General features: G+C 39.9%; 5 protein-coding genes and 1 pseudogene across 6 annotated transcripts; 2 read left to right on the top strand and 4 right to left on the bottom strand.

The window, feature by feature from the left end:
* Positions 1 to 6,565: 6,565 nt before the first annotated feature.
* LOC121760799 (uncharacterized protein K02A2.6-like) lies at positions 6,566 to 7,918 on the bottom strand. Its single transcript, XM_042156416.1, has one exon. The coding sequence runs from the start codon at positions 7,916 to 7,918 to the stop codon at positions 6,566 to 6,568; it is 1,353 nt and encodes a 450-aa protein (XP_042012350.1).
* Positions 7,919 to 8,002: 84 nt separating this feature from the next.
* Positions 8,003 to 8,791, bottom strand: LOC121760798. Its single transcript, XM_042156415.1, has one exon. It carries the CDS (start codon positions 8,789 to 8,791, stop codon positions 8,003 to 8,005), a length of 789 nt encoding a protein of 262 aa, XP_042012349.1.
* Positions 8,792 to 12,772: 3,981 nt separating this feature from the next.
* Positions 12,773 to 16,086, top strand: LOC121760986 (probable E3 ubiquitin-protein ligase BAH1-like). Of its 2 annotated transcripts, XR_006041885.1 has the most exons (7): positions 12,773 to 13,175; positions 14,660 to 14,904; positions 15,016 to 15,261; positions 15,361 to 15,498; positions 15,591 to 15,649; positions 15,715 to 15,902; positions 16,024 to 16,086. XR_006041885.1 is itself a non-coding variant. In XM_042156569.1 (6 exons), exons 1-6 carry the CDS (start codon positions 12,971 to 12,973, stop codon positions 15,818 to 15,820), a joined length of 999 nt encoding a protein of 332 aa, XP_042012503.1. In that variant the 5' UTR covers positions 12,773 to 12,970; the 3' UTR covers positions 15,821 to 16,086. The 2 variants fall into 2 exon arrangements, 1 of the variants encoding a protein (XP_042012503.1); XM_042156569.1 differs by having other exon boundaries at positions 15,715 to 16,086.
* Positions 16,087 to 18,784: 2,698 nt separating this feature from the next.
* LOC121761334 lies at positions 18,785 to 20,699 on the bottom strand (annotated as a pseudogene).
* Positions 20,700 to 34,821: 14,122 nt separating this feature from the next.
* On the bottom strand, positions 34,822 to 39,046 carry LOC121763084. The gene is made up of 4 exons (XM_042159146.1): positions 38,296 to 39,046; positions 37,249 to 37,401; positions 36,450 to 37,139; positions 34,822 to 36,133 (listed from the first exon to the last, which is right to left on the bottom strand). The coding sequence occupies exons 1-4, from the start codon at positions 38,638 to 38,640 to the stop codon at positions 35,126 to 35,128; spliced, it is 2,196 nt and encodes a 731-aa protein (XP_042015080.1). The 5' UTR covers positions 38,641 to 39,046; the 3' UTR covers positions 34,822 to 35,125.
* Positions 39,047 to 62,389: 23,343 nt separating this feature from the next.
* On the top strand, positions 62,390 to 63,911 carry LOC121760797. Its single transcript, XM_042156414.1, has 2 exons — positions 62,390 to 63,748; positions 63,876 to 63,911. Exons 1-2 carry the CDS (start codon positions 62,390 to 62,392, stop codon positions 63,909 to 63,911), a joined length of 1,395 nt encoding a protein of 464 aa, XP_042012348.1.
* The last annotated feature ends 8,178 nt before the right edge of the window (positions 63,912 to 72,089 follow it).

Below are 72,089 nucleotides of genomic sequence, written 5' to 3'. Positions count from 1 at the left end.
CATCTATTATGGGACATATAGAGTATTATTATGTTATTTTTAATAATTTCTATTCTCATCACAATATAATTTATATAAGAGAATAAATTTGAAATATACTAATTTCAGGTTTATGTGTACCCGATTAGTTAGGTTCGGGTACCCGTACCGGGTATTAGGGTACCCGAATTCACATACAGGTCGGATATTGGATATGATATTTATGAGATTTCGGGTTCGGGTACCCGAATTTAGAGGCGTACACTTTGGTACAAATGTGAGGGGCGTATTTACACATTTATAGGGAGAAACAGATGCCACTATTCAGTTTTTACTTCCCCATTTTAACTCTATCCTTTGATCATACTAAAATACAAGTAATGGAGTTAGACATACTTCTCCTTTTCATATCTGAGTGTTTCATGTGAGTTCACCTCTCAAAGCTGAGGCTGCTCTGTGGATGGCCCTCGAGACTCTCGTGCGTAATCTTCGCCTCGTCCCCTCCCCTCTTCCGATATTCAGATATGCCATCCGCTATTGCAGGAAAGAACTCGATTTTGCTTTCCGTATCCCCACAAGGCCCATAAATATAAACAGCCACTCAGCTCAGGATACAAGTGTTACCTATCGACTATCAACCTGATCGCATGAGAAGAGAAAGAAGACGAGCAATGTCAAGTAGAGCAGCAGTTCCTACATTGTGGATGGTTTCCATCTTTTGCTCACCCTGCAGACAACAGTTGCATAATGCTCTTCACTTTTCGGATCAAAAGAATTATTCCTATGATAAAAGACATTTTGGTAAAACTAATCGAATTTTTATAAGAAGACTAAGTTGCATGATACTAGGGGGACATTTGGTAGCTATGTTAGAGTAAGTTAGAAGCTCTTATCTAGCTTACTCATGCGATTAGTACTCATATTAGCCTTAGTGAATAGTCCGTGTTAATTTTATGATCCAGAGAAGCCCGCCTTAAAAGCCAAGTAAGAATCTAGAATATTAATCCCCAATTTTGGTTGGTTACACTAAAATATTTGGAAATTGAACCAAGATAATGGAATAAATTAATTAGTTGTCCTCCATTTTTTCTACTCTCAATTTGTACATATATAATATTGAGGGTATTTTAGATACACAAATTTATCATGATATTCTATTAATTGCACCAAACATAACGTACATCACGGTCGTTATCTTAACTAGCCGTAACATGAATAGTCTACCAAACTAGCCCGCAACAGAAGAAAACAAAAATCAAATATTCCAAAATGGATAAAACAAGCTAGTTGAAGCAAGAATCTATTTCCCAACATGTAGTATAAAGTATGATTGCCGACTACTCCCTTATAAAACTTCATTCATCATATAAAACATAGTCCATATTTTTCTCACATAAAGTCAACCTAATAATTATACTCGCAACTTAATCCAAACAAAAGCAATAAATAAACTAACCTTGTATGTAAAATTGAGCATGGTCGGTCCGGGCCCCACCCCCCAAAACCTTCTACTATTTCCAGTCTCGAAACTCTCCCTCCACTCAAGGGGCATCCTCGAGCCCTCCAGCGACCCCAAAAGATTCTCCGCCGCCGCCTCCGACACCGGCATCGATGGAATACCAGGAAACCTCCTTACCACCCTGGGATTGTTGGAAATATTGATGCCTTTACACGGACAAACTCTTGCTATTACAGAGATGTTAGGACTGTTCACTCGGTATTGCCATAAGTTTAATACCTCGAATCGGACTGCACAAGATAGTTCCTTAAAGTCCTTGTTTCGGTTGTAATGGGGCTTAAGAGCATCCACAATGGTGAGCTTGTGCTCACCGTCCGTCCGTGCCGCTGCGCTCTTGCCGCTGGCACGGACTTGCTCTTAGCTATGAGCACGGCCGTGCCCGCGGCAAGAGCACGGGGCGGCGACGTGGCATGCTCTAATTGACCCGTTGATTTATCATTTTTTATTATTTTTTTTAAAATCGAAAAAATTTGAAAAATTCAAAATTAATAAAAAAAATATTTTCCCACTTCCTAATAAAATATATCCATTTTTTCCACACTTTTAATTTATTTTTTTTTCACTATTTTTACCCCAAAATTCACACTTTCATCTATAAATACTCTCATTTCAAACACAAAAAATGACACTATACCAAACAACTCTCCCACTCTCAAATTTTAGGATTTTAATTATGTAATTTTAAATTTTTAGGAGTCAAATTATGTAATTTTTATTTTTTAGGAGTTTAATTATGCAATTTTTATTATTTATATAATTTGTAATATTATTCGGCAACGAGTAGTGGTTTTTTAATTTTTAGGATTTTAATTATGTAATTTTTAATTTTAGGCTTTTAATTATGTCTTTTTAAATTTATTTGTAATTGGTAATGTTATTTCGGTTTTTTTAATGAATTTTCGTATTATGGAAATGTTTTTGTTTAATTGAATTTTAAATTGAATTGTGCTCGTCCTTGCAGAAGAGCACAACTGTGGGTGTTGTGCTCTTACCAGAGAGCAGACAGAAAAAGTGTGGTCGGGCCCACAACCGTGCCGCTGGTAAGAGCACGGTTGCGGATGCTCTAAGGGAGTAATGTATTAGGGTAGGGTCCTAGGGGTTCTAAGTTAAAAATATAAACTGTAAAAGAAAAAACACATGAGTCAAGAGACCAAAGATTTTGAACAAACCTTGATAGATCAAACGGAATTATTAATTCTGCCTCTAGATATTTCACTGGGTCAAGTCGCGACCTTTTTGGCTTATTCTCTAACTTTCGACTTACTGGGTCAGGTTACAACTTTTTCCTGCCCTTCTTTTTCTCAAACATTTCTCAACTCTTTTTCCCGACATATATTTTCCAACATTTTTTTTCCGACTTGATGTCTGACTTGATCAACCTGATTGACTAACTTGCTCAACCCGACTACCTTTTTATTTCAATTTCCTATCATCCCCCTTTCCTTTGAAATTGATTCACCTCTCTGACCCATTTTCCTCACGTGTTTGTAAAAATATAAGGATGTGGGTTTTGGTTTCAAAAGAACGGGTAAGAGTGTATATGGCTCAACTTGGTTAACTAGGGGGTGCCTTACTTGATGAGGCGGGTTCAAGAAACGAAAGAAGAAAAGGCTCAAATGGTTAAGTCCTAATGCCTTTAGTCCTTACTACTTGTGCAATTTTCATCTAAATATTAAAAAGTAACCTCTCGTAAAATTTTTCTTTGTAAAAATAGTAGAAAGTGTTCTACTTTGGCTTATAACTCACATATAGAGAGGCTTCACAGATGATTTTAAAATTGAGCATTTCCATCATACTTGCGTCGTTCAAACTGATCAAGTTTTAGCAATCAAGTTTCTTCATGTAAGCATACTGAGTCCTTTTTCTAACTCTTCCCAAAGCAATCAAGTCTTTCACTTATCTAATTTCATGCATACTGCCCTAATTATTACTAACAGATATTTGTATTTTTTCAAAAAAACTTGACATGTATGATTTTACTGGAACTAACCCTCCCCCCTCCCACTGCATATGAACTCGTCCTCGAGGGACTGGATGCAGTGGAAAAAGGGTTAGGCACAGGCAAACAAACCAAGGAAAACTTCTCACACTTAGACAAGACACTAGGCTAAGTGGGAGATAGTGCCAATCAATCAAAACATGCCAATAAACACAGAAAAACATAACCAAAACACAAGGGCAGATAGAAACCAATAACACATGCATAACTTTCTCACACTTAGACCCAACAAAGGTCTAAGTGTAAGAATAAAGCAGAATATCAGTTATACAGGCCAAAATAAAAACGTAAATTGTTTTGAGATTAAATTGAGCTGAGTTCAGGGGGGTTGTACTATTGCTTCCTGGAGGGTTGACCGGGGGATGCTGAGGGCGGCCTGGAGGACGAGGATGAAGTTGGAAGTTGTTCAATCAACATTTTTACTGGTGATGGCGGTGGGTTTTGGTGAGGAAGATGATGATTTGGGACAAGGGTTTTGAACCTTTGGAGAAAATCGGATGAGAGCAAATGAAATATACTGTAGACGATATGGATAAAAGTGATATACGGATCTTAAAGCTGCTTTTTATACTGGTACAACGGCTGTTGAGATCCCTACTGTTGAGATCCCTGCGACTCTTCACGTACAAGCTCACCTTTTCAATGACTGCACACGTCCAATCATCATCTGCCTTAATCAATGCAAACATTGTACCACCAATTAAATTTAAATTTTACTGATCAAGTGGTCAATTAATTCCAGATGAAAACTCAAATATTACCACTTCATTAGTTTCTTCCTCATTTTCAACTTTTTAATTACCTAAGAAATAAAAACTTAACAACCGCTAAAATATTTATACTAATTATTAAGGACTTGACCGGGTTCCCTTAGGATGTCACTTGATCAGTTAAATAGATTAAGAAATTGTCGCTTGATCAAGCAGACTACCCATGAGTACCCGACCACTCCTTTTACCTGCTCACTGGCGAGAGTTAGGCATGAGTAGTGGAATGTCGTCCACCACAAATGCCTCCATTCCTTCTCTGTACCGCTTCACCCTGTGTCCATTCAGCATGAAGGTAGGTGAGTCTGGATCGCTTCCCTGGAGTTCAACTACTCCATTAGCTCTGATGGCGACAATGGTATAAGGGCCGATCCATCTTGACCTTAGTTTCCCGGGCATCAATTTAAGTCTGGACTGGAAGAGAAGCACTCTTTGGCCAACCTTGAGTTCCTTCTTACGAAAGTTCTTATCATGCCACATCTTGGTTTTCTCTTTGTACTACATGGCAGAGTCATAGGCATCAAGGCGGAGCTCTTTAAGCTCCTGCAACTTCCTCTCCTCAGCGCCAGCCCTTGCATTCAAATTCATCTCTTTTACTGCCCAAAAGGCTTGGTGCTCCACTCCCACCGGCAGATGGCACATTTTCCCAAATACCAGCCGGTATGGGGACATTCTGATAGGCGTTTTAAAAGCGGTCCTGTAGGTCCAGAGTGCGTCCTCCAGACGACGGCTCCAGTCTTTCCTCGTAGGATTGACCGTCTTCTCTAAAATTGCCTTGATTTCTCTGTTTGACACTTCGGCTTGGCCATTGGACTACGGGTGGTAGGGTGTGGACAAGTGGTGGTGGACTCCATACTTCCGCATTAAGGCTTCTATGGTTCTATTGACGAAATGAGTTCCCTGGTCAGAGATTATGGCCTGTGGCACCCCATATCGGGTAAATGTTCGAATTTAAAAACTTCACCACTTCTCTAGACTCACACGTCTTCGTCGCCTTTGCCTCAATCCACTTGGACACATAGTCCACCGCCACTAGGATGTAGAGATTGCCCTCAGAAGATGGGAAGGGTCCCATGAAATCCATCCCCCATACACCAAATATTTCACAGACAATAATGGGGACATGAGGCATCTCATCTCTTGTAGATATCCCGCCTGTAAGCTGGCATCGATGGCACTTTTTGCAAAACTCGTAAGTGTCTCTGTGAATGGAGGGCCAGTAGAACCCGCTGTCAAGTATTTTCCTTGTTGTTTTCTTTGGTCCGAAGTGACCGCCACAAGCTAGTGAGCGGCAGTGGACCAGTACGTCCTCTTGCTCCCATTCAGGTGTACAGCGTCGGATTACTTGATCCGCCCCCATCTTCCATAGGTAAGGATCATCCCAATAAAAGTATCGGGAGTCGCTCTTGAGTTTCAGCTTTTGGGCTCTCGTAATCCCTTCACTTCCGGGCAACTCACCCGTTACCAAATAATTAACCATGTCAGCAAACCATGGCTCTTTCTTCGTGTGTTGTCCCTTTCCTTGATTGGCTTGATCAGCCCTCTCTGCCTGGTTGATCCAGTGAAGTTTAGAAACTGACTTGATCAGATAGAGATGCTCCTCAGGGAAAGCATCAGAGATGGCCTCTCTGTTGTCTTCTTGCAAAATTCTACTCAAGTGATCCACCACTCTGTTCTCGCTCCCCTTTTTATCCACTGCCTCCCAGTCGAATTCTTGCAAGAGGAGGACACATCTAATCAGTCGCGGCTTCGATTCCTTCTTTGCTAGTAAGTATTTAATGGCCGCATGGTCAGTATACACTGTCACTTTCGAGCCTAGCAGATAAGGCCTGAATTTTTTGAAGGCGTAGACCACCGATAGCATCTCCTTCTCAGTCGTGTCGTAATTCTTCTGTGCTTGATTTAGAGTTTTGGAAGCATAGAAGATTACGTAACTCTTTCCTTCGATTTTCTGACCTAATACTGCCCCCACAGCATAGTCGCTAGCATCGCACATTACCTCAAAGGGGTGAGTCCAGTCGGGGGCACGTATAATTGGAGAGCTTATCAATCTGTCCTTTAGCAGCTGGAACGCGGTCTTGCAGGCATCAGAAAATTCAAACTCCACATCATTCTGGAGTAGCTTCGTCAGGGGCTAGGCTATCTTTGCAAAGTCTTTTATAAATCTTCTATAGAACCCAACATGTCCTAAAAAGGCTCTGATCTCCTTCTGGTTGTAGGATACGAGAGTTTTGCAATGACCGCTATCTTTGCTTGGTCGACCTCTATTCCCCTGCTCGACACCACATGACCTAGGACAATTCATTCGGTAACCATAAAATGGCATTTTTCAAAGTTTAGAACCAAGTCCTTCGGTCGGCATCTTTCCAATACTCTGTTCAGGCTGTGCAGCCCTTGATCGAATGTGTCCCCATAGACAGTGAAGTCGTCCATGAAGATTTCTTCTAACAGATCAGAGAAGATGCTCATCATGCATCTTTGGAAAGTGCCTGGGGCGTTATAGAGGCCAAAAGGTATCCTCCTGTAAGCGTATGTACCGAAAGGACATGTGAACGTCGTCTTTTCTTGGTCATCCGGATTCACTGCTATATGGAAGTAACCACTATAACCATCCAGGAAGCTGAAGTACTGCTTCCCTGCCAACTTCTCAAGCATTTGATCAATGAAAGGCAGCGGGAAATGATCTTTCTTCGTAGCTGCGTTCAGCTTCCTATAGTCAATGCACATTCTCCACCCCGTGATTGGCCTTGTCGGAATCAATTCGTTTTTCTCATTCTTTACTACTTGGATTCCCCCTTTCTTCGGCACCATGTGTACTAGGCTGACCCAGTTACTGTCCGGGATGGAGTAGATAATTCCGATTAAGACCAACTTGACGATTTCCTTAAGCACCTCTTCCCTCATGTTGGGGTTGAGCTTTCGTTGTTGGTCACGGTGTGGTTTGGCTCCTTCCTCTAATCGGATATGATGCATACACAAGTCCGGGCTGATGCCCACCAGGTCTGTCAGTTTCCAGCCGATAGCCTTCTCATTCTTTCTTAATACCTCCAACAATCTATCTTCCTGCCCCTGGGTCAACTGACTGTTGATTATTACAGGCTTCGTTTCTTCCTCTCCCAGGTAGGCGTACTTAAGATGTGCTGGAAATGGCTTCAATTCCTGCGCGGGCTTTGGCTCTTCAGTAGGCAGAGGGTTTTCTGCCGCTTCTCTCTCTAGTAGCTTTCCTTGATCAAGCCGCTTCTCTAGGCTAGACACTTGAGCCTTCCCTCTTGACCCAGCTGGTCGTGGGCGCTCACAAAAATCCATCATCACTTTCGCGATGGCTTGGTCGTCCATTTCTCCGACATTCATGGTCTCATACCACTCTACAACCCCTCTCTCGATTTCTTCATCAACAGCGGAATCAGTGAACTGCCTCTTCAAGAACTTTTCCTCCAAGTACTCCTGTACTAAGGGCTCAGTCGCATCTACTGAGTACACGTTTTCGCTGTCGGCCGGCCTCTTCATGGCTTCATCGATATTGAACGTGAATTGCTCTCCATTGAAGTCCAAGCTGATCGTCCCATTACGGACGTCTATTATGGTGCTGGCCGTAGACAGGAACAGCCTCCCCAGTAGGACTCCACTCGATTCCCTTGCTGCTGGCTCCGTCATTTTGATTACGAAAAAATTAGCTGGGTATAGAAAGTTATTCACCTTCACAATCACGTCTTCCATAATTCCTTCCGGGTGAATACACTATCTGTCGGCCAATTGGATCATGATGTCAGTGTCGACGAGCTTGGCCGCTCCCAGCTTCCTATAGATGGAGTATGGTAGAACGTTGATAGACGTCCCCAAATCGCACATCGCGTGCTCCACTTGAATTTCCCCAATCGAAATTGGGAGCGTGAACATTCCCGGATCAGTCTTCTTGGAGGGGAGGTCGTTTCTCTGGATCACGACAGAGACGTTCTCCTCTGTAATAAGTCTCCCTTCTTTGTTGATTTTTCCCGCCAGGTAGTCCTTGACGAATTTACTGATCGGGGGCATCTTTAAGGCCGTCAAGAGCGGCACCTTCACTTCCACTTCCTTGAACATATTAGCCACGTCAATCATGGCGTCTCTTTTCCTTGTCACCATTCCTCGGTACAGATATGGTTTTACTTTCTCTGCTTCTTCTCCCTGACTTCCTTCTGAGGATTCACCTCCCACTTTCGCTTTGCCTTTGTCTGTCCCTTTTGCTTGACCCACCCTACTGGATTCTCCTTCCTCTTCACGGCTTGGTCCAGACATTGATGCTGGAGACATCACAGGTGGGCTAGGGCTTTGGTAGACTTTCCCTGATCTTAGGGACACTTCGCTGATGTTTTCACGACCAGGTGGCTGCACAGTAGCAAGGATTTTTCCCTCATTTCCCCTCAGCTCTCCCAACGACATCGCAACTTGAGAAAGTTGCTTTGTAAGCATATCCAACGCCGCCCGCTGCTCTTTCTGGGCATCCTGGATTTCCCTCATTGCATCATTGGGATGGTGCGAGACTATCATATCTCCAGATCCTTTGTTGGAGTGCCGATTATATCGATGATTCGGCAGCCCCCTAGCGTGGTTGGGCTGTGATTAGTCGAACTGTCCGTAGTGCTCTTGCTGGTATGGCAACTGGGTGTGCTGTTGGTTGCCTCTCTAGTGTGGCGGGACATAACTCACCATCTGGTTGCCCGGTTGCCTGCCCTGGTTGCTTGACTGGGGGCCTTGTTGTCTGTACCCCCAGTTTCCTTCATTCTGTCGGCTTGACCAGTTTGGCTGCCCTCCACTGGACCAATTCCCTTGAGGTCCACCTGACCAATTACCTTGACCTCCCTACATTCTGTTCCCTCCATTGTTTGATCTTTCTGGGTTCCGAGCGGGCTAGTTTGGTTGCCCTTCAGAGGGTTGTATCTGTTGTATCGATGGTTAAGGCAGATGGCTTTGATTCTGATCAGTCCACCTGAAATTTGGGTGGTCTCTCCACGGTGCGTCCCTTTGCTTTCCCTGGATCCAGTTGCCATGGGTTGCGGCTCCGCCTCAGGGGGAAACTCGCAATAGTAATAGTGGTGCTCCTCGGGCGGCGGCTGTGGCGGCGCATATTGTTTTTCCTTCGATGCAGGTGGTGGAGGCGCTCTAGACTTCTCGACTGCCTCTAGCAGCTTCTTCTCCATTTGCTCGAATCGAGCCTCTAACTTTTCATCACTGCGCGCCTCTGCTGCGTGTGCTGCACCCCTTCTGTACTGGCCACGGGATGTCTCATACGACCGCTTGGCTTCAATCAATCTCTCTAGTATACTCTTTGCTTGGCTGAATGGGGTCTTAGAGAAATCCCCCTGAGCTGCTAGGTTAAGATCGTTCTTGCTATCCACTATGAGTCCACCGTAGAAGGTTGAGTAGATCTCCCTTTCTCCCATTTTGTGGTTGGGGCATGCTTGGAGCAACCCTTGAAATCTATCCCAGTACTGGCTGAGGGGCTCATCGTACTCCTGTCTGGCCTCGATAATCTTCCATTTAAGGGCACTCGTCTTCGACGCTGGGAAGAAGCGATCTAAAAATATCATCCGGAACTCGGCCCAGGTTCTGATGGATCCTTCTGGCAACCTCGAAAGCCAGACTCCCGCATCGCCCTTTAAGACGAAGGGAATAACATTCAGCCTATAATCTTCAGAAGTAGATTCGGTCGGCACAAGTTGGATGTCGCAGTATCTGCAGAATTCTTCCAGAAAGGCGTAAGGACACTCCTTCGAGAGACCATAGAAATTGGACAAACTGCCAGCACCCCTGATTTGATAGCGATGGTCCGCATCCTAGGAGTAATGGCAATGGCATGGGTGGACTCCTTCTCGTCATGAGCGTACAGAGAGCCAATTCCTGAGTCGTTATCGACGAGGGCCATTTCTACTTTTGCTTGTTCAAGTGGTGTTGGTTGGGGTGGTGCGTTCTGTTCTCCTTCTTCTTCGCTGGTCAGTTGATCAGCTACCGCTGCTGCTGCTAATGCGGCTCTGTATCGCGTGGTAACAACACCGGCTTCCTGGACTCTCTAATGAGCGCTAGTGTCTCTGTATATATGGGGATGATTCTAGTGCCCACCGCGTTGGTACCTTCTCATAAAAGGAAAGAAAAACGAATGAGAAAAGAATGAAACAAAACTATTTACACCTATGCACTACACACAAACATAGAATAACATCATGCTTCCCCTGCAACAGCGCCATTTTGGTAGGTGCTTATGAGGGCGTTCTCGCGTTCGAGTTTGGATCAAGTTATATGGAAGATAACTGAACCGGATGGATCACTTAGCAAATGTCGTTGCCACTTGATCAAGGCGTTCACGATCTCGCTAGCCACCAATGTAATTTATAACTCCCAATTTTGCACTACTTTAACAGTAAAGCGGCAAGTTCGGGGTCGATCCCACAGAGAAACCAGTGTATCAAGTGTGTGAGTAGTGAACAGGGGGTCGGCTGCTGCCTCGCTTTAATTTTGGGAGTTTTTAACTACTGATTTTACCTTAGGCAGAAAGTAAACTATCTATTGGATCAAGGTTCTGCTAACTACTGGATCAAGTAAGTGACATGCTGGAATAAAACTTACTACCTGGGCATGCGGCGAAAACACAAACACTTTGCTATTCGACATGATTAAACACTGGATCAAAATCTAAAGCGAAATTAAATTAGAACAGTGAATACGAAATCGTAAACTAAACAACTCCAATTTTATATCCAAAACTCAGAACAATGTTGCAAGCACACGGAATACAGAAAGATTGATTCTTTAACTACAGAACAACTCGAAATCAAACTAAGCTAACAACTTCGGGAAATAAGAAAGCAAGTAAAGCCGAGGAACTCTGTCGGATAGAAATTCGAGACAACGCCGAACAGATATTGAGTGCTCTGTCACGCTCCCTCTCTCTAGCTGACTATTTCTCTAACTATCTTTACAACTGGGAAACTAAACTAAAACATAGACTAAACTAACACGTAAACTAAAACGTAAAAGGAGCTCTCCCTTTTATTATGGTGGCACATCCTGTATTTATAGGCACTTCGCACAATCTCCAGCTGGATAACGATCTTGGCAGAGGATATTCGCTCACGCTGTGAGCGAGCGACTCATCGATTACTACGTGCCTTCCTTCTAGAATGACGTCGCTTTTCAATAACAGATTCATGACTCAGCTCCGTCCTTGCGTCTCATGTATCAGCGCATGTTCTCTTTTAGAACGTCGTCCTTGCTAACAGAATGATGCGCACCATCCAGCTCATAAGCCTCACGTGTCATTCTTCTGGAAGCCAGTGGTCCCCTCCTTAATTGCTTGATTACTCCCCTTGATCAACTCCCCGATTTTTGGCCTTTTTCTCCTGTTGTACTTGCTTGATAAGTTTGGCCTTGTTGCCTTGGTCAAACGGTATTCCTGCACAATTAACACTTGCTTTTGTGCGATAAACCGATCAAGTAGCGTACTTTTTACCTCTAAATCGATGCATGAAATAGGCCTTATCAGGTGGCCAAATGTTCAGTATTTATAGACAAAAATTCGAAAAAATAAATAAATTTTGGGGACTTGCAGCCCGGCTTGGAGAGCATCTAACGCTGGGCCGGGACACGTTCGTTGCGGCCGGGCACACTTAACGCCGGCCAGGCCGGACCCCGGGAGTGTCCCCAGGCCGCAACTGCGGCCCCGGGACCGGCCTGGGCCGGAACTTTCTCCCCTCCAACGCCACGCACGGGCCGGGACTCGCTCATTGCGGCCTGACCCCGCGCGTTAAGGATGCTCTAATATGACCCGATTTAAGTAATAATAAAAAAAAGGAAAATTGATTTTAAGAAACTTTACGGTTTTCAATATACGCGGAATCCAAGGATCATTTATATTTATTCAAGTTTTATCAATGAATTTTTGTTCAAATATCAAATAAACACTACTTCTACGTTATAAATACACTATTTTCAATTATCTCAGATTGTTTTCGGTGCTACTCTTACTATTTGCAAGTAAAATTATTATTATTATTATTATTATTATTATTATTATTATTATTATTATTAAACGTGTAATACATGATGTAGTAATGAGAATTGTATTAATAAATTTAAATTCATTAAATACATAAAATAAAAAGGATAAAATCAATTAAAATAATAAAAGTTTGTTAGTCAAGTCTCATAAACTCTGTAAACATTATTATATTATAAATTTTCAATTTTCTTCTCAATAATCAATCCGAATATAAAAGATGTCTTTTGTTAATGTTTAAAATGATATTATTTCACTAATATAAATAGATTTCTTTCTTTATTTTAATCGATTTTAACATCACCAAAATATGTACTATCCTTTTTTAATATATATAAAATAATTATGAAAAATTCAAAATTTATAATTTAGTATAATTTTCAAATCGTACTGCAATATTTAAATAAATCTATAAAAAATGACTGTTATTTCGAAATAAAATATTGTACTAATGAAAAATGGCAACTATGCATGCAGTTGTTAGGGATAGAGATTGTTGCTTTGCTTCCTACGAAAAACGCGGAAGTATTAATCTGCGCAGCTCATCTTCTTCAATCGCCTCCTCCTTTTGATCTAATAAATGCCCTTTTCCCGATTTATATGAGTCGGAACAGAGATTTCAATTTTGTTGAGCCGCGAACACTTGAATTCAATCAACGCAGTTTGATGCGGGAGCGATGAAGTTTGGGGAGAAGTTTTCGGTGTATCTGGAAACGAATCAAGGGAGGTTCGTGAAGAATTGCCGCCACGTGGAGTACAAGCGCCTCAAGAAAGTGCTCAAAAGATGCAGAAGTTGTAGGGCTATCAACGATTCCCCTTCTGTTGACGATAATGGGGATGAAGCCGCATTCTCTCAGTTTTGCCAACTTGAGTCCTGCCAATGTCAGTAATGCCTCGCCTCTTCTTTTAATCACTGCTTTAATTATGCTATTCCATCGTATATGTAATATGTGTGTGTGTGGCTTCTTCTGATTGAGATATGAGGGGGCTTTGTTTGATGCTGTTTTGTGGCTGACCTAGGAAAAAGGACAATGTGTATAGTTTTGTGAATAGGAATATGTATATCTGATGCATTGGGTGATTATTCTGAATGTTGGAGTTAATGATTAATCATATGATAACAGTGTAACTTTGTAACCCAACTTCTGAAACTATTGTATCTTGCACTGACTATGCTTCCATGTGCTGCATTGTCACTGTATCTCGTAATTATGCAGCTATTGTGTGAGAAAGATTTTCTATTACTTTCGGATTGGGGAGTCAATATAGGAGGGTCAAATATTATATACCTGGTATTAAGTCCCCATTGCTCTTGATGACAATTGATACGGTCCTCATTGCAAATGCGTAAATTAACTTTCATCTTGATCCCTTGGAGAATTATCTTCTTTGTGATTAAGAACGCTTTTATCCTAGTATTTGGGTGCAGTATCGGGCATGTAGTCTGTAGTCTACATAGTTTACCTTTTGTATATGCGATAGTAATAGAAATGAGGAAGATACTGAATAGTTATCTGGATGTGCAAACCGGAAGCAGTGAGCTGGTCTTGGCTGTATGTATATTGAAATGCTATCCGACTAGTTTTATATGTTTGATGTCTCTTATTTCGTGTGTTGCAAATATGATAGTAAAGGTTATGATAAATGCACAGGCATTCTCGATAATAAAATTACCATATGCTTAAATCAGTAAGAAGCATATGTTGGAGTTCCCTTTGCAGTGGCTTTGTTAACATAAAAAGCTAGTACCATCTATTGTGAATATTCAACTCCATCAAGCAAGCATATGTAATAATTTCACTGTTATGTTATTCTGGGATTCTAAAAGAAACTATATTTAGATACTAAGGAACAACATCATTTAAGTTTGGTTGCTAATCTTATAATGGCATTATGAACTGAGTTCAACAATTAGTGTCAAATGCACAGCAATTAGGCAGACTGTTGAAGCAGACTTGTATCCAGTTATTTTTATTTTAAAAAATAATTAGTTAGACCTGTGGTTTACTTACTTACAACTGCACTCCACCAGAATGAAGATTATTCTGGAAGGTTGATGAACTTTCCTGATAATGTGATTGTGATTCACAAATTGGAGCTTCTAGAAAAAATAACATGGAGAGTAGTCAATGTGCAAGACTTGATAAATGAAAGTATTAGTGACTATTGATCGCTGGAATACCCCATGTATGGTTTCAACCTGCGAATGTTGTGCGCATGTCCCAGATTCTGAACTATGAAACTACAGAAAAATGTCTTACAAATGCTTTTCATCTTTTCTTTCTATTCCTCATCTCTAGTTCCATATTATTAGCTCAAGTTTAGCTCTTACGGCGCTCATAATGTCGTCTTTTTGCATAATTTAGTTTGTGATCAGAAATTCTTCTCCGAGCTGATGAAGGAGGCTACTGATATAGCTGGATGCTTTAGTTCAAGAGTGAGGCAGCTTCTCCAATTTCATATCCATGGTGGAGCGCAGCGATATTTTACATTTTTGCGCTATTGTTTTGCTGCCCCTAAACGAAAGACAGCACAAGAATGTCGGATGTTAACCGAATATGTTATGATGAATGCTATGGCCATGCGGAAAATTCTCAAGAAGTATGATAAAGTAAGTAGAGGCTGGTTCTGCTGTTAGTTTTGATTGCTGCCAAATTCCTAACCCTATGCCTGTTCATGTTTTTCTTCTTACATTCTTCACCAAATTTATGAATTGATACAGATACATAGTTCTGCCAATGGAAGCAAGTTCAAGTCTAAAATGCGTGCAGAACATACAGAAATTCTGCAGTCACCTTGGTTAATGGAATTAGGGGCTTTCTGTAAGAACTTCAATGAACGTAGAGGCGACACTGGTGGGCTCCACAATCCATTCTTATTTGACTTAACTGATTCAGCGCCCACAATGACTTTGATCCTCCCAGATAATGTGAAACTAGAATACAATCTAACTTGTGCAATTTGCTTGGTAAGGTTATTTTATTTGGTAAATTCTTATGGAAGTGTTCTTTTAATTTTTTCTGTCGCAACAGAATAAGTAGACGTGTTTCTGTCAAATAATTGTCAGGATTTAGTTTTCAATCCGTATGCCTTGAGCTGTGGGCATATCTTCTGCAAATCATGTGCTTGCTCTGCAGCTTCAGTTATGGTTTTTCAAGGCCTCAAGGCTGCGAACACAGAATCAAAATGTCCCGTGTGCAGAGAGGTAATGTTTCCTGCTTATTTATAATATATACAATTTATAACTCAATGAGTAAGTTTTATGAAAGCTCTATGTGATATTTGGCTTCACTCCAGGTTGGTGTATACACCAAGGCAGTCCATATGATGGAACTGGATTTGCTTCTTAAGAAAGAGTGAGTAGAGAATTTTGATTGTTGTGTTTCCTGCAAACGGATTTTGAATTGTTTTACGTTGGTAGGTGCAAGGAATACTGGAAGGAGCGGCTGGTTACTGAACGGGCTGACATGGTTAAGCAAACAAAGGTCTATTGGGAGACGCAAACTGAGTACATGATCGGATATTGACATGACGCTCTCTAATGTTTCTTGCTGGCTTCCCTCCATGCCCGGAACAATATATTCCGATTCGTTATTTGTCACTGCAGAGGTGATCGGCCTCTAACCGCCGATGCATTTGATCATCTGGGCGATATCATTTTAATGAGTGGCACAGATACTGTAATTTTGCACACTCCTCTCCACTGACTTATTTCTTTTTGGAAATATAGGTTTCTGACCTTCTGCTGTTTTCCCACAACATTTCAGTGGTAAGATGCTCTTTCTTCAAGTCTTATCTACTCCATATAATTATTTTGCCATGCATGGTGCTTTCTACAGTATTTTATTTGGAAAAATATGACTAAATCATCAATAATGCAATTTGCATGTTGCATGACAATACATGAGAAAATAAATTTCAGGACAATATTAGTTTAAAAAATGATAATTTATATCTTACCATTTCAATTTTAACTTATTTTGTAATTAATTTTCAATTTGATTGCTAATCTCAAATACTATTAAGTTAGCTTTTATTTTTTTTTTGTATCACACAACATTTTTTCTTACATAGAAAATAGCCAAATATAATGAAAAAAGTTCAATGATTTCTTTAATTAATAAAAAAATTTAAACTAAGAATGTGGGCCAAAATATAAGAGTTGGAGTTTCTGTGACCATTTGTACAAAGTTTGTGAGTCAAACTGCTAATTATGTCACGTAATACCAAAGTTTATAAAATTCGAAATGTGCCAATTTTCTTGTTGGAATGGCACTATATTGTATGACTACATTTATTGCATGACTACAATATTATATATATATATATATATATATATATATATATATATATATATATATATATATATATATATTTGTATCACCTAACTACTAATTGTAGTATTGTATATTGACAACTACAGTGAATATTAATTATCATTACGCCAATATATCAACTATGGACATATTATATTATTTCCATTGACTAGAAATATATTACTGACGTTAGCTTCACTCAAACCATTATGTAATTATAATAATTATATATACCTAATACCAGGCTATTAAATGTACTACTAGATAATAGTAGTATGTAGTAATATTTGTTGATTTAGTTTTTTTTACGATTTTATTATGTCCAATTTATATCGACAACTTAATTTTATAAACACCAATTTTTTACTTGGAAATGGAAGAACAGTTGGGTTTCAACCTTAGATCTGTATTGCAAATAATCGACGCATCATTGATATATCATATGCCCTTATATTTCATGTTATAGAAGTTGAATCTAAGTTTGAAATATTACAATGCAGATCGTTTACTAACATGTTTTAATTTAATATTTAACCATGTAGGAATTGTTTGATTTTTCTCGGCGCAACTAATATGCATTTCTAGCGGATCATGTTTTTTTTATCTTCTTTTTGTCCTTTCTTTTTATAAAATAATATGATAAAATTATTAATTAGTGCATACCTTAATTAGCGGAGTGTTATATTGCTAACTCTATATTTAATTACTAACTATAATTAAATAATAGCCATTAGATATTCAAATCAAGGGCCTAGATCATCAGCCCCAGAATGTTAATACAATAAAAAAACGCCAATAAGGGTATTAAGGTCAAATTTACAATAAATTAGTTGTAACTAACTTTTAAAAAATACCCCATCACATAATTTTAAAATGCATATAACTTTCTCGATTTAAATTATTTTTTCACACAACATATATCAAATTAAAGATAATTTCATAAGGATTCTAACGAGATCTCACTTGCATATGTTCCGATGTCAAAATTTGAAATTTTTTTTCAAAAATTTTCATATATTTCGTTAACAGCTTAATATCAATACACCACACATAATATAATATGTCAATACAATGCTTGTACAATGTCAATATGAAATTGTATTGACATTGTCATGTCTTTGTGTTGATGTATTTCATACACTATCTTGACATTGTGTTTCTAAACCCTATATTTGATAGTTGCTATTATCTTTTTAATATTAAAAAATGAAAAACGAAATTACACATGTCAAATTATAGACCACAGGATTTTTAAAATCATATAATCTTTAATTAGTTGTAGTTAGTAATTAAATGATGAGTTAGCAATTGATCAACTTCCCTTTGTATACACCCCATTCTTTTTTATAAATTACTGTCATATTACAATAGTAATTATATGTACTACGTAATAACTCAATTTGTTGAGATTATTTACAATTCAAAATTTTGTGAATTGGATGTGGCTTTTGACTGCAATCTTGTTAATTTATCTTTTGCAAAATATATTTAGAATAGGGTTAATGTAACCATCATGTAATTAACTAAAATCCACATCAGATCAAACAAATTGTCTCACTTAATCCAGTGCAGATGGTTTCGGAGGCGCTGTTCCGGTGCAAACAAGTTGGGAGCAAGTCTGTTCGGGGACATTCGATAAAATTGGAATCAAGGATGACGCGCATGAATCAGTCATGCAAGCGCTATTATTCGTTGCCGCCGCCGCCCAACTCCATCACGCCGTTGCTGCAAAAAACTAGGGTTTGACAATGTGATTAATGGTGGTTGCTTAATACTTACTATCATGTTGTATAGTTTCGTTGAGAAATGAGATCAACTTTTATTAAGGGAACCTGATCAGATGGCTGACGATTTTTATCCGTCGGATTAGAACGATCGAGGCACTTATCAAATTTTTACTAGTATTTTGTGTGAATAATTATACTTTTAGCATAACAAATTCACAACCAAAAATAAGAAAATTTTTGTGTTGAAATTTGCAACTCAAAATTTAAATATATAATTACCAAAACAAATTTTTACGTCTTGATCATCTCTAACATTTTTTTGTCCAACTTTGGAATTGATCATGGCTAACATTTTTTTGTCGAACTTTGGAAGTGTTGAACTAATTAATGAGGAATATTTGCTTATTCTGTTTTAAATTTCATTGTACTGGATTCAAAACTCACTTCAGAAAGGAAGTCTCCACTTACAATGATGATTCAAATATAACCATTAGAAGTACTCACAGGTAAAGCAAGAAGAGTAAACAGAGCATGCCCAAGAAAAACTGCATCCAAACTTGTTGGCTTGAATCAGAAACATTGTGTTAGGCAGCATTTACCAAATAGTACTATAAAACAAGAAAACGTAGCAGCAAGTCAGGTTTACACAGAGCAAAGGAAATTGCCTTTCTTCGAAGAAAAAGGTATGTTCCCCCAATCTAGCTGACAAAGCACTATATGCCATAGTTACTCTCTATATATCTGCACATAAAAACAGCACAAGTAGTTGTTTCACCTTGTAGGCTAGACAATCTTACATAACTAGACAGTAGACACCAAAAAAAACTAGATGAGAAATATGTCTAAACAGAAATACCTCTTCTTCCCTCCTTTCTGCATTCTCTGATGTTATCCCAAGCAGTTGTTTCACTGCATAAACTTGCTTATAGTACAAAATCTTTCCAATTGGCCAAGGGAGATCAGAGTAATAAATCTTGTGAGCTGACTTGCCATCGGAACTCACCCATAGTTCATACAAGACTGCATCAGCAAGCCATGACTAACCATCGCCTTAAATGATACCCATTCAGGTATACTACTGACCTCAGCATCCAAGTCAACAATGCCATCTTCCTTTAATTTCTGAAGGACCCCACCGTTCTCATTGTTATAAGCAACATAATCACCAGACTCAACAAATGGTATCTGATCTGGTAGGGATACAATGCATATCCATTATTTGAGATACAGAGACTACAGGGCAGCTAAAAGTAGCAGCAGAGGGCCAGAGACGCATACTTACAAAAAAAATATAATGATTTTCAGTGTATAAACAGCAAAAACCAAAATATCATGTTTGGTGTTACTAATAGCAAGATTAATGCATATATTGAAAGTTAATGGCCCCACCAACAAAAAAGAAGTTTTTTTGTCAAAAGTTAATATCAAGATCCACATTTTACATAATAAAATTTCACAAGTTCCTCTGCAATACCAATTACCATGGTAATCATCTAAAGCTTTTCTAAACCAAAAAATTAAATAACTTAGCTATGGAATAATGAATATTCACCTGCTGATATTCGAATTCGACTACGTATGGTAGCATTATACACCTTTAAATGAATCACGCAGAGAAAGCTAGTATTTCCCTTTCACAAAAATCTACTTAACTTGGAAATATCTGATTGCTTGAGAATTATTTCATCGATCTATGTTTAGAACCATTTAGCTGGAGGCCTTAGATTCATTTTCTTTTAAAAGAGATTCTAAACATATAGTGTTCAGTCTAACAACTGTTTTCGGACAGCAAAAATAGCAATGTTCAAACACAATCAACCGTAATCTTGCAAATAAGAAGCTCATTGCAGAATAACTAAAAAAGGCAAACACAATAAATCCACAAATTCATAATCCAAAAGCAACCAATCATGTAACGAGAAACCTGAAGAATAACTATTTGATCCTTTTAAAACAAAGCACACAGGAGAAGGTTCATTTTTGCAGAGAAATTATAAACAAAAGAAGGTGTGAGAGTATATTAAACCAAAAACATGAACCAGCAATTACTTGATAAAAGGAAAATCGACAGCAGAAATTAAAATTAAAAAGAAAAAGTTTTGATACGATTAAAAAAAGAATGAAATACCAGAATCAGGATGAATGAGATTGAATTCCAACGTGAATGGGATGTTGGCAAATTTAAGATAAATGTAAACAGGGAGACAATTGGGGCAAGCAGTGGGCAGCGAGAAACTGGGCTTTCTTGCCACGAGAGTCAGCGCCTCTCTTTCATCTTCCATAGCTCCCACAGATTAACTAAAACAAGATTGCTGGAATGCTCTTAAATTTGATTTTGATCTTATTGTACAAGATTGAATTGAAATGAGTTGTTAAACCCAGACGATGGTTTAATTTTATAAGTTATTAGTTAAATTTTGATGCTTAAATCATTAGTTATTTATTTGGGTACGAAAAACATGAAAATACTCCATATAAAAATTTTAATGTGTATTCAAAATGATTGAGGTATCCAATAAAATAAAATCGAATCAAACTGAATAAATTATGTATTTCCCTTTCAGTCTGTAATTGGCCACATTTGTGAAATGCTTTATTTGTATCCCATTATTTGTCAATAAAATTTTGGCATTTCGTGATAAATAGAATTAAAAAAAAACTGCATATATCCCTTGAGCACCAAAATAAGAAGGTAAATTTTATTCATTTGTAGGGCTTATCACATTTATATGTTCTTAACAACCATAAGTACAAGAACAAAAAGTTTCTATGTCGCCAACACATGCAGCAACAAAATTGGGACCAACATTTTTCTTGCATATATCTAAACATATAAATGGATCTTTTTTACTACAAGGAGCACCAAAATCCCTTGAGCATGTTTCTCCCAAAGAACCTGCGGTCAACGAATAAATAAAATTAATATTAATACATTCTAATAAATTAATTAAACATGTTATGAGTGGAATAAATGACTGCAACATGAATAAAATATACATCTCACTTATAAAAAATTATAATGAAATATCAATTGGATATAGTATATAATAAAATGAGACTTCCAACATGAACGAACAAAGTACAAGACTGTAAATTTTTTTACTAGTAGAGGCAAAAAAACATGTGTATTACAGGAATGCATATTACATCCACCAATTTACAGTATAGAGTTTAATTATATTAATTATTGTTAAAATCTACTAATAAAATTGAATATGTATAAACTTGGGCGATACACACCAAAATATATATAGAGAGAGTAGTGATCTAGGGCAAGAGCTCATTAACCACATAACTAGAGAACAAATCACAGCCACAAGATCAAGAAAATCAAGGGCTAGTATTAATACATATAATTTTCAAATTTAAAGGAGAAATTAGTTCTCTCTATCACAAATTTACTTCACAATAACAAGGTGGGGTATAATTGTCATTGCACAGAAAAATTAGATTATGTAAATTTTTACTTCATTTAAAAGTTAACTTCACGGACATGAAGCAAGTGGATCTGATCAAGGAGATCACGGCGGAGTTCGAGCTGATCGCGAATCGGCTGTCGGAGACGGAGGTGGCGACAGTGGCGTCGGTAGTGGAGCTGGAGCCGCAGCATCTGGCGGAGATCGCGAAGCGCGTGCAGAAGCTGACCGGGGCGAAGAATGTGAAGCTGAAGACGGTGATCGATAAGTCGCTGCTTGCCGGAATCATCATCCGATATGGGAATTCCGGCTCGAAATTGAGTTTAATTACTCTTAGGTTGATGAATGTTGTATGTGAATTCAAGAAGTATTGAAGAATTCAGAGCTCTGTTTATCAAAGCTAGAATTTGCCCGAGCAAAGCCGGCGATCGGTTTCAGCTGTAAATATGGCGAAATTGAGCTACGGAAATTCTTGAAATAATAGTAATTGAAGTTCATCCTCTTCTAATTCGGCTAAATTTTCATTCTTAATTATTTATTTGATCAGAGAGAAATTTGTAAATGCTGATGCTAGAAGGTGTTTGATCAATTGACCAGCTGGATTTTAAGCAGATGATAACCTATTGCTCCTTTGAAGTTATTTAGGTAGAGAAATTTGGTGATCCTTGTTGCTTTTTTCTTCGTCTCTTGTTTAATGTTGTTTGTTGTAGTAACATAATGCTAAGAGTGATGTATTTTGTAAACAAGAATGAAGTAAAATCACAGTAAGAGTGATGTGTTTTGTGAACAAGAGTGGAGTAAAATCACAGTAAGAGTGATGTGTTTTGTGAACAAGAATGAAGTAAAATCAGAATAAGAGTGTTGTATTTTGTAAACAAGAGTGAAGTAAAATCAGAGTACGAGTGATGTGTTTTGTAAACAAGAGTGAAGTAAAATCAGAATAAGAGTGATGTGTTTTGTGAACAAGAGTGAAGTAAAATCAGAATAAGAGGGATGTATTTTGTGAACAAGAGTGAAGTAAAATCAGAGTGAGAGTGAATCCAAGCCCTCTAGCTCAAGTGGTTGAGGAGGGAGGCAAGGATACCGCGCCATGCTAGAGGTCACGAGTTCGACCCCTGGGAGGCGCAACTTGGGGATTAATTTCCCCTATGGAGTTCTTGAGTCCTGGCCTGGATCCAGGCACTGGGGGAGATAGGTTAACTTGGTACCCTTAATTGGGTTGATACAGTTAACTGGTCTGGACCCGTGCTTGGGGAAAGGTTGGCTGACTCGTTCCTTCCCATCCCGACAACGAAGCGCAGCTCGGTGGTAAGACGCTTCACCTCCGACCGTTAGGCCGGGGGTCCGAGTCACTTCGGGGGGTAGATGGGGAACCATCGTCGATCCTCCTTTTAAAAGAAAAAAAATCAGAGTAAGAGTGATGTGTTTTGTGAACACGAGTGAAGTAAAATAAGAGTGATGTGTTTTGTGAACAAGAGTGAAGTAAAATCAGAATAAGAGTGATGCGTTTTGTCAACAAGAGTGAAGTAAAATCAGAATAAGAGTGATGTGTTTTGTAAACAAGAGTGAAGTAAAATCACAATAAGAGTGATGTGTTTTGTGAACAAGAGTAAAGTAAAATCAGAATAAGAGTGATGCGTTTTGTCAACAAGAGTGAAGTAAAATCACAGTAAGAGTGACGTGTTTCGTGAACATGAGTGAAGTAAAATTAGAATAAGAGTGATGTGTTTTGTGAACAAGAGTGAAGTAAAATCAGAATAAGAGTGTTGTGTTTTGTAAACAAGAGTGAAGATCACTCTTACTGTGATTTTACTTCACTCTTGTTCACAAAACACATCACTCTTACTGTGATTTTACTTCATTCTTGTTTACAAAATATATCACTCTTAGCATTATGTTATTACAACAAACAACATTAAACAAGAGACGAAGAAAAAAGCAACAAGGATCACCAAATTTCTCTACATAAGTAACTTCAAAGGAGCAATAGCTTATCATCTGCTTAAAATCCAGCTGGTCAAGTGATCAAACACCTTCTAGCATCAGCATTTATAAATTTCTCTCTGATCAAATAAATAATTAAGAATGAAAATTTAGCCGAATTAGAAGATGATGAACTTCAATTACTATTATCACAAGAATTTCCGTAGCTCAATTTTGCCATATTTATAGCTAAAACCGATCGCCGGCTTTGCTCGAGCAAATTCTGGCTTTGATGAACAGAGCTCTGAATTATTCAATAATTCTTGAATTCCCATACAACATTCATCAACCTAAGAGTAATTAAACTCAATTTCGAACCGGAATTCCCATACCGGATGATGATTCTGGCGAGCAGCGACTTGTCGATCACCGTCTTCAGCTTCACATTCTTCGCCCCGGTCAGCTTCTGCACGCGCTTCGCGATCTCCGCCAGATGCTGCGGCTCCAGCTCCACCACCGACGCCACTGTCGCCACCTCCGTCTCCGACAACCGGTTCACGATCAGCTCGAACTCCGCCGCGATCTCCTTGATCAGATCCGCTCGCTTCATGTCCGTGAAGTTAACTTTTAAATGAAGTACAAATTTACATAATCTAATTTTTCTGTGCAATGACAATTATACCCCACCTTGTTATTGTGAAGTAAATTTGTGATAGAGAGAACTAATTTCTCCTTTAAATTTGAAAATTATATGTATTAATACTGGCCCTTGATTTTCTTGATCTTGTGGCTGTGATTTGTTCTCTAGTTATGTGGTTAATGGGCTTTTGCCCTAGATCACTACTATATATATATATATATATATATAGGGTTGCGTTAGTGTGCTAACTAATTTACAGTAATAACTAATAACTTTCAATTATGTGTATTAAAATTATCAACACAAAAATATAATTATACCAATACAACATGTAAATTTAAATATCAATACAAAGACATAATTTATCAACACAAGAAAGATTGATAAATTTATGTCTTTGTGTTGATATTTTTAACATACAAAATTAATATTTAGTTATTAGTTATTACTGTAAAAACTTAGTATTTTATCACACACCTATATATATATAAGAGTGAACAGTAATTGATATTTTATTCGTTTCTTGGCATGCAATAAGAATTAAGAACATTTATTTAAATATTCCTATATATGTAATATATAGATGAGAATCATGAGATAAGAGATACTAAGAGATAAGAGATACTCTCTATCGTCCACCATTAAAGAGAGATACTAAGAGATACCACTTTCGTCCACCATTACAGAGTCGATAAGAGATACTAAGAGATGGAGTAAGAGCATCCACAATGGCGGCGAGCGGACCGGCTAGCCGATCTCTGGCGCTCGCTGGTTCGCTCGCCGAACCATTGTAACCTGCGAGCTCCATTTCGGCGAAAAAATCGGCGAGCGCACGCCGATCCGCGAGCGCTGGCCGATGCGCTCGCCGCCATTGCAGGCTCCGGACCGGTGAGTGAATTTTTTTTTCGAAACACTATATATACGCCCTTTGCAAGTCATTTTCATTCGCACCACTTGTTTTTAACGAGTACTCTCTCTATCTTAATTTATGTACAAGATCAACAACGTGAAATGGAGAACAACAACGAAGGTACTCCAATGACGAGCGGGTCTCAAACTCTCCCGGTACCCGTGGGAGGTGTATGGGGTCCGATGCCCGGGTACTACAACATGTACCCGTGGCAGCAGATGATGCCCGGGATGGCAGCCGGGGGGAGTATGTCAGGGTGGGCACCCGGGATGCAGACGATGCCGGGGGGTACCGGCGATGCAGGGGACGTCGGGGGGGTACCGGCGAAGCAAGGAACGCCGGGAGGGGGGACAACGTCTATCGCCCCAGTTTTGATTTTTCGACTGCTTCTTCGCACATGTCGACCCCAACGCAGTTCACGCATATGAGACTTTCTCCTTAGAGGAGTTGGGGTTTGATCTTCTCGGTGTTCCGGAAACTCCAGTTCAAACGGGGGGAGTAGGGCGGGGTCGGGGCCCCAAAGAAGAAGGGCAAGGGGAAAGGCAAGAGGGTCGGCGAGTCGTCGCAGCCGGGTGAGGACGACTGCTCGGTACGGAGGAAGTGGACGGATGCGGAGAACGTCGCGCTGTCCAAGGCGTGGGTGAGTGTTTGCGATGATCCCCTCACTTCGAACAATCAGAGGATCGTCAACATGTGGGCCAAAATAGCAGCAGCCTATAAGGCATTTTGCCCGAAGGGGAGGCCGCGCATCGAGGAGGAGTGCCGGAAGGCGTGGGACCGAATCAGGGCTGGGGTCTCCCGATTTTCGGGCTTGTACGCCAACGCCCTCCGCATGCAGAGCAGTGGCCAAACGGAGGATGACTGCAGGAGGATAGCGGAGAAAGCCTTCCCCCAGCCCGGGTTGTATAAGGAGTTCACCTACTGGAACTGCTATGAGGTGCTGAACGACTCTGAGAAGTTTCGGGCATGTGTTGACGCTGGCTGGCCGAATAAGCAACGACTGAACTATACCGGTGATTACAGCGGCAGCAGCGGCGGTTCCCACGACCTCCCCGAGGGTGATCAGGAGCTCTCGTCCCCTCCATCGTTCGCTCGCCGAACTCGCCCGATTGGTCAAAGGCGGCGCAACGGGAGGCGAGGGGGGATCCGGGGGGTCCCGGGAAGTCCAGTCGGCATCCCCCCTTGGCCAGTAGACAGAGGATCTCAAATTCTTCGCGCGTCAACAAATGCGTGCTCAGATGGTCAAGATCTTAGCCGATTGGAAGGCGACAAAGGACCCCGAGGAGAAGAGCTTTCTTCACGCATTGCCCGTGAGCATGCGTGACGATTTGAAGGCCACCGCGGCACGGGGAGGGGGGGTACCGGCGGCGACGGTGGCGACGGAGACGAGGAGTGAGGCGGAGGTCGGGTTTTTTTTAAATAATGTAATTTTTTTAAATTAATGTACTTTTTTTAAATTAATGTATTTTTTTCAATGTACTTTTTTTTATTTAAATAATATTATTGAATTTTTCCGTATCTGTGTCGTAAATTTAATTCTGTATTTTGTGTGATTGTCAATTATTATTTGTTTTATATAATTAGGAGTGATGTGGCCAGGCTATTGCTGGGCTATTTGCTTGTTCTGATGATGTGACAGGAGGATTTTTAGTGCTGATGATGTGACAGGAGGAGTTTGTGGCTGGGCTGTGGCTGGGCGAAAACCATTGTGGATACTCCCTTTCTTCCACGATTAAAGAGTCACTTTGACACAACACAGATTTAAGAAATTATTTGACTTTGTGAAAAAAATGAATATAAAAAGTTAGTAGAATGTAGGTCTCACTTTTAGTATTAATTTGAGTAAAAAAATGTGAATGGAATGTTGGGTCCGTATATTAAAAATGGAATAAATTAAATGATTATTTAAATCGTGGATAATTCAAAATGGCAAAATGATTCTTTAAATGGTGGACGAAAAATAAAAGATAAGAGATAAGAAATTATTACTCAAATGTATCATTTGAGTAATAAGTAATAGGAAAAGAAGAAGTAATAGATGCGTTCTGAAAATGAATTTGCTTTTTTAAAAGAAAGAATGGGTAATCATAGACTCAAATGTGAATATTTACATAAATACATAAAATCTAATTATACTAATTTAGGGATTCATGAAAAGTAATATACTTTCTTCGTCCTATAATAAGAGTCACATTTTGTCATTTCCGTTCGTTACATAATATGAATCATAATTTCACTTTCACCATAAATGGTAAGTAGGTCTCACATTCCAATAAGTCACTTCACTCAAATTATATTATAAAATTAATACTCTATAAAAAAGTGGACCTTATATACCACTAACTTTTCAACCCACTATTTTTTACATTTCTTATAACTTATGTCCACACCAAATGTGACTCCTATTGTGAGACGGAGGAAGTAATTAATATCGCTAGTTAATGTTTTACTTGACTGTTGATGTGAATCACATTTATTATATTATTTTACACTTTTTGAAGTGAAAATGGGTTCATTTTTATGTATATTATAGGACAAAAGACAGAGCTCTAAGAGAAAGCGGAGAAAGAAACATGGTCTGAATCTAAACAATAATCAGTTTGCCAAGAATAATTTCAAACACTTCTACTAGACCACCATTGCATTCATTTTCGATAGAGCTTCACGTGGATACCTCGCATGCCTTAATCGAAATCTGGTAGAAGAATATATAGTTGTTTTACAAAGACTGCGCATTGTAGTGAAAAAACGCGCGACCCGGGTGTTTTTTTAACCAGAAACACCTGACCAGGTGATTTGCGCGTGTCGCGAGTAAGAAAAAACGCACAGGTCAGACATTTTCTGAGCCAAAAAAGGCCAATCAAACAGAATGTAAGTGTCTGAACTTGTTTTTGAAGCTCTAGCTATTTAAATAAAGAATAAAGTATAAATTTTTTTTTCAAAGTTAAATATAATAAAAGATTACCTATAAAAAAAAGACTGAACAATAAAAAAAATACAATTCAATTTTTTATAATCGTGTCACTATCAATATAAAAATGGCAAACAAATGTTTTTCCAAAATGTGGATAGATTCAATAAATAGATTGTTATCCCCTGGATCGGTCCAACTGAACTGACAGTTCTATATATTTTTTCATTTTCAACTATTCTTTTCATTTTATGGAAATAAAATATAGATTAAAATCACTTCCATCTCCGTAAGATCTTTTATTTGGTGTATGGTTAATAACGCAATGTAAGATTAAGTTACTGTATGTTTAAGTTACGTGTATAGATCAATTTTGCACCCTCTATTTACCAAGGAGTAGTTTACAAGAACAATTGTGAAACATCATCATTCCATCATTGTTATGTGTCCCAATACTTATCACAAGAAACTATGACACCTAGCTAGCAAATAAAGCCACAAGATTAGACACCTAGAGTACGAGGTAAAAAAAGATGTCACACCTTCCATCATATAAGTCAATACTATATTATAAATTATTTTTTTTAATAAATAAAAGGTTCAAACCATAAGATGATGAGTAAGAGTTGAATAACATCCTAACAAAAATAAAATTAGGAAGAGGTTTGTTGAGATATGATCATATGAATAAGGCAAATGGTGAGTTTGTTAGGCCATTCACAGTGGGGCGGACGATGAGTCGTCCGCGCCCTATGCTTAGTCCGCGGACGATGCAACGCGTTTTTATTTTTTGTTTTTTAATTCGAAATTTGTCTATTTAAACCTCGATTGTCATTCTATTTTTCATACGAACATTTCTCGCATCTCGCATTTCTCTCATCTCTCACGTTTCTCCATATCTCCCAAACCAAAATGAACCACGACGACGACCGGAGTTCCTCAGAGGACGATAGTCCGACCTTGACTCGAGCCTTAAATGCAACCGTGCTCGACGCAATGGCGGAATGCTTAGCCATAATGCATGCGAGGAGGCGGCGGCGGCGGCGGCGGAGCAGATCCTCAGCCCTATTCGACGTCGGACGTTTGTACGACGCGACCACGCCGCAGCTCACGAACGTCTACGTACAGACTATTTTGCCGAGCAACCACGGTGGGGCCAGACTGTTTTCCGCCGCCGTTTTAGAATGTCTCGTTACCTTTTTCTCAGCATTGTCCAGACGTTACAGTCACGTGATGAATAATTCCAGTATCGAGAAGATGGCATCGGCAGACCCGGACTTACGTCGTTGCAAAAGTGCACAGTTGCACTCCGTCAGTTGGCCTACGGTACCAGCGCTGACATGTTCGACGAGTACCTCCACGTCAGGGATACAACAGGCCGCGAGTTCCTGAAGAGATTTTGTAGGGGAGTTGTGGAGGCCAACAGCGACACATATTTGCGAAAGCCGACAGCTGTAGATTGCCAGGGCCCAATGAGAATGCACGAGACGGCGCACGACTTTCTTGGGATGCTAGGGAGCATCGACTGTATGCACTGGGCGTGGAAGAATTGTCCGACGGCGTGGAGACGCCAATTCACTAGTGGATACAAGGGTAGCCACCCGACGATGATCCTCGAAGCCGTCGCTGACCATCAGCTCTGGATCTGGCATGCTTACTTTGGTGTAGTCGGGTCGACAACGACATCAACGTCCTCAACGAGAATCCACCCTCTTCACCGAGTAATGCAACTGCAACGGCCCGGCCATCGAGTTCACCGCCAACAGGCGCCAATACCACATGTGGTACTACTTGGCCGACGGAATATACCCAAGGTGGCCTGTTTTTCTGAAGACGATCAACTACCCAATTGGTGAGAAGAGAGTTTTATTTGCTCAAAAGCAGGAGGCGGCGCGGAAGGATGTGGAGCGGACATTTGGTGTGCTCCAAGCACGGTGGGCAATAGTGAAAGGGTCGGGGCCGTCTCTAGTTCAAGGAAGTCCTCGCTGATGTCATGTATGTGTCATAAGCTTGCACAATATGATAGTCGAACATGAAGGTGGGAGCATCACCGATTGGACCGATGACGAAAGTGCATCTAGCTCCTCCAGCATGGCGACCGAGCCCCCCGCTCGAGGATTACCGATGGGCTTCAATGATGTTCTATCTAGACAGGCCTCAATGCGCAACCAACACGACCATGCGCAGCTCAGAATGACATGGTTGAAGAAGTGTGGGCCTGTAACCGCCGTCGCTGAGTTTGCGTATTTTTTTTTAATCCGTATTGTAATGTATTAATTTTATAAATGAAATGAAGGGTTTTCTCAATTTTTGTAGTTATTTAAGTATTCAAATAGAAGAAAATGCTTATGGCGCCCCACTACAGGTGGAAGAGCAGGAGGATAAAATGCTGACGTGACGGTGTATAGAGCGGGCTTTAGGTCGCCCCTACGTGGATGCTCTTATTCCAAGAGTCCATTTGTAAATAGAAATAACACAAAATAACAACATAGATGCTCCATAATAAGACGGGTAAGTTTTATTCATTTTTAGGGCTCATCCCATTTATATTTACTTAATAATAAGTACAAGAACAAACAGTATTACTCTTGTCAGTGCCACGACATGCAGCAACAAAATTGGGACCAACACTTGTCTTGCATACTTGCAATTGGATCTTTTTTATCACATGGAGTTTTCAAATCACGTGAGTTTGTTTTTCTCTCAGCAGCCAGACAACCTGAAGTCAACGAATTAATTAAAATTAATACTATATACTATCAAAAATCATAATGAAATATCTATTGGCTATATCAATATAATAAAATGAGACTTCATGAACTAAAAGAGTATAAGATTGTCGATTTGATTATTAGTACATGTGTATTACATGAATGCACATTACATCCACCAGTTTATAATAGTAAAATTTATTAATTATAATTAATTTTAAAATTGAATATGTATATACAAACATGGATACACCAATATATACGCGCTATAAAAGTACTCCCTCCGTGCGTGAATATGAGTTCTGTTTTTTCATTTTGATCCATCCGCGAATAAGACCCGATTCATAATTACTATAAATGGTAAATAAGTCACTTATTCCACTAACTCAATCCACTCGCATTTCATTTAAAACCAATATATATAAGTGAGACACATATTCAATTACCTTTCTTTTCTCATTTTTCTTAACATTTTGTAAAATTCGTGCAGAAAAATAATAGACTCATGTTCGTGGACTGCGGACGGGGAAGTAAATAATAGGTAGTACAGTAGTACTTGTACCTGTAATAAGAGTGAAGCAAATGATAAGGCCATCCACAATAGGAATAACCCATCAATAGCCAAGCCATAGCCTAGCCACAAACTCCTACTGCCACATCATCAACACTAAAAATCCTCCTGCCACATCATAAATAGCCCGGCCATAGCCTAGCGACATCATAAATAGCCCAGCCACATCAATAGCCACATCACTCAAAATTATATAAAACAAATAATTAACAATCACACAAAATACGCAATTTAATTTACGAGACATATACGAGAAAATTCAATAATATTATTAAAATTTAAAAAGTACATTAATAAAAAAAATTACATAATTAATAAAAAAAAACTACTGCCGTGCAGTCCTCCGCGCCCATAACTCTTCAATTAAATCCTTTTGGAGTCGAATATGAGCCTCCGTTTGGCGCATGTCGGCATGTGCTTGGAGGCGGCCGTCTTCATCGTGAGGTACCCCACTCCGTAAGTTGGGGGCAGCCACGCCGTGGCTTGGACCGGCTTCATTATCATCGTTGGCTCAATAGTCAGTTGTACACCTTCATCTTCGACAATCATGTTGTGCATGATAATACAGGCGTATATTATATCAGCAATGCATTCGACATGCCACAAACGCGTTGGCCCCTTAACTGCCGCCCATCGAGACTGGAGCACACCAAATGCGCGCTCCACGTCCTTGCGCACCGACTCCTGCCATGCCGCAAAGTAGGCCTTCCTCTCATCTGATGCGCATCGGATCGTCTTCACAAAGACGGGCCACCTAGGGTATATCCCATCCGCCAAGTAGTAACCCATATCATGTCGGTTGCCGTTGGCGACAAAACTGATGGCCGGACCGACACCCTGACACTGCTCGTTGAAAAGTGGCGACGAGTTGAGGACGTTGAGGTCGTTGTTCGAACCGTCTATCCCAAAATACGCATGTCAAATCCACAGCCGGTAATCAGCTACGGCCTCGAGGATCATCGTGAGATTCTTTCCCTTGTAGCCGGTCGTGTAGAACCCCTTCCAGGAAGCGGGACAGTTCTTCCACTCCCAATGCATACAATCTATGTTGCCTAATATCCCCGGGAACCCATGTTGTTCCCTGTGCATCCGCAAAAGATCCCGGCAGTCTTCGGGGGTAGGGCTTCGAAGGTACTGATCACTGAATATTTCAATCACGCCCTGACAGAAATACTTCATACATTCCAGGGCAGTCGTCTCAACGATGTGGAGGTACTCGTCTCACATGTCTGCCGCGCCTCCGTAGGCCAACTGCCGGATTGCCGCAGTGCACTTTTGAATAGGTGTGTGGCCGGGTCTGCCAGACGCATCGTGCCTGAAGCGGAAATACAGATATCGTTGCTCCAAAGCATTAACAATACGCATAAACAGGGACCTGATCATCCTAAAACAGCGCCTGAAAAGGTTGGCGTTGAACCGCGGCTCCTGTGCGAAGTAGTCTTCGTACAGGCGTTGATGTGCAGCTACGTGATCACGATCAATCACCGCTCGGCGGTGTACCACTGGGCGAGGTCGAGGTACCGTCGGCTGCAGGGCCCTCTGCATCCATTGATCAATCTCACGGTTCGTATAGGCCTCTAGCGCTTCATTCATTATACACTCGTACTCCTCAGCATCCCCACCAAGTGGTGTTGATCTTGTACAGAAATTAAGATAGAGAGAGTACTCGTTAAAACAAGTGGTGCGAATGAAAATGACGTATCTGACGCGTATATATAGTGTTTCAAAAAAAAATCGCGCTAGGCGGTGTGCTAGGCGATCCGGATGCTACAATAGTGCCGAGCGGATCGCCCAGCGCACGGCCTAGCGCCACGGAACCGCCGAGCGCTAGGCGGTTTTTAATTCCGAAAATGGCTGGGCAGTTGCAATAGATCGCCTAGCGCACCGCCTAGGGCCGGCGCTCGACTAAGCGGTGCGCTAGGCGCTATTGTGGATGGCGTAAGTGCGAAGAAAGATGCCACGAGCTTTTGTCACTTTTTATGTGGAAATCAATTTCAGAGATAATAAAATATTATTGTTTCATGTATATATATAATAGTAACCATTAATTGATTATTACCGTATAAAACGCTGCGTATTTTCTTCATTTCTTGGCATGCATGAAGAACATTTATTTAAATATTCCTATATCTGTAACGTACATTCATAACTTTTTATTCTAATATTCTCAATTTTATTCATCTTAAAAAGCTTAAATAGTAAGAATGTTCAAAGATTTCTTTACATTCGTTATTTTATTAATTTGAACAAGCCAATGAAACCGTACTCGGTTAAAGAAAGATGCCATGAGCTTTGTCATTTCTTTACCTCTATTTACCAAATAGTTTATAAGAACAATTGTAAAACATCGTGCCATCATTGCTATGCCCCAATACTTATCATGGGTTATAAATTGCACAAATCTTGTCTACTAATTGTGCACAAGGTGCCATCATCACAAGGAATTGTGACACCTAGCAAATAAAGCCACAATATTAGATACCCAAGTACGAGGTGAAAAAGATGGCCACACCTTCCGATATAAAAGTAAGAGTGAACTACAAAAATGTCTCTGAATTATAAATTTATCTCGTCTATAGTCCTTAAACTTTAAAAATATCTCCAGTAGTCTCTAGACTAAAAATTTATTTCGAAATTGATCATTTTGACTTTTTTAACCCGAAAATGCCCTTCTGGGCAATTTTGTCTTTTCACACTTTTAACTTTTTTAATTTGATATTATTTCAATGATATACTAAATTTGATATTATTTCGAAATTATCTTTTCTTTCCTTTGATATCCTTCATTTTATTTTATTTTTTAAATATCAAATTCAATTTTATAAAATTAAATTTAAAATTTAGATTTTTAAATAGCAATAAATTATTTTTAATTAAAATTATTAATTAATTTATTTTATTATAAAAGAGTTTTGTGTGAGCTGGCTACATAATTTTATTTCTATATATATATAGCTGTGAGTCAAGAAAGAATATAATTTTAATTAAAATAATTTATTGATATTTAAAAATCAAATTATAAATTTAATTTTATAAAATTTAATCTAATATTTAAGAAAATAAAATAAAATGAAAGACGGATAATTTTAAAATAATATCAGATTTAGTACATCATTTAAATAATATCAGATTGAAAAGGTTAAAAGTGTGCAAAGACAAAATTGCCCAACGGCCCAAAAGGGCATTTTCGAATAAAAAAAGTCAAAAGGACCAATTTTGAAATAAACCATAAGTTCATGGACTATTGGAAATATTTTTAAAGTCCAGGGACTATGCGCGAAATAAACCCATAGTCCAGGGACCATTTTTGTAGTTCAGTCTAAAAATAAAGACTTTAGAATAAATTGTTAAAATGACAACACAAAAATTAGGAACTACTACTACAAAAGAAGATGCTAAGAGATTAGCTTAACCAAATTAAGATGCAGAAACACTTGTTTTACAGGAAGTATCTCTAATAAAATTGAAAGGAGAAGCATCATTAATTATAAACAAAAAAGATGCCTAGCAAAGATGGTTACACTTTTACATCCTAGACCTGAAAAAATAAAAGATTAAGGACCTGACTCGCTTAAACAAAAATGATGAAATGGATGCTCTTTTGCTGCCAATTCACCCCCAAAACTATACTTCTAAAAGAAAAAATAAAGTTAGCCATAATCACAGTTTACCAGTTTTCTAGCAAACTTCTTCTGTCGCGCTGCAAGTCAGGACATCCATTGGAGGAACGAGGATGCCGACTGCTCCTCGGCCTGAGTGAAGTGAAACTCTATCTGCAGCCGGTGATGGAGAGGTGTCGACAAGGACAAACCTTTCCTCATATCTGCCTGCAGTTCCCTGATCGGGATCGCTGCCAAGAAACTCTTTATGTATTCTTTGCACGACTCTTTACCTTGACAGACGACCTCTTCTTCCTGTCCTTGCTTGTCCCTCACTACTGCTTCCGTGTCTACTGTCACTAGGGTACCTTCTTCAGAGTTGATTGGTTGTGCATTCACATCAGGTTTTTCTTCTGATGATTGAATGGTACTTGGCAGTTTACAGATGGTAGTGTTCGAGTCGAATTTCAGTATGTACGCCTGGTTGCACCCCTCATGCAGCCGCTCCCCTAATGTGTCAATTATGTAGTAAGCATCGCTGTCAACCTTGAGGATGAAGAAGTGATCATTCCAGCTGACAATGAAAATAGGGGAGTCTCCATTGCTCTCCGAAGAGGCAGTGATTTCATCCCAAATACTATCAAATGACATAGCACCGTGCAGAAAATCGAAATTCCCCTCCTCGGGATGGAAGAACCCAATGAATGACTTCTCGTGAACTAAACAAAGACGACGGATTTGAGCTTCGATGACCGTCTCCAGATCAAAGTGCTTATCAGGGAACCGCTCCCTATAAGTTTCCTTCTCACAGAGGTTTCTCCATTCCAACGAGCCATCTCTGATTAAAGAGTCAAACTGTGACTTGATGGGCATGAGGTTGTTACTGTTGTGCAACCAATCAGCAATAACAGCAACTAGTGCTGTGCACGCGCTTTCTCCGGCAGCCCTTTCGCTTCTTTGATCTATCGAAGCAAAGAACACCTCGGTTTGGATCTTCAAATGACCATCCCGGCTTGTTATTTCTTTTTGCTCCCATGTGCCAACAGCGAAACTGTCATCACCAAACTCAGAAACTGATGTCTGATTTGTAGTTGACTCTTTATCAGTTCTATACCACTGCAAAAAATGGATAAGCTTGTCACTTCTGCTGAAAATTTTGTATTTTTCTGCACAAGAGTGTCAGAGACAGATTGTGTCTTTTAAATCCAACTATGATTGGTGTTGCAGTAATAAGGTGCTGTATGACAAGTTTTTAATTCGAAAGCCGCATATTATCATGTCATCACAAGATATTCAACAACTAATCAGAATTGCAAATTATCAAAATAGGAAGAACACAGAAAAGATCCTATAATCATTTTTTGTTATACATAATAAAGTGAAGAACTTATAGCTTTTGTTAAGATGAAAAGGAAAGTAAAAGATTTCTTACCCCTAAGGAGGTGCCTTCGTCAGAACTGAGCTGCCTGCGATCGAAGTCTATATCATCACCACCATCTTCCGCATAAGACTTCTTAAGTAACGGCTCTCCTTTAGCTTTAGGAGATCTGAAACTAAGTTTCCTCTTTCTCCATGACAAAATACTACGTTTAGAGTTCTGAAAGGACATCTGCTCAGGGTTATTTGATGCAAGATCATCTACACGAGAGCAGCCAACATCTGATTTACGTCTGTTGCTGTAGTAAACCCAACCCTCACCCTCATTATTGATTCTAGCACTTGAATAAAACGAAGAACCTGCATAATTGGCAACAGCCAATGTACCATAGCTAAATGATTTCCTAACAGAAGTATCCTCCTTTGCTTCATTAGATTCTCCTTCCACATATTCATCAAGTGAATCTGAATCGAAAGAGTAAGCATATTCACCCTCCTCACTCTTTGCAGAGCTCATTTCCTCACTGCCCCCCTCCTCTCGGCAGGCCTTCTTAGCCCTATGAGTTGAAACGTAGTCTGTGAATATTTTTACCTTCCTCAGACCAGCTTTAAGAGCAGAAACCTCGTCTTTTTCCGTAGCACAAGTTTCTCCGGATGGTGAAGGAGACGGAAGAGACTTTACGGGGCTTTGCACCACAGCGGCTGCTTCTTGTGCGTCTAAAAGCTCCAGCAAGCTGAAAGATAACTGCAAGACAGGTAAAAGTTTTATCATCACTAATCTGTGAACCGAAAAATTAATCAAGAGAAGATATGCACATCTTTATGGTCATAATATAATTAGTACAGTAACTTACACAGAGTATTGGATGACTCTCAACCAGAATGCCGGAAACAGTTAAAGGAAGCTTCACTTCAACATTCTCCTCAGTCTTGGAAGCATATTCAGCAAGGTTCAAGGATGCTGAACCCACAATTGATATTTTATTTTTCATTCCTTGACTCAGGCCCTGATACACAACAAAAGTCATAAATTATGCTTCTCTATAACAATGAGCATAGCCAAAAATATCCAAGGATTCCTAGAAAATTGTAAAACTTAAACTTTGACCAACAATGAAAATTACGACTAATTGTCAAAAAGGGCAAATTGAAATTGAAAACTCTATTCTTTGATGTTGGTATGTAGTCTATATTTAGTAAAAATTCATTGATCCAAATAGCATTTCATCTTAAATGACTTGAAAGATTCAGGCTAACCGATTTTAACCATCAGAGTACATGATAAGACTTTAAACAGAAAACAGCCCACTTGAATACAACCAAAAGAGGCAACAATTCATAACCACTTAGAAAAACGCCACAGAAAATTGAGTTAACGAAGATCCCACTAAAAGAGGTAAAAGTTCATAATCACTTAGAAAAACACCAAAGAAAATTGAGTTAATAATGCCAGAACCAGAATTTGTAGTCTAAAATTCTAAATAAATCCATCCAGTCCAACAGTAGGAAATCCAATATCTCAACCAATTATGATCCACAGTTAAAGTTACTTGTGCCAAGCCCCTTACACCACACATACATAAGTCTGTTTGACTTGCAAAAATATCATCTAAGTTTTCAATACCTTCCAACTAGACTTGCAAAAACTGAACCAGTCAAGGTAAACTAACAAATCCCTACAATAATAAAATTTTAGATAACCTAAAAAATCATATATTGTCAAATCAGTACCCAATCCCTCTCTCTACCTAATTTATCACAAATTGTAATCATAAGGGCAAGTCACTAAACCAAATTATCTTCAAAAGAAAAGTCTTAGAAATTCAAGAAGACAAAATCGGAAACCTAAAAATCTTGAATTGAAGAACAAAATGGGGGGGGAAGAACAAGAATCAACTCACGTGCAAAACATTGAAACTGATTTCCCAAGGATTAAACACATCCTCCTTATTCCCAGAGAGGGTGCAAACGGTGTGGAACTCTTCTTCCCACTCCACCAAAACGGCGCCGTTGGGGCCATCAACCCTCTTCACCATCTCCTCCCTAGTACAGTTCCTCCTCACACTCCTCCTGAAGGAGCCCAGCGAAAACTTGTGCCCCTTCCACCTGATCTCAACCGCGAGCCCACCATTATTATCCTCATGCGCCAAATCCCCGCACTCGAGGCTCTTCACGCTCAGCCTCACTCGGAATTTCCTCGAAATAAGAGGCGGCCATGGCCTCCAGCTCATTAACTTCACCACCATCGCTCAAAAAAAAAGGGATTGGGTCAATATTGGGAGAATCAATCGAAGGAAAGGCTAGTACTTTATGGATTAAGGGAAGGATTCAAGTTAATGTAGATGGGTTGTTTTGTTTCAGACGGCAATTGCAAATGCAGATGAACAAAATAAAGCCTTGTTTATTCCAATTTGATGATTTCTCTCTAAAAGGGTTTAAAAGTGTCTGAGAGAGAGGAAAGGAATATGCCGTTATTTCGCTGGCTTTCAAAGATAGAGAGAGAATATGAAGTTCGTGTGGGACTCTATGAGTATCAACCGTGTTTTGGAGAGAGAGAGAGACGGCGTGAAAATCTGGAAGTTGACTTTGTTGAAAAATCGGGTCAACGAAAATCTTGATTCGTTGGTTTGTTGAGATAGTTTGGGTAAATCCAGCCTCGATTTTAGGGCTACATCTCTCCAAATCTATCATTTAATTATGTAATTTGTGAACTAAACAATCTGATTATGTATATCTTGTGCATTTATTCAATTTTTGGTTAAAATAATATATTAATTAAATATCTGGTGTATATGATATGTTTAGGGGTAATAGTATTTTATGAACACGACAAAGTGAAAATTTCTAACTTTTATATGATTTATGCTGGCGGTTGTTCCAAAGCGGCTTAACTTTTTGATGTGTGTTGAAATATAATTCCATGTACTAATCATGATTTAAGCTGGTGCTTAAAGGAAAAGCAAGATGAGTCAATTTGAGAGGGCTAATAATGAATATAATTAGTTTGGGGACTAAATCATGAATACGTGCCATTGTCATATTTAATTACGTGCAATATTTCTTTAGTATAACAAGACTCGTAGATTACACAAATACATTGCAATTAGATATGCATTATTTGGGGATCAACGTAATGTGTATGGTATTATCGCCGAATAATTGTTACGTCATTTGTGGCGTCATCGGCTCATCATTATCTAATTTGTTGTAATAAGTTTATTATCAATGGATAATCACTTTATCATTAAATTCGCAGGTTAATCAAAAATTTAGTAAGTACATACATTAGACTCTTTATTGGGTAAAAAATTTACTACTCAAATTCGCGAATTCAATGAGAATTGAGAACTACTACTATTATCAATTCAACAAATCACAAAATATATAAGCCAAAGAGTAAGAAAAATTAAATATTTTGTTTTTTAACAAGAGAGAGAGAGAAATTGAAAATTATCATTAAGATCAACCATAAGAAAGGCTTGCAAGTGGAATTCAATTCAATAAAAGTAGAATTAGGATATGGATTAAACAAAGGCTGATCAAAGCTCACACTATTGCTTTAAGATTAAGGTTTCACTAGATGCGCTAAATATACTCCCTCCAGCTTTTAAATTTTCTCTCATTTTGACCAGCATGAATTTTAAAAAATATAATGAAAAGTGAGTTGAAAAAGTTATTAGTGGAATATGAGTCCTACTTTTATATATTAGTAAATATGAGTAGGAATGAATTAGTGAAATATGAGGTCCACTATAAAAGAAATGGTAAAATGTGAAATAGGGATGTCAATCGGGTCAGCCCACCGGGTTTCGGGCCAACCCTATTCGGGTTGCGGGTCAATCGGGTGCGGGCTAATCGGGTTGTGATTTTTTCGGGTTATAAAAGTTCAACCCTAACCCTGAAAGCTCGGGTTTCGGGCTAGCCCATCGGGTTAATCGGGTTGCTACCGATAAAATTAACATGCGATCAATCCAATAAATAATGATGAAAATTAGTTATATTTATAAAATGTAAAATATTTAATTATGATAAATTTGAGATATATGCTTAAACTCAAATATAAATATGATCAAATACTAATATTTGAGATTTATGCAAATAAAACATAAACATCAAGAAATTTTAAAGCATGTTTAGTAATTTAAATATTTCTTTTAGTGAATTTGAAGTTTCTAATTCATTTATCTATTATTATATTAATAAAAAATGTAATATATAATTTATATATTTAATATATGAAATGTAAATTTATTTTTTCAGTAATCTGTAATATAAAATAATCAATGAAGTATCGAATTAGAGTAAAACAAATAGAACAATAGAAATTTTATCGGGTTTCCGGGCCAGCCCATCGGGTTTTCGGGTCTGGCCCTAACGGGTTGCGGGTTAATCGGGTGCGGGCTAATCGGGCTGTAATTTTATCGGGCTGAAAATTTTCAGCCCTAACCCTATAAATTTGGCGGGCTATTCGGGCCAGCCCACGGGTTTCGGGCTAAATTGACATCCCTAATGTGAAATAAGATAAATTTTGTGAGACGGACAGAAATAGAAAAAATGAGACAAACTTTCAGGGATCGAGAGAGCATGTATCTACAATTGTCAATATTTTTTTGTGATGGTGTTTCCACATGCTGCATCATACCTTCATTTGTTCATCATTTTTCAGATCATCTATGACCACGAGTGAAAAGTGTCAAATTTGAGAATGAGGCGTGACCATAATGGGTCGGTGTTTATTTATTTATTTTTCACATCAATATGGCATGTACTAATTGAATGTTTAATTTTTTAAATCGAGCACATGTTAACGTTTTTTTTGTAAAGATGAAATACCCCCGGGCCCCTACTTGAAAATGAAAGGTTAATTAAAAAATTTAGTTAATTTTTGTGGCAGTCACTATCAATTCCGTATAAGTATTCAATTATAAAACACCTTTTATTTTATGGAAATTTAAATCTGACTAAATTTTTGGATATATCGCTCCGTATAGTAGATTTTGCCGTTAACTTGGTAGTCAAATTTTTGACTCATGTGATTTATTTTAAGTACTCTTCGAAGTCAAGTTGATGGGCAGAAAACTTATGAACGGACAGAATAAAATATGAAAGGGTTTCTGTCAATGTCTATAAGTACGTAATTTGGTTAGGGGCAAATAAAAAATAAATCACGAGTTTATACTCTTTCTCCATCATACTCTCGAATATTACAAAGCAGGCATAAATCAAGAAATGATAAAATTAAGATCATAAAATACTAAAGGTCATACTAATTTATTGCAGTAAGATTATCGTAAAATCATATATTATCAATCTAAATTAATGGAGTATTATACTTTTCCTTTGTAAAATCATGTCAACCCTATTCATATATATAATGTAAATTTCTGAGAAAAAGGTTGAGCGTTAAGAGCACCCGCAACGCGTGCCGCCGGCGTTCCGCGTGCCGTTCCGCCGGAACGGTTTCGCCGCGGAACGCGTTGCGGCGCTGCATTCCGCTCCCGTCCCGTTCCCATTCCGTGCCGGGTGCCGACGGCACGTAACGCGGCACGGAACAAGCCGCCACGCGCCTGGGCGACGTGGGCGATCCCCGTGCGTGCGTGCTTCCCACTCGCCGGCCCGCGAGTGGGACACGTCAGCAATGACGCAATAATTATTTTTTTTTTATAAAAATCGAATTTTTAAAATTTTTTTTTTTTTTAAACGGTAACATTACCGTTTTTTTTAACTTTTTCTTAATTTTTTTAATTTTTATTTTTATTTTCTTATTCTATAAATACACCTAATTCATTCATTTTATACACAACTACACATCTATTCTTCCTACATCAACATCAATTTCTCTCCAATTTTCATATTCTATCTCTTCAAAAAATGTCCGGCGACGGCAATTACGGTGGTGGCGGCGCCGGAGGGTGGGATCTCAACGCGTTCGGCGATTGGGAGACCATGTACAACACACTTGGTGGTTCTGGGTCATCGACGCCGGGCACGCAGGGGTCGGCGACGCCGGGTGGGTACCAACCACCCACTTTCGATGTGGATGCCTACGCTCGAGGCTCCGGCTCGCGGCTTTCCCAGGGTTTGTCCCAGATTCGGGAGGATATCCCCGTTGAACCCACTCAGGGAGGAGGCCGAGGCGGTGGAAGCTACAGGGCTGCGTCTGAGGCACCCGAGGAGGATGAGGAGGAGGAGCCGGAGGATCTGGGCCGGCATCCCTACACCAACGAAGAAACAAAGGCGGTGTACACCGCCTGGCTCACCGTCTCATATGATCCCATCGTCGGCAACCAACAAGCCGCCAAGTGCTTCTGGGAAAAGGTCCGTGATGTCTACCACGAGACTAAGCCGAAAGGGGCCCGGAAGCGCAAATATACAATGCTTCGTGCTCACTTTGGCCGAGTCGATTTACAGGTCAAAAAATTCTGCGGGATCTACTCCACCGAAGCGGCGCACTACCAAAGCGGAGCTTCGGGCGCCGACATACTGAGGGCGGCTATGCGCGCCTTCCACCAGGACACCGGTGTACAGTTCAAATATGTTGATATTTGGCAGCTCGTCAAGGACGAGGAAAGGTGGGCCGGTGGTGTCCGCTCCAGCTCGGGATCAACCTCAGAGCGGACGAAGCACACGACGAGCGGCCAGTACTCGTCTGGTGACACCGATGCGCCCAGTGATCGTGGCACGCAGGAGGTTGGGGTTACGGCCGCCGAGTACGAGGGATCTAGCCGTGGGCGCCGTCGTCCGCAAGGGACGAAGGCGGCGAAAGCGGCTAGAGCGAGGAAGGGCCGAGGAGAATCAAGCCAGTCGGCCTCGGGATCGGGCTCACAAGGAGGCTCGAACACACTTATGGTGGCGTACATAACCGCCACAATGGCGGACACTTCCCGCTTCTCGTACGCCCAATACACGGCCTGGTGGAACGGAATTGTGCATATGGCAGGACTACTTGGTCTTCCCCCTCCCCCTAAACCTCGACCGCCTCCGGAGGATGATTCGCCGGCGGAGTAGTTTTTTTATTTTCCCACGTTTAATTGTGTGTTTTTTATTGTGTGTTTTTTATTTTTTTAGGATTTGAATTGTGTGTTTTTTTTAATTTTTTTAAGTTTAAGTTGTAATTTTTTTTAATATTGTGTGTTTTTTAATAAAGTATGTTTGTTTTTTAATAAAGTATGTTTGTTTTTTAATAAAGTGTGTTTATTTAATTTAATTTAGTTGGAAATAAAAATAAAAATTGAAATAGAATGAATAGTAATTTAAGGAACGGTTAAGGAACGGTTAAGGAACGGAGGGTTGCAGGTTCCGTTCCTTAGTTAAGGAATGGAGTAAAAAAGTACAGTGGGGCCCTCAAATAGTGGTTTAAGGAACGGTATAGGAACGGTATAGGAACAGCGTTGTGGATGGCCTAAATCGGGGTTGTTGTGAGGAAGCAAAATGATAACTCAAAATATTTAATTATTAGCTAGCAAGTTGCTAGTTTTGATTACCATGCCTTAGCATGAATATTGTGACTGGAAAGCTGGACAATTGACTTTCACGTGAAAATTATTTTCTCAAATCTCTTTCTATAGATATACGAAATATACAAGTATATATTGCTTGAAATGGTGGGAAGTGGGGATAATTAAAATATGTGGTAGAGGGTGACGAGTGAAAATTTCTGCCGTTGAGAGAATACGACATTTGGGCATTGGGGCATCCTCGTCCGTGCTCTTGCCAACGAGTACGGATGTGGGCCCGGACCCACTTTTACTCTCTGCTCTTAGGTAAGAGCACAACACCCACTCTTATGCTCTTCCGCAAGGACAAACTCAAGGGTCCCACCATTCTATTATTCAATTTAAATAAAAGCATTTCCACAAAATTAAAATGCATTAAAAATATTCGGAATACTATTACAAATTACAAAAAAATTAAAAATTACATAATTAAAATTCTAAAAATTAAAAAATACATAATTAAAATTCTAAAAATTAAAAATGACATAATTAAATTCATAAAATTAAAAAAAAAACCCACTACTCATGGCCGAATTTCGTCCAAATGTGTTTGATTAGGTCTTCTTGTAGCTCAGTGTGGGCTCGGGTATCGCGCATTGTGTTCCTTGTTTCGATCCTCTCGCCCACCGTCGTATGCACACCTCTGCGTGGGGGAGACCTCGCGGTTGAGCTTCCGGCTTCATCCTCGTCGTAAAAGCCAGCCGCCATCGGTCCTTCGTCAGCTATAATCATGTTGTGCAAGATAATACACGTGTACATGATGTCGGCGATATTTTTCACTTACCACAACCAAGACGGGGCATTCACAATGTTGAATCGGGCTTGAATGACCCCAAAAACTCTTTCAACGTCTTTCCGAGCGGACTCTTTACGCTGCGCAAAAAGAACATGTCTCGGGTCTTGCGGGTTGCTGAGCGTCTTCACGAAAGTCGACCACCTTGGGTAGATACCATCGGCGAGATAGTAACTCATGTGGTATGCATTTCCGTTAACGGTGAGGTCGATCGACGGTGCTACACCATTCAAAACATCATTGAAGAGTGGTGAAGAATAGAGCACGTTCAAGTCGTTGTTGGATCCGGCAATACCAAGCTTAATCCGATGCATTCCTACTACCATATTCTATCCCGAGACCTGTATAACTTATGGCCTTTAGAATGATCATATTTGTAAGATGATTGTTCTCTTTCAAGCTTGATATATTATTTTTCAAGACCTTTAATTCACATGTTCGTCTTTTTCTTTTAAAAACACGAATTGATGGCAAACTCTTTTATTGCAAGAGTAGTCCCCCTTCTCAATTCCACTACAATACGTTTCTCATGCTTCAAGCTTCTCTACAGCTCCAAGTTTAAATCTAGCAGTTTGTTTCCTTCCTTAACTAGTTTACACTAGTTGTCTTCTTTATGAGTTGTCCCCTTAAATTACCTATAAACTTCGAGAATTTATTGATTTGGCTTCGTTTCACGAGGATTAAATTCCTCATCATTTCAGCAATTTCTTGCTTTTCATATCCACTGGCGACAAATCATTCAATTGCTATGTTAAAGATGTCATCGAATGATACTTAGGACTTTTAAATTTAACAAACCCTGGAGATTATGTTGTCGGCACTAATTATGGAAATCTACTATCATTATATCCTTTTTTTTTTCTTCTTTTCAACTTCTTCCATCTAGGAACCTCCTAATAAGAAAAAAATTTTGAATTCTAAGAGTATGGTTAAGACCATTGCAGTTTTTTTTTCTTTTCTTATCTTGAGTGGAGGTGAAGAGGCCATTATAGTTTCCACGCTTCTTGAAAAACTTATTTGTATAACCTACCAATGAGGTCCTGACACGAAGTTGGTGAAAGATAAATGTTAACACGAAACGCGATAAATGAAATGTTGATGTCATACAGAGAATACGTGTTAGGATCAAGGAAGCACAAACTGACACCAAATCTTAAGCTGATGCTTGCCGATCTGAGTTGACAAATAAAGTACAAGAAAAGGTATTTGTTCAAGGGTACGTTAAGGCCACGATTTATTGGAGCTTATGAAATCATCAAAGAAACGAGAACAATAACATTAGCTCTCTGTGCTGCCCAATTAATCCCAAATTTCGGGACGAAATTTTTTGTAAGGTGGGTAGAATGTAACATCCCGACTTTTCTTATCTTCTTAGGTGATCTTAAAAGGACATTGAATGGGTAGCTAATCGAAAGAGTATTTAATGTTCACAACAAATCAAGAGGAATCTTAAATTATGCATCAAAGTATTAATTGTCAAATTTGATGAAAAGAATTTAAATCTAAGAAATAAAGCATAGTGGGCTTAACTTAAAACCATCGTGGGCTCAAATTAAGAAAAAAAAAATACTTCAGCTCGGAGCCCATTCTTGAAAAACCCAATTCACTAAAATAATTCCTTTCTTGGAGCCCAAAGTATCCACCGCCAATCTTTTCAAATCCACCGTTGTGCTCCACCTCCTGCTTGAATACTCTGCTCCACCTCCTGCTTAACTACCATAAATTTAATCCTAAAGTTTCCACCTCATGTACAATCTACAATCACTTTCGCAGACAACCTTGAGCAACAAAGCAAGCATGATTATCAGCAAGCAGGTAACTTTTTCCCCACACCAGATTCATATATTGCCATTAAACATACAAATTTCATACTAAAATAGTGACCTTCGTAAACATACAACCAACAATTCTTTTAACTCCTTTTCATCAAATTGGAATATCACAAATAAAGCACTATCTTAAACCAATAGTAGTATCAAGATTAATTTTTGAGCGTAACATAAACTTTAATTCTTGAACACAATCGCAAATTGAGGCCTTTGGAACCATGTAGAATACGAAGAGGTAGTAAAATAACTTAGCTTTGAGATTGGGATGAGTAGACATGCGGGTTGGGTCGGCATCGCCGCACGACCAGCAAAAGGACAGCGACGGTAGGGCTGGGGAAAACGTCACGTCGGCGATGGGAATTCCACGCCGTCATGAGAGGAGAGGCCGAGCACGGACGAGGTGAACGACAGTGCTGCAGCAGTGACAGGCGATAGCCACAGCCCACAAGTCGAGCACTGGCCGTTGGCGGCACATCAGAAAGACGACGGTTGCAGGTCGAAGTGAGAAGAAAGAGAGGGGTTGGGTCCCTTGAATTGAGATTTCCTATTTTAGATAGAAGAGAGGTGAGGGAGATTTTGGACGGAGAGGAGCGCAAGATGCAGCCGGTGGCGACGCCGCGGCCGCCGCGAAACCGATAGAGGCGCCGCTGGAAGAGTAGGAGGAGAAATTTTGGGGGAGGGCACCGAGTTAGGAAAGAAGATGTGATTTTGGGTGTGAATATATGCTGCTCTTGTTTAATTGTTGGACTCCTTTGTCAAATTAAGTAATGGAAGGACTTGGACCATATTTGTTGATCGATAGAATGAGCCGAGAAATGTTTTGAGCAAAAAAAAAATAGTTTGCGTTGAAAGATTTAAATATTCGTGTTGGGCTGGAAAAAAATAAGAACTGATTGGAGTAATTTAATAATTACCGGTTGATTAAGTCCCAAGATGTAATTAATTGCGACTTCAGCCAAGAGTATAATGGGGCCCGAGGGTGTAGGATTTTCGGAACGTGCGGCATCAGGCGACACGTAAATTGAAAAACGGAAAGTAAGTACTTAATGCATCTCTGATTTAATTACTGTAAAAGAATTTTATAATGTCTCTAAGAAAGAACAAAGAATAAAACGAAAAACACATATAGGATGCATGCATTTTAAGTATATGTTTTCCTTGAGTCTGATTAAGTATATGTCATTACTTTCAAAGTTAAAGGCTATCTCTACGAGCAAGTGATGGAAGGTGTAAATAAATTCAAGCTGTGGAATTTAAACGCACGAGGTGAACTTTTCTATCCTACATACTAATGTGGATGAAAATGTGAAAATGTGAAGTTATATTTGTTATTTATGCAAACGATGTTGTCTTGCCATAAATGTTTTGTGTATGATGCCTATCTGTTTGGCTAAGGCCAAGTGACTTATGAATGATGATATATGTGAATCGATTCGATTTTGAGTCCTGGTAGGGTGGTGTCCCTACTGGGAACCTCTGACCGTGAACGGCAGAGAAGGTGACCGAGGAAGGTGGCCACCTTCCCGGCACATGGAAACCTCTGACATGTTGGGCAGAGAAGGTGACCGTGTGAGAACACCATCTCAACGGCACAATGTGATCAGATATGGCTAAGTACAGGAAAAAGGGACTGTAGTCCAATGTGATATTTTTAGTAAGCTCGGGTCTTTTCAACAACACCCCGAGTGTTACTGTGATGATGGCTTGACAATATTTTCAAATGTATATGTGTAATTTTTGGCAATGTGTTCACTGAGTACTTTTTGTACTCAGCCCTGCATATATTTCTAAATGTGCAGGTTGAGTAGCGAAGTGGTGGAGGAAGTGCTATTGAGACAAGACATTTAATTCAGTCAGATTTTGACTCTCGGAGGTTCATGTCTTCATACATGGAACCGCGTTCATTTGCTTCCGTTGTGCATCTTAAAAGACTCAAGTCTATTTTGTTCAAAACTCTGATTTTATTTCGAGCTATTCCCATTTGTTTCGAGCTATGGTCGATTTGTGTTTTCCCCTTTCTTCCCCGCTTCTTTAATCCTCCCCTAGTCGCCATCAACCGTGTTTTCTATCCTTAGAAAATGCGGTCGTGACAGAGTGGTATCAGAGCATTCTTTCTCGCTCTAAACCTGAGAGTTTCCTTTTAGTTATCAGTCTAGACTTGTTTGACTAGACTATATTTATTTGGCCAACAAACACTCAGCACTCCCACCCATCGCGCTCAACGTGGAAAAAGGTAAACTTTTCTTTCTTTTAAAAGCAAAGTAGAGATGGTCAGAAAGTTTGAAAGGAGAAAGTAACTTGTTCAGATATTTCAATTGAACGAATGAAAGTATGAGATTTTAGAGAAAGAGGTGACGAGTTTTATCGAGTAGAGACTCGAAAGAAATAGTTGAAAGTGTGAGTTATAAAGAAAAGAGTAATTTGTTTCATTCAAGAAAGAGTTTGGGAATTTTGAGAAAGGAGATGATGTTTCTTTATCAAGTAAAGGCTTTGAGGAAATAGTTGATACATTTTTATCGAGTAAAGACTTTAAATGATGAAGGGAAAACGTATCATTTTCTTTTAAGTAGATGTAGTGAACTGTGCAAATTATTACAAAAAGGGAATTTTTTTTTCTCGATTATGAAAAGTTAAAGGATTTTTTTTTTGAAAGAATATGCCTTTTCGAGTAAATTCATGAATCACATTGCATGTAAGGTATTTCCAAGAACTAAGAATATTAAGCTATACGTTCCCTCTAAGAACATAGTATGGACTCGAACATAGACGAACAAATTATAAACATTTCTCGCTTTCCCGAGCTAGGATGAGAAAAGTAAGCGATCTAAATAAAAGTTAATCATGAGAAAAACGTTTGAGCTAGGAATGAACGATATTTTCACAAAATGACAGGAACTAGGTATATCTCTTCTATGTCCTAATAAAAGTAAATAACCTGGGTTGATCACAATCCTTGTTGACAATCTAGTCATAACAAAAGATAATATCTTCAATTCAATTGAATGATGTATCCGTACATGGTCAGAGAATATGATTTCGATCTAGTTAAAGAAATTTAGTCTTGCGTAATAAAAAGAAAAATAATGTGTTTCAAGAATGATCGTTATGACATGCCAAGACCACTATGGAGCCACGATTTTCAACTATGGTCGTCAGACATAGTTGTGAAGTAAGTTCCGAAGATTTTCTTTATCAGGCTCAAAAGAGACAAAAGACGATGAATGCCCTTGTTTATTACGAGAATGATTTTAGCCAACAATTTTTACCTCTGCCTAGCAAAGTGGTGAATTGTACTTCTTCCAATATAGTGCCACGTATAGTGCCGAATAAATGGTCGCCTGATTACTGTTGTTGTATGCGAGTTTTTATTTTCCAAGGGGCAAGACAGATTCCCGACTGTTTCCTCTACCATACATGATTGCTCTTAGCATAACCTCTAGGTTTGAAGTGTTCTTTCTGATTGTTTGTCTGTTTCTGAGTGAAATGTTGTGTTAAAATTTAGTATAGTGCCTAGTTCCTTCTGAAAGCTTTTCAAAGTCTCGAGGTGATCCTGGATCTCAATTTGATGTGATAATCAATGATTACCCACATAACAATAATTCTTAAATTGAGTTTGGGCAAACATGCCACAAAGTCCTTTGTTACACCTTTTTCCAAGAATAGGGATGCTTCGTACCATCCCACTAGATTTCTCAATCGTACCATGGGTAAATCTTGATTCTTCTAGGGTGGGTGGTGTAAAGTTTATAGTGTGTCTAACTCATGATTTTATTTCTAAGCTCATTGTTGTCCGTTACACATAATTTTCCTTCAAGGTGAGAGTGCTATTTGTTTGCTCATTCCCTAAAGAATTTTCGATCAACTATTTGCACCTTTGCCCGAAAATTTTTCCGGGTGCCATCTTGACTTGGTGCATTTATCATACCTGTTCACTTGATTCATTTGAAATGACTCATGTCCATAAGCAGTCACCACTTTTTTCTAGTTTCAATTTGTGACCCATCTCCAGTTTACATAAAATAACCTACCCTCATATTTTTGGACACCCTTGATTGACTGTTGCTTTCCCCTTGATTCATTTGGGGTGAAGTAATATTTTAATCCGATGCATTCCTACTACCATATTCTATCCCGAGACCTGTATAACTTATGGCCTTTAGAATGATCATATTTGTAAGATGATTGTTCTCTTTCAAGCTTGATATATTATTTTTCAAGACCTTTAATTCACATGTTCGTCTTTTTCTTTTAAAAACACGAATTGATGGCAAACTCTTTTATTGCAAGAGTAGTCCCCCTTCTCAATTCCACTACAATACGTTTCTCATGCTTCAAGCTTCTCTACAGCTCCAAGTTTAAATCTAGCAGTTTGTTTCCTTCCTTAACTAGTTTACACTAGTTGTCTTCTTTATGAGTTGTCCCCTTAAATTACCTATAAACTTCGAGAATTTATTGATTTGGCTTCGTTTCACGAGGATTAAATTCCTCATCATTTCAGCAATTTCTTGCTTTTCATATCCACTGGCGACAAATCATTCAATTGCTATGTTAAAGATGTCATCGAATGATACTTAGGACTTTTAAATTTAACAAACCCTGGAGATTATGTTGTCGGCACTAATTATGGAAATCTACTATCATTATATCCTTTTTTTTTCTTCTTTTCAACTTCTTCCATCTAGGAACCTCCTAATAAGAAAAAAATTTTGAATTCTAAGAGTATGGTTAAGACCATTGCAGTTTTTTTTTCTTTTCTTATCTTGAGTGGAGGTGAAGAGGCCATTATAGTTTCCACGCTTCTTGAAAAACTTATTTGTATAACCTACCAATGAGGTCCTGACACGAAGTTGGTGAAAGATAAATGTTAACACGAAACGCGATAAATGAAATGTTGATGTCATACAGAGAATACGTGTTAGGATCAAGGAAGCACAAACTGACACCAAATCTTAAGCTGATGCTTGCCGATCTGAGTTGACAAATAAAGTACAAGAAAAGGTATTTGTTCAAGGGTACGTTAAGGCCACGATTTATTGGAGCTTATGAAATCATCAAAGAAACGAGAACAATAACATTAGCTCTCTGTGCTGCCCAATTAATCCCAAATTTCGGGACGAAATTTTTTGTAAGGTGGGTAGAATGTAACATCCCGACTTTTCTTATCTTCTTAGGTGATCTTAAAAGGACATTGAATGGGTAGCTAATCGAAAGAGTATTTAATGTTCACAACAAATCAAGAGGAATCTTAAATTATGCATCAAAGTATTAATTGTCAAATTTGATGAAAAGAATTTAAATCTAAGAAATAAAGCATAGTGGGCTTAACTTAAAACCATCGTGGGCTCAAATTAAGAAAAAAAAAATACTTCAGCTCGGAGCCCATTCTTGAAAAACCCAATTCACTAAAATAATTCCTTTCTTGGAGCCCAAAGTATCCACCGCCAATCTTTTCAAATCCACCGTTGTGCTCCACCTCCTGCTTGAATACTCTGCTCCACCTCCTGCTTAACTACCATAAATTTAATCCTAAAGTTTCCACCTCATGTACAATCTACAATCACTTTCGCAGACAACCTTGAGCAACAAAGCAAGCATGATTATCAGCAAGCAGGTAACTTTTTCCCCACACCAGATTCATATATTGCCATTAAACATACAAATTTCATACTAAAATAGTGACCTTCGTAAACATACAACCAACAATTCTTTTAACTCCTTTTCATCAAATTGGAATATCACAAATAAAGCACTATCTTAAACCAATAGTAGTATCAAGATTAATTTTTGAGCGTAACATAAACTTTAATTCTTGAACACAATCGCAAATTGAGGCCTTTGGAACCATGTAGAATACGAAGAGGTAGTAAAATAACTTAGCTTTGAGATTGGGATGAGTAGACATGCGGGTTGGGTCGGCATCGCCGCACGACCAGCAAAAGGACAGCGACGGTAGGGCTGGGGAAAACGTCACGTCGGCGATGGGAATTCCACGCCGTCATGAGAGGAGAGGCCGAGCACGGACGAGGTGAACGACAGTGCTGCAGCAGTGACAGGCGATAGCCACAGCCCACAAGTCGAGCACTGGCCGTTGGCGGCACATCAGAAAGACGACGGTTGCAGGTCGAAGTGAGAAGAAAGAGAGGGGTTGGGTCCCTTGAATTGAGATTTCCTATTTTAGATAGAAGAGAGGTGAGGGAGATTTTGGACGGAGAGGAGCGCAAGATGCAGCCGGTGGCGACGCCGCGGCCGCCGCGAAACCGATAGAGGCGCCGCTGGAAGAGTAGGAGGAGAAATTTTGGGGGAGGGCACCGAGTTAGGAAAGAAGATGTGATTTTGGGTGTGAATATATGCTGCTCTTGTTTAATTGTTGGACTCCTTTGTCAAATTAAGTAATGGAAGGACTTGGACCATATTTGTTGATCGATAGAATGAGCCGAGAAATGTTTTGAGCAAAAAAAAAATAGTTTGCGTTGAAAGATTTAAATATTCGTGTTGGGCTGGAAAAAAATAAGAACTGATTGGAGTAATTTAATAATTACCGGTTGATTAAGTCCCAAGATGTAATTAATTGCGACTTCAGCCAAGAGTATAATGGGGCCCGAGGGTGTAGGATTTTCGGAACGTGCGGCATCAGGCGACACGTAAATTGAAAAACGGAAAGTAAGTACTTAATGCATCTCTGATTTAATTACTGTAAAAGAATTTTATAATGTCTCTAAGAAAGAACAAAGAATAAAACGAAAAACACATATAGGATGCATGCATTTTAAGTATATGTTTTCCTTGAGTCTGATTAAGTATATGTCATTACTTTCAAAGTTAAAGGCTATCTCTACGAGCAAGTGATGGAAGGTGTAAATAAATTCAAGCTGTGGAATTTAAACGCACGAGGTGAACTTTTCTATCCTACATACTAATGTGGATGAAAATGTGAAAATGTGAAGTTATATTTGTTATTTATGCAAACGATGTTGTCTTGCCATAAATGTTTTGTGTATGATGCCTATCTGTTTGGCTAAGGCCAAGTGACTTATGAATGATGATATATGTGAATCGATTCGATTTTGAGTCCTGGTAGGGTGGTGTCCCTACTGGGAACCTCTGACCGTGAACGGCAGAGAAGGTGACCGAGGAAGGTGGCCACCTTCCCGGCACATGGAAACCTCTGACATGTTGGGCAGAGAAGGTGACCGTGTGAGAACACCATCTCAACGGCACAATGTGATCAGATATGGCTAAGTACAGGAAAAAGGGACTGTAGTCCAATGTGATATTTTTAGTAAGCTCGGGTCTTTTCAACAACACCCCGAGTGTTACTGTGATGATGGCTTGACAATATTTTCAAATGTATATGTGTAATTTTTGGCAATGTGTTCACTGAGTACTTTTTGTACTCAGCCCTGCATATATTTCTAAATGTGCAGGTTGAGTAGCGAAGTGGTGGAGGAAGTGCTATTGAGACAAGACATTTAATTCAGTCAGATTTTGACTCTCGGAGGTTCATGTCTTCATACATGGAACCGCGTTCATTTGCTTCCGTTGTGCATCTTAAAAGACTCAAGTCTATTTTGTTCAAAACTCTGATTTTATTTCGAGCTATTCCCATTTGTTTCGAGCTATGGTCGATTTGTGTTTTCCCCTTTCTTCCCCGCTTCTTTAATCCTCCCCTAGTCGCCATCAACCGTGTTTTCTATCCTTAGAAAATGCGGTCGTGACAGGTTGCCCGAAGGAATTCCTCACCGAAAGCTGAACGAACGTCGACGCAAAAATTTTTAAGGCAAATGTTTTCAGTTGACTCACCGACATGCAAATACTCGTCGAAGAGGTCATCCGTTTGCTTAGTAGCAAGTTGTTGGATGGCACACGTACACTTCTGCAACGCCGAAAGACTTTGCCGACCGGTTGCGTCTGTACTTGTTTGAAAGTATTCAACACGGGCGGATAATGTGCTGACAATACGCATAAACAAGAGTTTTGACATGGGAAAACGGCGCCGAAAGTAATCTTCCGGAAACCGCGGCTGGTCGGAAAAATAGTCGGCAACGAGCCTTTCGTTGACTCCCTCCCGGTCACGATAGATGTAGCGGCGAGTTGATCTAGTTGGTCGAGGAGGAGGGGCGGGTGTATTCGCGGTGACATAGGCTTTATAGGCGGCACGATATTGTTCATAGTATTCGTGTTCTTCGCGCTCCGCTTCCGCAATGAGATTGGTGAAATCCATTTGAGAGGGTTTGAGTGAGAGATGGAGATTTAGATAAGTTGTATGAAAAATTTGAATGAGAGATGAATAAGAGATGATTTGATGTGAAAAATGGATGATAAATGTGTGTATTTATAGATGATTTTGGGAATAAAAAAATCAAAAAAATCAAAAAAATTCCAGAAAAACGGTAAAAAAACGGCCATATTTTTGGGAATCTGAAAATATATATATATTTTTAAATTTTTGGTATTATTTTTGATTTTTTTTAAAAAAAATGAATTTCCAACGGAAATACCGTTAGCCAATCAGAACGCACCACGTCAGCTGCTCGCTGGCACGGACGTGCTCGATGCATCGAGCAGCGTCGCGCCAGCGACAAGAGCGTAGCGGCAAGCAGGTGGTGCTACGCCGCTGGCACGGACGGAAGGACGGGTGTCCACTCACCGCTGCGGATGTTCTTAGCAATAATCAATGGTTTCAGCGTAGAACCTTCAGATGTGAACATGCATATTCATCACAAATTTTGTACTAATTGTTATTTATTGTCCAAGATTTAATGCAAAGAATACGAGTAGTATTTAGTCATATTATGTCCGGCCATAAAACACCACTACCGCAATATATCGTTAATGGGATCAGAGCACGTGGATTGACTGTGTGGGCCGATCCTGACCCTTTGCGGGAGGTGAGTGCGGGGCTGGACCCAGTACAAGACTGGCCAAATGATTGGAGACTAGTTGTGGATAATGGTGCGGTGCGTCCAGCGGCAGGTCATCTAGATCACACCGTTGGGTGGGTGGGGAGGGGGGATTTTTCGTTTTGTTTAGTTCCAAATATGATCAATAATAAATTACCCATATTACTTTTTTCGTTTTGGGTAAGTGAACCACGCGCTTTGTTTAATTATTACCCTCACATTTTATTAATTAGTTCCAAATATGATCAATAATAAATTACCCATATTACTTTTTTTTCGTTTTGGGTAAGTGAACCACGCACTTTGTTTAATTATTACCCTCACGTTTTATTATAAACTAAATGTACGTTCATATTTTATTATAAACTAAATGTATAAAAGTGAGATTTAAATTCTACTAATTTTTTCTAATAGTTATTGTTCATGTTTCTTAAAATGTCCCCTGAATCAATAAACATGGATGTTAGAGTATACTACTCCTTCCGTCTCATAATAAATGGCACACTTGAGAATTGACACAAGATTTTAGGAGATGTTGTTTTGTGTGTTATGTGGAGAGATAAAATATTTTATTTATATTAATGTGGGAGGGAGTTTTTTTCTGTAAAAGAAAATATGACATCTTTTGTGGGACAAACTAAAAAGGAAAGTGTGACATCTATTATGGGATGAAGTGAGTACTATTAGTTAGAGAATAATAGTACAAAAAAGATAGAAATACAAAAATCGAATTAAGATAGTACTATGATATAGAGTATGAGTTGTAGATATTTGCTATATTATTTAAAGTTTGAAAGAAATGTGAATGTGTGACCCTACTGAGGTAGTGATGATCTAAAACGTTTTATCTCAATTATTTGATTTAAAGTTTGAAAGAAATGTGAATGTGTGATCCTAGTGAGGTAGTGATGATCTAAAACGTTTTATCTCAATTATTTCAAAGATGGTTCTCCCATAGATGCAATAACGGGTGTATTAAATTGCTAACTCCTTTTTAAATTGTTAAGTACAACTAAGTGATATGCATTAGATTCTTAAATCAAAAGCCATGATCATTCAACTCGGAATATTCATACATTATACAAAAAAATATAAATAAGGGTATTAATGTCAATTAATATCAAATTAGTTATAACTAACTTTTAAAAAAATCACAAAACTTTAAATGCATATAATATCACAATTTAAATTATTTTTGCACACAACATATATCCAATTAAAGATAATTTTATAAGGGTTTTAACGAGATCTCACTTGCATATATTTTGAGGTCAAAATTTAAAAACAAAATCAATTTTCGTATTTTTTCCAATCAGTTTAGTGTCAATGTAGCTATCATAATATGTCAACATAATATGCATAAAATGTCAATTCGAAACTTTGTTGACATATTCAAGACATCATATTGACATTCTAATCCAAAATCTTAAATTTGATAGTTTTTCTCATCTTTTTAAATTTAAATAATAAAAAAACGAAATTACACATGACAAATTATGAACCACTAGATTTCTAAAGATCTTACGGTCTCTAAGGGCATCAGCAGTGGGGCGCCCTAAGGCGCGCCACGCCATCAGTTTTATCCTCCTCCCCCCACCTGTAGTGGTGCGCGCGCCACATCATCATTTTATTATTTTGTTTAATTAATTTAAATGTTTTCAAATAACAAGTAACGAGTAAATAAAAAACGTCTAAATAAAAAATGGCGACGCATTAATAAAAAAAAGTTACACCATTCAACTTACAATAAAAAAACAACTAAGTCGGTGCAATTCCCAACTTCCGACGCAGCTCATTGATTAACGCCCGGAGATATTCGGCTTCGTCGGTGGTCGGTACACTTCTTGAGGGCCTTGTGCGTCTGCAATAACGTCCTCGCCATCGACGCTGTTGCCAACGACTCAAACGCGGTGGTCGTCTGGGTCGGGAGCGTTTCCGGGAACGGAGATGGGATTGCAGCGGTCGAGGATGAGGTCACGGCCGCCTTCCCCTTGGCCTTCACAGCCTTGACGCCGGGAAGACGCCGGGAGGACACCGGTGTGCCGGAACTCCCTTCATCCACGTACGTCCGGTTGAGGTCAACCGGGTGAAATCGGATGAACTCTATTTATAAAAAACGAAACCGCGTGCCATCGTCCGCGTCGATCTTCCGCGTAGCCCACAGTGGGCCGGACGATGGCGCGGACGATGGCCTATTGTCCGCGGCCATCGTTCGCGTAGGCCGCAATGAGGCGGACGATGGGCATCGTTCGCGCTATACTCTGCGCCCTTAGTTGTAACGACCCGCTAAGCCGATATTATTAGAAACAATATTATTAGCTAAATTACTTATATAAGTAACTTTTACTGCGATTAAATCCGAGCCCCGAGCTTGCGCCGTTTGTACCTACACCAAATGAAATGATTAAAAAAAAAAAAAAAGGATATATATATATATATATATATAATAATAATTAATTAATATATTCTCTGATAGCTTATCCGAGAAGGGCATGACAATGCATTTAATGTTACTTGATGAGTAGTAAAAGTAATAAATGCTGCATTTATGAATGCATTAATGAAGTATGGAAAAAAAAATTCTCATTCTCTGACAAATGGTGAACTTTCTCTCCAAGAATATTTACCGCTTACGTGGCCATCTTTTATTGCCATCTTCTATAGATTAGTATATTTCCTCACTTTCTTTCACCAGAAAAACGTTACCATCACATATCCTAATCACCCCTTCCCAACCCCACTTAATTCCTTCACAAACCCCACATACTATTTCCTCTTCCTACTTCAATTCCACATCGGACAGAGCCTAAGGAGGAAGATTTACACACACTTGTAGAATCAAGTCACCAATCCAACACCACCTCTTTTTCCCCCACATAAAAGGTAATTCCAAGTTTTTTTTTATGCATATACATCAGATTATAGTAAGAATGAAAATGGAAACATGCTAGGTAACCTTTATTTCCACATATTACATCCGGGACTCCAAAATTCACCCAACACATACAAGTAGCATGCCAAAACCAGAATTTTCCCCAAGCTATTGAATGATAGACATAACATAGGACTTTTAATGATGCTTTAGACAACACCAAAAGCATGTGACTCTTATAACAATTCTATGTTGACCTCTAAAATAAATATAGAAACTCATCTTGAGCCAATCAGTAAATCTGCCGTGAGGAACTTCCGGCAGCGAGCTAGGCGCTCCGTCGTCAACAATGACAGCCCACGCTCCAAAAACCCATCCTTTCTTTTCGTTCCATGAATCTGGGAAATCTTGGAATGAAATTAACAAAGTCTTTTATCATAAAGGTATTTAAAACTTAAATAAAAAAAAAAAAAGGGGGAGGGGATGAGGGTCGCAACGGCAACGACGCTGGAAGGGAAGGGAGGGCTGTCGGATGCAATCCCAGCCGAGCTGAAACCTCGGCCAGAGCCGAGCATGGTTCCAGCCGAGCTGAAACCTCGGCCAGAGCCGAGCATGGTCCCAGCCAAGCTGAAACCTCGGCCAGAGCCGAGCATGGTCCCAGCCGAGCTACAACCTCGGCAAGAGCCGAGCATGGTCCCAGCCGAGCTGCAACCTCGGCATGAGCCGAGCATGGAGTAGGAAACGACTCCGGCAGACCTACAGCCTCGGGAAGAGCCGGTCGAGGAGCAGAGTGTAGCAAGGGAGGAAGTATCCATCGCGAGGACAAGGCCGGCGAGGAACGTGGAGCCTCCGAGCCGATTCAGCGACCTTGGGGCTGTAATGCATATTGATTTGAGGTCCATTCCGAAATTAATTTATTCCGGGCCTAAGAATGAAATGGTTAAGTAAGCTAAAATAAATAGTTGTGACCCAAATTGTTTTATTTTTTTTAGGAGTAATTAGTAAAGTATAGAATATCAAATTTTGGTTGGAATCTAACTAGCAAACGAACTAGTAATAAATAATGTAAGTTCAAATAATGTAAGTTTAGAAATTTCGTAGTAGTAGTAGTAGTAATAATATTAATAATGAAGTGCTATTAATTAAATTTCCCAATTTAATTAATATGCAAGTTTCTAAAATTTTCTAACGGTGAGCAAATGATAAAAGAAATAAAGTAGGGGCATGCATTCCTATAAGTATGTGAATTTCTCGAGTCTTATTGGTACGTTGTTTGTTTTCAAAAAGGTTATCTCCGCAAGTAAGGTCGGAGTAAGAATTCAAGATAAGAAAACTAAGCGATCAAGGTGAGCTTTCTTATACTAAAATACAAACCGTATTTTATGAAAACAAGAACACATGTTCGTGATTTTAATGATGTTGTCATGCCATAAATGTTTTGTGTATGATGCCTATCTGTTGGCTACGGCCAAGTGAATTATGAATGATGATACAAGTCGAATTCGGGTCCCAGTGAGGGTGGTGTCCCCGCTCGGACTAGTGTACACAAGCTCCCTCTGTCATGTTGGGCAGAGCAGGTGACCGAGGAAGGTGGCCACCTTCCCGGCACATGCATGTAAGGTGACCGTGCGAGAACACCATCTCGACGGCACAAGGTGATCAGATATGGCTAAGTACAGGAAAAAGGGCCCAAAGTGAATATTTTAGTAAGCTTGGGTCTTTTCAATAAAACCCCGAGTATTACTGCGATGATGGCTTGACAATATTTTCAAATGTATATTTGTAATTTTCGGCATTATGTTCACTGAGTACTTTTTGTACTCAGCCCTGCATTTTTTTTTCTAAACGTGCAGGTTGAGTCGTGGAAAGGGGAAGGGATAAGAGCTGTGGAGAGTAATCTAGTAGATAACTATGAACAAAACTCTCGGAGGTTCATGTCTCCATACATGGACCGCGTTCTTTCGTTTCCGCTGTGCCGGTTAAGAGGCAGTGTCTATCTTACTCTTTACTCTGATAATCAGAACTTGTATGAACGGTCACCCGATTCTACATGATCGAGTGTATTTTGGTTATAAGTATTTCCGTATTTAAGTTATTATGTGCGTCTCGTTTTGCTTTGGCTTTAATTTCCCCTAAATTCTATCCCCGCTTCTTATAATCCCTCCTTAGTCGCGAATTCCCGGGTTATGCTATCCTTAGCTAACTGCGGTCGTGACAGAGTGGTATCAGAGCGTTCTTTCTCGCTTTGAACCCGAGAGTCTTTTTCATATAATCCTTGGTCTAGCATTGATTCGCTGGGCTTTTCGATTAACAAAAGAGACTCCCAGCACCTACCCCCAACACGCTCAACCAAAGCAGCGGTAAGTGAGTATATTTTGTTTTAAAAGCAAGTGTGTATAATTTTTACTGACTTATGTATAGAAAAAAAAAAAAATTTTTTTCCTTTTTGTATACATAGCCCTGACAGAACAGCAATTGTTAATTTGCCAACTCTTTCCTGAGCTGGGCAACAATACCAGAAACATTATAACAAGTAATTCGAACTATAGTGAACATGCATGATGGGACGTAGAAGTGACTTTTAGGACTGCTTCTAGTACCCAATTATAACATAGTTGGATACGACTCGTAGGAATGATCAAGCATCCGCATCACATCACGTTTACTTTTTTTTATGTTTTATATGCATATTTACGTACCGCGATACGAGGGGGGGGAGGCTGATCGATATAGGTTCTTTTGCAGATGGTCTATCCTACAGTCGAGGATATTCTCCTTGAGTACGTCACATTTGTGATACTCGTAGGAGAGGATCTTGGGATATCTCTAGCACAGTTTAGGTGGCTATGGGAGAGAGCGCACCCCTTTGGAGTGACTCACTATGACGGGATACAGCGACTTATCAGACTTCTACCCTCGGATTGGGTAGGCTTTGCCATCGATCGATCCCGTGATTATATATTTTCTGTAGCCCCTTTCTTCGACTCTTTTGGTGATTTTCCCGAGTTCATCGGGGAGATCCACTCGTGTTTTATCCTACATGGTCAGGCACCGAGGGGACCATATATGCGGCCGGGCGATCTAGCCCCGGTAGGAGACCCAGGGGTCCCGCAGCCAGCGGACCTTCAGCCCGAGCCGGTCATTCAGCAGCCCGACCTGATTCTCCCACCTCTGCCCTCTCCACCGAGGCGTCGGACTCGCGGAGAGTTTGAGGCTGGACCATCTCGTTTCCCTTTGGGAGATGAGGAGGATCTCTACCTAGTCAGCCCCGACCCCGTACCGAGCCTAGAGGGAGTAGGGTCGGAAGGCACCGAGGCGAGAGAGTTACGAGCTGCAGCAGCCGAGAGGTGTAGGAGGGGCAAGGCCCCCGCCACTCTTTCAGACGGGGATGAGTCAGTTGAGCAGAAGATCATAGTAGGTACCAGTCGCCTACAGCCATTGCCCATTCCCTCTGAGGCATCTCCCGACGCATTGCCAGGAGCGACGAGTCGTACTATTCCGAGTCGCCACGAGCCTATATCACTAGAGCGTGGACCCGTCGCATGGGCTATACGCCATTGGGGAACTGTGACCAGTGGACCACATCCTCCGGGTAGCACTATTGAGTCAGCTATTCGCCTTGATGAGAGTTCGGACGAGGAGGAGCCAGAGGAAGGTGAGGAGGACCCGGGGACCGGTGCGAGTGCCACTGAGACATCAGCCTGATCGTTGACTAGATAGGGATGTCACCTTTGTATATATGTGTGTACTCCAGAAACGGATCCGTTATGAGACCGTTCTGGTTTATGTTTTGACTAGCTATAGTATTTTGACATCACAGAAACATTCATGTGAGTGTTCTGTGGCTTGACCTATTTTGACTAACATCTGTTTAGTAACAGATGTGATATTTTGCGACACCAAGAATGGTTGTACGAAAGTCCTCCGTGGAGGCAATTTTTTTCCCTGTACATAAACTTTATATGTATATATATACATGTTTTACTTTCTGTCTCTAGCAGAATTTGATAATGATTGTTTGAATAAATTGAAGTTCTCTACTCTCCTAATCTTTAAAATCTTTCCAACCATAGTAACTTATAGGGAAGTGTTTTATCAATAGAAAATGCCGCCAAGGATAGCTGGGCGACCCCGAGGAAGAGGAAGAGGACGTGGTAGAAGGCCGCACCCTGAGCCCGAAAGACAACACGTAAACCCTCCGCCACCATCTCCACCTCGATCACTTTCGCCTCCACTTGCCCCGACAGTGGATAGGACTGTCATTAACACCTTTCTGAAAAAGAAGCCGCCAACATTTGACGGAAAAGGCGACCCCGCTGAAGCGGAATTGTGGATACGTGCACTAGAGCGCCTGTTTGACTTACTGCAATGCACAGATGATGAGCGCTTGATTTGTGCCTCACTCCAACTGACAGGGTCAGCAGATTATTGGTGGGAGGCTCGCAAAAAGATAATGCCCCCGCAGCAGCTAGAGGACCTAACCTGGGAACAGTTCAAGACAGGAATCTTTGACAAGTACATCCCTAAGAGCTATAAAAAGCAAAAAGAAACAGAGTTTTACAACTTGAAACAGGGACGAATGTCAGTGACAGAATATGATCGCGCCTTCTTTGACCTGTCCAGGTACGGAGCTGATCAAGTAGATACGGATGAAAAGATGTCCGAGAAATTTTGTACTGGCTTGAGGCACGAAATAAGAGTAGCATTGGCTAGCCGTGGCGGACTACCATATACCGAAGCTCTAAAACTGGCCTTAGACATTGAAGCTGCATTGCCTAAAGAAAGACCTGCACCAAACCCTACAAATATGTCACTGCAGACCTCGTCCCAGGCCCCAAGGGACAAAAGGAAGTGGGAAGGAAACCAGAACCAGTGGGGACAAAAGAAGCCATGGCATGGACCACCCCGCCCACAAAACTTTGCAAGGCAGCCTATCTTTAACCCCACAGGAATCACTCAACCAAGGCCCAATCTTTGTCCCAAATGTAACAAGCCCCACAGCGGAATCTGCAGGGCCGGAGAAATGATTTGTTTTACTTGTGGAAGGTATGGCCATATCGCCAGGAACTGTCAAAATGGACCCCAGAGAAGGAGTGCACCAACTAACCAGCCAGCACAACGTCAACACTTACGGGCTCTACATGCAGACACCCAGAACCACCAGACCCCGCATCCACAACGACCGAGCCTCTCCACTCAAGCTAGGGCATATGCATTGGGACGAAACCAACAGAACAACAACCATGGGAATTTGGCAGGTATGGGCACTCTACTGAACGTACCTATTGTCCTATTGTTTGATACTGGTGCCTCGCACTCCTTCATATCAACCTCGTGTGTAAGCACTTTAGAACTCACACCAGAACCAGCCGAACCTAGAGTAACGGTGTCCTCACCAGTAGGAGGAGTTATAGAAATCACACAAAAGTGCTCGAATCTAGAAATCACGCTCGGAGAACGTAAGGTTATTGCTAATAATTTGGGGGTCATGAAAATGGAAGATGTCGATATTATACTAGGAATGGAATGGTTGGCCAAGAACCACGCCACCATCAAGTGCAGTGAAAGACATATTTCCTTTCAAACTCCAGGAGAAGGGCAAGTTGAACTCCATGGAATCACTATGAACAAGCGCAAATCCATAATTTCGGTCCTACAAGCAGCCGCGCTGGTGAGAAAAGGGTGTCCCGCCTACCTCGTCTACTTAAGCGAAGAACATAATGAAGAAAAGAAGATTGAGGATGTGGATATTGTACGTGAATTTCCGGACGTATTTCCTGACACGCTGCCCGGGTTACCCCCAGACAGACGACTGGAATTCACCATCGATTTGGAACCAGGAGCCGCGCCAATTTCAAAGGCGCCATACCGAATGGCCCCAAAGGAACTGGGAGAACTGAAACTACAACTGCAAGAACTTTTAGACCTGGGTTTTATCAGACCCAGCGTGTCACCATGGGGAGCTCCTGTACTTTTTGTCAAGAAGAAGGATGGAACGTTGAGGATGTGCATAGACTACCGAGAATTGAACAAGGTGACACTCAAGAATAAATACCCATTGCCAAGGATAGATGATTTATTTGACCAGCTTAAGGGGGCCAGTATATTTTCTAAGATTGACTTAAGGTCCGGGTACCACCAACTGAAGATCCGGTCCGAAGATGTACCCAAGACAGCTTTTCGCACCAGGTACGGTCACTATGAGTTCGTAGTAATGCCTTTTGGATTGACCAATGCCCCTGCGGTGTTCATGGATTTGATGAATCGCATATTTCACCCATATCTCGACAAATTCGTCCTGGTCTTCATAGACGACGTCCTCATCTACTCGAGGAATAGATCGGAACACGCTGAGCATCTAAGAACTATCCTCGAAACGTTGAGGACCGAGAGACTTTATGCTAAATTCAGCAAGTGCGAGTTTTGGCTCAATGAGGTTAATTTTCTTGGACACATAGTAACGGCAGAAGGAATTCGGGTAGATCCAGCAAAGGTAGAGGCCGTACAAAACTGGAAATCACCAACCAACCCGAACGAAATTCGGAGTTTTCTAGGACTGGCTGGCTACTACAGAAGATTCATCGAAGGGTTCTCAAAGATTGCCAGGCCAATGACGCAACAACTCAAAAAGGGCATCAAGTTTGTGTGGACCCCTGAATGCGAAGCTAGCTTCCAACTGCTAAAAGAGAAATTAACCACCGCCCCCGTGTTAGCCGTGCCAGAACCAGGAACAAATTACGTGGTCTACACAGATGCTTCGAAAAATGGACTCGGGTGCGTTCTAATGCAGAACGGGAAGGTGATAGCTTATGCGTCGAGACAACTCCGACCCCACGAACTGAACTACCCCACTCACGATCTGGAATTAGCAGCCGTAGTGCATGCACTGAAAATTTGGAGACACCACCTATATGGGGTTAGATGTGAGATTTTCACTGACCACAAGAGTCTAAAATACTTCTTCGAACAAAAGGATCTAAACATGCGACAGAGAAGATGGCTTGAGTTGGTGAAGGATTACGATTGCACCATAAACTACCATCCTGGCAAGGCAAATGTGGTAGCTGACGCACTGAGTCGAAAGTCCCAATCACAAGCTTGTCTAGCCACCAGGGAGGGAATACTAATACAAGAATTCGCCAAGATGAGAATAGAAATAATACAAGCACCGGAAACGGTGGAAGCTAAAATCGCAACTTTGGTGCTGCAGCCCGACCTGAGAAAACGAATAGTTGACGCCCAAAGACACGACGAAGCTCTGGAGAAAATACGAATGAAAGTGCGAGCCGGTGAGCAAAGCAATTATAGGGAAGAGGCGGACAATGCCCTCACTTTTGAAGGAAGACTGTGTGTACCAGCCAACCCGGACCTTAGGAATGAAATATTAATCGAGGCACATGACACTCCGTATACCGCCCATCCGGGAAGCACAAAAATGTACCAGGATCTAAAAAGAAAATTTTGGTGGGACGGCATGAAAAGAAGCATCGCAATGTTTGTCGAGAGATGTTTAACTTGCCAGCGAGTCAAGGCATTGCACCAACGACCTTACGGAAAATTACAACCCTTGGAAATTCCCCAGTGGAAATGGGAACATATCGCCATGGATTTCGTGACAGGCCTGCCCAGATCCAAGCGTGGAAATACTGCCATTTGGGTAATTGTTGATCGACTCACGAAAAGTGCTCATTTCATCCCTATTCCCATCACGTATGGATCCGAGAAGCTAGCACAGTTATACGTAAGGGAAATTGTGCGTCTGCATGGAGTACCTGTGACAATCACGTCAGACCGAGACTCGAAGTTTACATCCAGATTCTGGCAAAGCATGCAAAGGGAAATGGGTACGAGATTAAATTTCAGCACCGCATTCCACCCCCAGACCGACGGACAATCCGAGAGGACAATTCAAACTCTAGAAGATATGTTGAGGGCCGTCGTACTCGATAGAGGAGAAAATTGGGAATCCATCTTGCATCTGATAGAGTTTGCCTATAATAATAGTTATCAAGCCACCATCGGCATGGCACCTTATGAGGCACTATATGGAAGAAAATGTCGGTCTCCACTCTATTGGGACGAAGTAGGGGAGAGGAAGGTATTAGGCCCAGAATCCGTGGCGGAGATGATTGAAATCGTGAGACGAATCCGGAGTCGAATCAAGGAAGCGCAAGACCGACAAAAATCCTACGCCGATGAGCGTCGAACGGATTTGAAATTTAACATCGGAGAGAAAGTCTTTTTGAAAGTATCTCCTTCCAAAGGGATAACCAGATTTGGACTCAGAGGAAAGCTGAAACCACGGTTTATTGGACCCTATGAAATTCTGGAAGAAGTGGGCCCGGTAGCATATCGTTTGGCTTTACCACCCAATTTTTGTAATGTGCACCACGTATTCCACGTCTCCCAACTTCGGAGGTACGTGTTCGACCCGAAGCATGTCATTCGTCACGAGGAAATCGCTTTAGAACCTGACCTGAGCTACGAAGAAAAGCCGATAGAAATACTAGACCGAAAGGTGCAACAGCTTCGGAACAAGTCGATTACTACAGTGAAGGTTTTGTGGAAAAACCACGGACAGGAAGAAGCAACATGGGAGCTAGAAGAGAAAATGAAGGAGAAATATCCCGAGCTTTTTGTTTAAACACATCCTAAATTTCGGGACGAAATTTCTTTTAAGAGGGGTAGTATGTAACGACCCGCTAAGCCGATATTATTAGAAACAATATTATTAGCTAAATTACTTATATAAGTAACTTTTACTGCGATTAAATCCGAGCCCCGAGCTTGCGCCGTTTGTACCTACACCAAATGAAATGATTAAAAAAAAAAAAAAGGATATATATATATATATATATATAATAATAATTAATTAATATATTCTCTGATAGCTTATCCGAGAAGGGCATGACAATGCATTTAATGTTACTTGATGAGTAGTAAAAGTAATAAATGCTGCATTTATGAATGCATTAATGAAGTATGGAAAAAAAAATTCTCATTCTCTGACAAATGGTGAACTTTCTCTCCAAGAATATTTACCGCTTACGTGGCCATCTTTTATTGCCATCTTCTATAGATTAGTATATTTCCTCACTTTCTTTCACCAGAAAAACGTTACCATCACATATCCTAATCACCCCTTCCCAACCCCACTTAATTCCTTCACAAACCCCACATACTATTTCCTCTTCCTACTTCAATTCCACATCGGACAGAGCCTAAGGAGGAAGATTTACACACACTTGTAGAATCAAGTCACCAATCCAACACCACCTCTTTTTCCCCCACATAAAAGGTAATTCCAAGTTTTTTTTTATGCATATACATCAGATTATAGTAAGAATGAAAATGGAAACATGCTAGGTAACCTTTATTTCCACATATTACATCCGGGACTCCAAAATTCACCCAACACATACAAGTAGCATGCCAAAACCAGAATTTTCCCCAAGCTATTGAATGATAGACATAACATAGGACTTTTAATGATGCTTTAGACAACACCAAAAGCATGTGACTCTTATAACAATTCTATGTTGACCTCTAAAATAAATATAGAAACTCATCTTGAGCCAATCAGTAAATCTGCCGTGAGGAACTTCCGGCAGCGAGCTAGGCGCTCCGTCGTCAACAATGACAGCCCACGCTCCAAAAACCCATCCTTTCTTTTCGTTCCATGAATCTGGGAAATCTTGGAATGAAATTAACAAAGTCTTTTATCATAAAGGTATTTAAAACTTAAATAAAAAAAAAAAAGGGGGAGGGGATGAGGGTCGCAACGGCAACGACGCTGGAAGGGAAGGGAGGGCTGTCGGATGCAATCCCAGCCGAGCTGAAACCTCGGCCAGAGCCGAGCATGGTTCCAGCCGAGCTGAAACCTCGGCCAGAGCCGAGCATGGTCCCAGCCAAGCTGAAACCTCGGCCAGAGCCGAGCATGGTCCCAGCCGAGCTACAACCTCGGCAAGAGCCGAGCATGGTCCCAGCCGAGCTGAAACCTCGGCCGGAACCGAGCATGGTCCCAGCCGAGCTACAACCTCGGCAAGAGCCGAGCATGGTCCCAGCCGAGCTGCAACCTCGGCATGAGCCGAGCATGGAGTAGGAAACGACTCCGGCAGACCTACAGCCTCGGGAAGAGCCGGTCGAGGAGCAGAGTGTAGCAAGGGAGGAAGTATCCATCGCGAGGACAAGGCCGGCGAGGAACGTGGAGCCTCCGAGCCGATTCAGCGACCTTGGGGCTGTAATGCATATTGATTTGAGGTCCATTCCGAAATTAATTTATTCCGGGCCTAAGAATGAAATGGTTAAGTAAGCTAAAATAAATAGTTGTGACCCAAATTGTTTTATTTTTTTTAGGAGTAATTAGTAAAGTATAGAATATCAAATTTTGGTTGGAATCTAACTAGCAAACGAACTAGTAATAAATAATGTAAGTTCAAATAATGTAAGTTTAGAAATTTCGTAGTAGTAGTAGTAGTAATAATATTAATAATGAAGTGCTATTAATTAAATTTCCCAATTTAATTAATATGCAAGTTTCTAAAATTTTCTAACGGTGAGCAAATGATAAAAGAAATAAAGTAGGGGCATGCATTCCTATAAGTATGTGAATTTCTCGAGTCTTATTGGTACGTTGTTTGTTTTCAAAAAGGTTATCTCCGCAAGTAAGGTCGGAGTAAGAATTCAAGATAAGAAAACTAAGCGATCAAGGTGAGCTTTCTTATACTAAAATACAAACCGTATTTTATGAAAACAAGAACACATGTTCGTGATTTTAATGATGTTGTCATGCCATAAATGTTTTGTGTATGATGCCTATCTGTTGGCTACGGCCAAGTGAATTATGAATGATGATACAAGTCGAATTCGGGTCCCAGTGAGGGTGGTGTCCCCGCTCGGACTAGTGTACACAAGCTCCCTCTGTCATGTTGGGCAGAGCAGGTGACCGAGGAAGGTGGCCACCTTCCCGGCACATGCATGTAAGGTGACCGTGCGAGAACACCATCTCGACGGCACAAGGTGATCAGATATGGCTAAGTACAGGAAAAAGGGCCCAAAGTGAATATTTTAGTAAGCTTGGGTCTTTTCAATAAAACCCCGAGTATTACTGCGATGATGGCTTGACAATATTTTCAAATGTATATTTGTAATTTTCGGCATTATGTTCACTGAGTACTTTTTGTACTCAGCCCTGCATTTTTTTTCTAAACGTGCAGGTTGAGTCGTGGAAAGGGGAAGGGATAAGAGCTGTGGAGAGTAATCTAGTAGATAACTATGAACAAAACTCTCGGAGGTTCATGTCTCCATACATGGACCGCGTTCTTTCGTTTCCGCTGTGCCGGTTAAGAGGCAGTGTCTATCTTACTCTTTACTCTGATAATCAGAACTTGTATGAACGGTCACCCGATTCTACATGATCGAGTGTATTTTGGTTATAAGTATTTCCGTATTTAAGTTATTATGTGCGTCTCGTTTTGCTTTGGCTTTAATTTCCCCTAAATTCTATCCCCGCTTCTTATAATCCCTCCTTAGTCGCGAATTCCCGGGTTATGCTATCCTTAGCTAACTGCGGTCGTGACATTAGTATAGGGCGCGACGATCGTCCGCGGCCTATGTCACGCACCCGCAATGGGGCGGACGATGGCGGGCGCGGACGATGCGCGCCATCGGGCGTGCCATCGTCCGCCCCATTGCAGATGGCCTAATTAGTTGTAGTTAACAATTTAGAAATAGTTAGCCATAGATCATAATAACGTTATTTTATTAATTAAATTATAAATATATTCTTATTTCTTGTACTCGTTATCATGAAAATTTCAACGCATCGTGCATTTGACGTTTTAGCCCCAGTCTGGGGAACTGGAAAATCCTTTTTGTTTGTCTTTTGTATATTAATTGCTCCCATCCAACCATAAAATTGACAAGAAAAGAAAGTGACCACGAATGGAAAATGTTGAATTCACATGAGATTTTGATTTTTATTGATAAATTTGGAAATTATGTGGAAACCACGATTAATACATACTCTTTCATCTATAAAAAAAAAATTATTGGTGGATGGCACGATTTAATGAAATTGGTAAAATATAAGAGAGAATAAAATAAAAATGAATAAAGTAAAATAGAGTGAAAAATAAAATGCGAGAAATAAATTAGGAATAACTTTCTAATTTTCGTTTATGAGATTAATTTTGATGGACATAAACAAAAGCATAACTAATAGCATGGACTAGCTAAAATCTTTCCTAAAGATACATGAAATCATATTTTAAAAAAGATAATATAAAACCTGAGTCATCCCATGATATAACTACAAATATATGTAGCTGAACATACTTTGTTTAATCCGCTTAGTGCTAAGATTGAGCAGTCATCTTCATAAGATAATCATTTCTATTAATATAATCATCTGGCGACATGCACTAAAATACAAAAAAAAATCCAGTTTACTCAATTTTCAAATCCTATGTCCTTACTCAAACTAGGATTAAGGAAATGGAGACCCAGATAAGAATGATGCAACAATGAGCTGGATTCAATTGACCATATTTGCATCCACAAACCAAACATTTCAACTACTCATTGTCCAATTGATTTGAGATATCACAAGCTAAGTGTATTTTCTGTGAATGCACACAAATCAAACAACATTGATATGCTATGTGAGTGACTATATTTCCACGTACAGTTGTCTGCAAACCACAAGGCTCGGACGACTCGTTTACCACGCACGATAAAAGGAGTGATGTGTGACACTGATGAGCTAAAACTGGCGTTGTTTTGCCACTCCTATCTGCTGATAACACTCTGCTGATAACACTCTGACCAATGTTTTAAAAATCGAACCGGTAAGTGAACTGACAAAGCTATTGGTTCACGGTTTAACTGGTCGGACCGATTTAACCACTGGTAACTGCAAAATTTGCACATTTGAAATGAAATATTAAGTGCGTGAAAATTAAGGTAATCATGATGTGCAAGATGAAGGCAACACACATCTGGGTTGCTCTTGTGTGTCGAAAGGATAGCCAATGACAAATCCTTCCAACGAAAGCCCAGAGATCTGCATACATGAATACACGAATCATCAGAAAATTTAATACTGTCATCATATAAAAATAATGACACAAATGTATCAAAGCTTTGAGCTTCCAAATAAAGTTATGTACAGGTTTAAAATATAACTAGTTTTGTTGTAGCAGCAAACTGCCCTATACTATATAGAAGGCAAGCTGATATGGATATATCTATAAAATATCCTCATATCTCTATTATTTCATATATTATTAGTTTAACATATCTTTTCCTTGTTCATTAAGTCATGTATCCTTCTCAATTAATCCAGAAATATAATTATCCTTATTATATTTTTAAGCTTTTATTTCAATTCTGTATTGTTCTTGGTTTGATCGATGGGCAAAGCTCCCACAACTACCTTTTATCCCTCTGCCGATTGCAATCGTCACACCGGAATCTTGTTAAGAGAAATTATCCCTTAACAGTTAACACAAGCACTCCAATATTAGTGTTTTGGAAACGTTTAGCATATCAATAAATCAATCTATCCCAATCAAGAATCTTAAAAATGATAAGCAGTAGGTTGAGCAAAGCTACCAAATCATACTAAGAATTAATAATGTAAAAAGTTATCACCAAAATCAGTAGAAATCAGGTTGTTTTACCGTTTACGTACAAGGAGACTACAGGCAGACAAAAGTCCACATCATATAAATATGCAAACAGCTTATGAGTCACTCTTCTTTGGGGAAAAATGATGAAACAAACAAAGTGGAGCATTAACCAAC

Source organism: Salvia splendens, chromosome 13, assembly GCF_004379255.2.
Source record: "Salvia splendens isolate huo1 chromosome 13, SspV2, whole genome shotgun sequence".
Lineage (NCBI taxonomy): Eukaryota > Viridiplantae > Streptophyta > Magnoliopsida > Lamiales > Lamiaceae > Salvia > Salvia splendens.
This window is presented reverse-complemented; position numbering and strand designations above follow the sequence as displayed.

Excerpts from the sequence above, each read along its gene's own strand:
- LOC121760986 (XM_042156569.1), top strand. The coding sequence starts at position 12,971 with ATGAAGTTTGGGGAGAAGTTTTCGGTGTATCTGGAAACGAATCAAGGG. Across the intron at positions 13,176-14,659 it reads CCAACTTGAGTCCTGCCAAT|TTTGTGATCAGAAATTCTTC; the intron begins GTCAGTAATGCC and ends TGCATAATTTAG. Across the intron at positions 15,262-15,360 it reads TAACTTGTGCAATTTGCTTG|GATTTAGTTTTCAATCCGTA; the intron begins GTAAGGTTATTT and ends AATAATTGTCAG.
- LOC121760797 (XM_042156414.1), top strand. The coding sequence starts at position 62,390 with ATGCCGCCAAGGATAGCTGGGCGACCCCGAGGAAGAGGAAGAGGACGT. Across the intron at positions 63,749-63,875 it reads TCACGCTCGGAGAACGTAAG|GAGAAGGGCAAGTTGAACTC; the intron begins GTTATTGCTAAT and ends TTCAAACTCCAG.
- LOC121763084 (XM_042159146.1), bottom strand. The coding sequence starts at position 38,640 with ATGGTGGTGAAGTTAATGAGCTGGAGGCCATGGCCGCCTCTTATTTCG. Across the intron at positions 37,402-38,295 it reads TCAGTTTCAATGTTTTGCAC|GGCCTGAGTCAAGGAATGAA; the intron begins GTGAGTTGATTC and ends GTTGTGTATCAG. Across the intron at positions 37,140-37,248 it reads AGAGTCATCCAATACTCTGT|TTATCTTTCAGCTTGCTGGA; the intron begins GTAAGTTACTGT and ends CCTGTCTTGCAG.
- LOC121760798 (XM_042156415.1), bottom strand. The coding sequence starts at position 8,791 with ATGATAGTCTCGCACCATCCCAATGATGCAATGAGGGAAATCCAGGAT.
- LOC121760799 (XM_042156416.1), bottom strand. The coding sequence starts at position 7,918 with ATGACGGAGCCAGCAGCAAGGGAATCGAGTGGAGTCCTACTGGGGAGG.